Source organism: Phocoena phocoena, chromosome 4 (assembly GCF_963924675.1).
Source record: "Phocoena phocoena chromosome 4, mPhoPho1.1, whole genome shotgun sequence".
Lineage (NCBI taxonomy): Eukaryota > Metazoa > Chordata > Mammalia > Artiodactyla > Phocoenidae > Phocoena > Phocoena phocoena.
The window spans coordinates 26,518,804-26,590,892 of NC_089222.1; the positions used below are offsets into that span (position 1 = coordinate 26,518,804).

At 37.8% G+C, this 72,089-nt stretch overlaps 1 pseudogene; it reads right to left on the reverse strand.

The window, feature by feature from the left end:
* Positions 1-45,929: 45,929 nt before the first annotated feature.
* LOC136122793 (small ribosomal subunit protein uS17-like) lies at positions 45,930-46,406 on the reverse strand (annotated as a pseudogene).
* Positions 46,407-72,089: the final 25,683 nt, after the last annotated feature.

Here is a 72,089-nt window from a genome sequence, read left to right on the forward strand (position 1 = left end):
ACTGTAAGAACATAAATTTCTCTTGTTTAAGCCATCCAGTCCTATGTCAGTCCTAGTAAACTAATGCAGTCCGAAAATCAAATTCAAAACTCAAAAGAAATCATAGGCTTAAATATAAAACCTACACAATAAAACTTTCAGAAGAATATAAGAGAAAATCTTTATGACTCTGGGTTAGGCAAAGATTTCTTAGATAAGTCACTAAAAGCATAATTCAAAAAAGAATACATTGATCATCTGGACTTCATCAAAATTAAGAATCTCTGGTCTTCAAAACGTGTTTAGAGAGTACAAAGGCAGGTCAAAGACTGGGAGAAAATACACATATCTGATAAAGAAGTTGTATCCAGACTACATAAGTAACATTCAGAACACAATAATAAGAAATAACCCAATAAAAATCAGCACAAGATTTGAACAGATACTTCACCCAAGAAGATATTGGAATGACAAACACATGAAAAGATTCTTGACATTATTAGTCATAGGGGAAATGCAAATTGAAACCAAGGTGTTAACCAAGGTGCACACTTATTAGAATGGCTAGAGAAAAATCAATTAAAAACCACAATATGGCTTCCCTGGTGGCGCAGTGGTTGAGAGTCCGCCTGCCGATGCAGGGGACGCGGGTTCGTGCCCCGGTCCGGGAAGATCCCACATGCCGCGGAGCGGCTGGGCCCCGTGAGCCATGGCCGCTGAGCCTGCGTGTCCGGAGCCTGTGCTCTGCAATGGGAGAGGCCACAACAGTGAGGCACCCGCACACCGCAAAAAAAAAAAAACAAAAAACCAAAATAATATCAAGTGCTGATGATGAGGATGCAGGGCAATTGGAACTTTCATATACTGCTGGTGAGAATGCAAAATAGTATACTCCCTTTGGAAAACAGTTGAGCAATCTTTTTTTTTTTTTTGGCCGCGAGACTTGTGGGATCTTAATTCCCTGACCAGGGATTGAACCCTAGCCCTGGCAGTGAAAGCGCCAAGTTCTAACAACAGGACTGCCAGGGAATTCCCATACACTTCCTTTTAAATGTTCATTTACCATATGATTTCACATTGCTACTCTTAGGTGTTTACCTAAGATAAATAAAAACTTACATTTATCCAAAAATCTTACAGCGACTATTTCTAGTAGTTGGTTGTCACTCGAACAAAAACTACCCAGACGTTTTTCAGCTGGTCAATGGTAAAATAAGATGTGGTCATCTGTACAATACAACACCACTCAGCAATAAAAAGTAACCATTTATTGATACCTTCAACTAAGGAGATGAATCTCAAGCGCGTTATGCTAAGTGAAAGATGCTAGACCCAATAAGGCTTCATGGTATATGATAACCATTTATGTAACTTGATGCAAAAGGAAACCGTAGAAATAGAAAAAAGATCAGTAGTTGTCAGGGTCTGGGTATTGAGGTAAGGGTTAACAAAGGGGGCTTGAAGAAATTCTTTTGGGAGATGGAACTGTTCTGTATCTTAAATTGTTGTAGTGATATCATGACTGCCTGCATTTGTCAAAACTTGTGCACTAAAAAGAATGAATTTTATTGCCTGCAAATAATACTGGCTTCAAAAGACAGGGTTTGGAGAAAGAACAGGATAATATTGGATTAATTTGGAAAGTCTTCCTAAGCAAACACAAGGACCACAGATTTGGATACAAAAAGATTTAAACTTCTGTATAACAAAATGCACTAAATATAAAGTCAAAATTGTATTAACCTGGAAAAATACTTACAACGTACTTAACAGAGACCAGGTTGTTATCCAGAATATCTAGACTCTTTCTATGAGTTAATAAGAAAAGTACAAAAACCACAGTTAAAAAATGTCTTCAAACATGAATTTTAGTTCATCAAAGTATAATTCATTGAAAATGTGCTAACGTACCTTGTTAATCAGGAAAAAATTAATTAACAACTGAGATGATTTTACACATTAGATTGGCACAAGCTTTTGAGGGTGAAGGGCAAGCAGATGCTGTCACACACCCTGGCTGGGGTGTAAAATGCGTGAATCTGCTGGGAAGGCAATCTTACAGTATCTCTAAAAAGTTTAAATAAGCGTATCATTGACCCAGCAATTCCACTACTAAAATTCCACCTTAAAGGTATATTTTTTAAAAATTGCACCTTACGTTTAATAATAAAAATTTGGAAATGGGCCACATTACTGTCAACAGGGAACGTGGTAAATAATAATGCTTAACTCTATTATGCAGCCAATTAAAAGATAGGATAAAGCTATATGTATTTACATGGAAATCTCTGCAAGTCATATTTTTAAGGGAAAAAATAAATTTTATTTTTTTTAAGCTTTTATTTTATATTGGGGTATAGTTGATTAACAATGTTGTGTTAGTTTCAGGTGTACAGCAAAGTGGTTCAGATATACATATACATGTATCTATTCTTTTTCAAATTCTTTTCCCATTTAGGTTATTACAGAATACTGAGCAGAGTTCCCTGTGCTATACAGTAGGTCCTCGTTGGTTATAAATTATATTTTAATATATAGACTTTCATATCATTCATGTAGAAGAAGACTTTACACGGGTGTGTGTATGTGTACGTGTTCATTATTGTGTAAATAATATGAAACTTGTCAAGTTTAATTAGAGGTCACCACTATCTGTGGTGGTGAGGTAAATGAAGAAGGATTTGAGGCTTTGTATTGTATGTTTTTATGTTTGAATTGTTACACTGACAAAAATATTGATAAATTACTTATGTAATTTGAACAAAAGGAACAGAAAGTGGAGAAAATAAATTGTATAATATATAATGTGCAGTGCTGCACAATGCCTGTTTTTTGAAAGGCTTTGTTTAAAACAATTTATAATTGTTCAGATATTTTGATCTGGTAGTGCTTCAGTTGGGATCACTTAAAGCATCACAAGTTATTACTAACAATGTCTGCTTCCTGCATGCCATTATTTACAACCTTGTTAGAAAATAGTTTGTCTCTATAGAAATCATGTCTGCTCCCCCTCTTGGGACTCTTTACTAGGTAATGCAGACATTCACATTGGGATACGTGATAAATACAATATTGTGTAGCTAGTTCTTGATAATGCCTGTATTACTACAGGGAAAATTCGGAGCCAGATTTGAACCTGTAGGTTTTCTTTTTCCATCAGTGTGAAAGAGAGAAAGGTATATGACATGCTCATGTATAACTACTCTTTACAATATAGACAGCCCGTCACGTAGGATTTGAAACACTTTGCATGTCAGTGTTTTGCTTCTTTAGTGTCAGTCACTGAGTAGTTCAGCCTTCCTTCTGATGGGAAGATTTCACTATTAATCTCAACCACCTCCTTACTCTGCTCAGAAATGTTCCACCATCAGTCAGTCATTACATCTCCTTATTTTCTTGAAGGATGGTGTTATTTAACAACTTGCCTTAGGCCACAGAAGATACCAGTTGTAAAACCTAGACAGAAATACCAACTCCTACTTCAGTACTTGTATCAACAAGTCTTGCTCCCTTAAAGGAACCTTCTTCTTTTGCAGATCTAAGTTCAGTTTGCTACTGAAAGTATGATACCTCTTGCAATTTCCAGAGAAAGTTCTTACTGCTTGTTTATAAAGATTACTGAGAGCTAAGGGTTTCTTTCCATTCAAGGAGTCAAAGGAACTGGGTATTGAACTCTCAATGTTAAACTCAAGGTTGGCAGCTATCAGGGCTGTTCGCAAATATCCAGCTCTCTCTCTTCTGAGCACGTGGAAGGGTTACATGACTGCACCCAATTGCAGTTATGTATAATCACGTGATTTGCTTTAGCCTTTGAGATGTAAAGCAAGTGATGCCTGTCACTCCAGGGGCCAGCTTTAAGAACCAGTGTGTGCCTTGCTACATCTTTTCCCAATTAGAGTGATGGGCACCATTCCAGATAGTGATTGTTCCATCAGCCAAGGTCCTAAAGTGAAAACAACATGAGTCAGAGCCACATGCATGATAACATGTGACATAAGTGAGGAAAATCCACAGAAAACTAAGTTTTAGGCCATTGAAATTTGGGGATATTTGCACATACTGTAGTCCATTGTGACTAATGACATTTTCCTAATAACATAATATTTCCCTAGACCAGACTCTCAAAGTTTTATAACGGAGATGCGAAGCTCAAAAAGTATACCACTGCCCTTAATAATTTTTGGCTTATATATTGGTATAATAGATGTTGATGTTTTTAAAATATGTGGTTTTACCATCTCTTATTTAAGGTAACATTTTGCATTTCAGTTTCTTGATTATTTTTAAGTTCTATAACAAGGGATTTTTTTCATATCAAGAAATAAAATTAGTCTGTATTTTATTTACATTTATTTCTTTTAAAGGTTAAAGTTGTGACCTTTTATTTTTTATATACTCCTAAGGAAAGCTGACTGGGAATCACTGCAGGTATCTCTTTATTATTCTTTACCTGGGGCTTATAACTGTCCCCTGATATCATGTTTGCTACTACTAATGATAATAACCATCATTCACTGAATGTCTGTGATCCAAGCTTAATGCTTGGTTCCTGATATATTTTATTTCATTGAATCCTCCTTGTATCTAAGCAAGGTACACCACAAACCAAGGCTCAGAGAGCTTCAGTAACTGCAGTGTTTCAGAGACATTAGGAAAAGACTCCCAGCTGAAAACCTGGAAAGGAGTATTGAGGTAAGAGAGAAACCAGGAGAGTGGTGTCCTGGAATCAAATTGAAGGAAGGTGTTTTAGGGAGAAGTGCTCAAATGTGCAAAATGTTGCTGACAGTTCAAATCAGAGGAGGACTAAAACTTGACCATTAAATTTGGCAACATAGGGGGCGTGGTGACTTTGACAAGAGAAGCGTTAGGGTTGTGGTAGGAGAAATCTGGCTGGAATGGGTTAAGAGGGAATGGCGGGGGGGATGATGGGAGAGAGCAAATACAGACCACTCTTTGAAAGAGTTTTGCACTAACTGGAAATAGGGGAGTAGGACAGTAGCTGGAGAGAAAAGTGATGCAGCAGTTTTTGTTTGTTTGCTTTTGATTTAACGTTGGAGAAATAATAGTATGAGTGTATGTTCAGGAATTCAGAGAATTGCTAGAACAATGTCCCTGAGCAATTGGGAAGAGGGGCATCAGTGCACAAGGAGGGCTGGGCCTCCCACAAGAGCTTGGAGAGCTCATCCACTCACCTGTTGGGAGGGCCAGGTGTGTGCTCATGGGTAGATGTGGAAGAGTGTGGGGGAGTTCTGGATAGTTCTATTTTCTCAGGGAAGTAGAAAGCAAGGTCCGTTGTGAGAGAAAATGGGAAGGCTTTGAAAGGAGAGAATGTGAGCATATCATCTCTGGGAGTGAGGGAGAGAACAGACATCAGCAGAGGATGGCAACCAACCTTGAGCAGTGGGTGTGAGGCATTGTGATGACATGGGATTCAGAGATGCAGGATTTTAGGGAGGAGATGGAGAGAGTGGGCTGGAACCACAACAAGGCCAAAGAAAACCTACACCTTCTTCAAACATGAGAACAAAGGATTGAGGAGAAATAGTAGCTTCCACTTGTGAGAACTACAGGAGCTGTAGTGTCTTCTGAAGGGATCCAGGGCTCAATTAGAGCTAGAAGATGAGGGACACACAGAAAGATGAGGTTTAGATAGAGACACCAAGGGGTAGACAGGGCTGGGGAGGCTTATGCAACTCAGATCACATTGGGCTTCCTCCTGATCTCTCGAGGTGGAAGGCAGCAGGTTGGTCTTGGCAGGTGTGTTCTTAGTGCACAGTTCTCAGGCAGGACCTCTGCTAGTGGGCAAGCCTCACACTGGAGCATTGTTGAAAGGGAAACCCAAATGACTAAGTATGTAAAGGAATGTTCAGCTTTACTTTTAACCTCAGATTCCAGAGAAATTAAATCATAACAATGAATTCCTCTGGTGTCTCATTAGATTTGCAAAAACTGGACGATATTAGATGTTTGAGAAAATGAGAAGAAATGGGATATTTTGTGCTTGATGGTAAGATGGTAAATTGTTGCCCTCATTCTAAGGAGCAACCTGGCAGTAATTAGGAAAGTTAACATGCTGTACCCTACCTTAGCATTTCTATCCCTGGGTGTATCTGTCAGGGAGGAACTTTCACTGATCCATTAGGAACATACAGGAAGATGTTCACTCTAGCACTACTTATAGGAGAAAAAGTTGGAGGCAACATAGACATACTCGCTAAGGGTGTGGATAAGAAAAATGTAATGTGTGCACGTGATGGAACTGGCGTGACTGTATCCAAAGAAATGAGGACGAATTAGACACAGAACATGGACACATTTTAAAGTATAGTGTTGAGTGTGAAAAAAAGAACTGTGTGGAAATTTACAGTGCAGTTTAACTCATGTATATTAAGTGTCACACAAGAAATACTACATATTTCAGGAGATGCATATATAGTAAGGACATGTATTAAATATCTTGGTCACAGTGAGTGACCAAGGGGGAAAATGGGGTTGGAGATGGGGATGAAGGGAAATACACTAAAATAAAGTAGGAGAGCAGTTTGCAAAGATAACAGGCCAAAAAGGAAGGAGTCTTATTAACTCAACTTTTTACGCCTGAAATTTAAAAGAAAAAAAGGTAATTCCTTTATCATGTATTTCTTGGATCATGAATTCTATTTCTTGGACCATAAATAAGGCATTTTATTGGCCTGTTTTCAAGGATAAAGATGTAATCAAGTGCTGTAATGATTTCAGACACTGTAAACATGTTAACTTAATAGATCTAAATAAAGAACAAAGAAAAAAATGCTGGTTGAACCTAAGCATTTCTTGTTACCTCCCTACTTTTCTCTAAGATTATATTTGTAGTATTTGTTTATTTATTTGTTATTAGGATTTTTTTTTAACGTAACTGACTCACAACACTATGTTAGTTCCAGGTATACAACCTAGTGACTCAATATTTCTATACATGTAGTAAGTGTTTATATCAACATCCAAAAAGTGTAAGCAGTTACTTTGTACAAGATGGTGAGCAACTCAAGAATGAGGACAATGTTATTATCAAGTCCCCAATACGGTACCAAGGTGACCAAGGTAAATACTTAATAAATGTTTGATGAACAAAAGTGGGCTTCACATATTGAGGAATAATAGTCAACAGTCATGTTTTCAAATGCCAGAGAGTGAAATCCTTTGTATGACGTTACACATTTTGTTGGTGGCTGCCAAGGTAGCATGAACCAGTCACTGAGGTGTAGGGCTACTGGCTTCTTGTACAAGAAGAGTCTGTCCCATGGAGCTCATATTTCTTGTTAATACTGCATATTCTTAACACCTGCAATGAGAACTACTGCAAAACTTGAGTAGGTCCTGTTTAATAATTTATTATTTAATCTATGAATCATGACAAATGAAGCGTTGTTCCAGTTGGCAGATCTGAAAGCCTTGTTTGTGCGGATTGCAAAACCCAGAACATTTTTAGATAATATATTCTAGGCACAGTGACATATCACCATGCTTACTTATTGATTTCTCTTATGAATAGGACTGCAGTATGAGCTATTCTAACCATTCCAAAATATTATTTATGACATTGAATCTTATTCTTATGTGTAAATCTTACACTGGCTATGGTCCAAAAGTAGTGCATTATTGACCTTTCCTGGGGACACAGTGTCTATCCCCATCTGCAGAGAATGCCACAGCCCTGGGAGGAGTCTGAGGAAAGGCCAGGAAACCAGGTGAGACTAGATACATATGAGACTGGAGAACCATAGAAGGCCAGAAAAGCTGAAATCACCCTTCTGTTTGAGAGAGACTTCTACTTTAAGCAGAGATTGGATAAACTGAAAAAAAGCATGATTGCCTTTGCCTAGAAAAACAGAAATTTGGCCAGCTGGTCCTAAACCCAAAGCAGTATTTGTAGCAAAGTCATTCCACAGGGTCAAGATTTCAGTTGACACTGGAAATAAAGATTAGTTTAACCCACCCATAGACTGTAATGTTTTACAATTTGAATATTTTGTACTTAATATGCCATTCTCTTACTGTTGGACTTTAGAGTATTTCCATTACATACATTGCTGCAATAATTGTTTTCAACACAGTTTTCTTTAGATCTCTTAATAATTTTTAGGGTAGATTTCTTTGAGTGGAATTTACTGGTTTCAATAGGAGAAAATGTTAATTGTTCTATATTACCAAATTATTTTCAAGAAAAACTTTCAGTTTATCTTCTCATACTAGTTTATAAGACAATTGTTCTCAACTTAATAATTTCAGCAACTTATATAATTTTTGGAACTTTTGTGAATTTGGCAAAATGTTAACAAATTATTTTTATATTTTTTTGAAACATGCAATTTACCAATATTTATATGCTTTGGGGATGTATGTTTCTTCTTCAAATTTCTTGTCTTATTTGTATCTTTTGCTTTTATTTTAATATTATTTTGCATTTTATAGTGGTGTGTTTGTATTTTTATTATTAAGTTATCTGTGTTATTAATACTTTAAAATACCAATGTATCATATATCTGGTGAATAGTTATCCCTGAGTGTTATTATTTTTCCTTTATTTAATTTATGGTAGTTCTGGAATAATTTTTTATTGGATTTTTGAAATCACAAAAGGAATACATGTACCTATAACAAGTCAAATAATATAGAGATCTCTGCCCCAGCCCACATATCGCATGCCACCAACTCAAAGATGGCCAATATTAATTGTTTGATCTGCAACCTTCTACATATTCTGTTTATATAAGCATATGTACACATATGTTGGTGTTTTAAAAAATCTTTTTTCTTAAATGTAATTGTAACATAATGAAATAATAATAATGTAATAATGAAAGTAATTCATGCTTATTTTAGAAAACTTAGTAAGGTAAAAAAATACTATACTACCCAGAAATAATCCTTGTTAAAATTGCTGTATTTTATTTCATTCATCATTTACATTTTATATTCTAGAAATGTCTAATAATAGCACAAATGATAGGAACTCTTTAGAATTAAATTCTCTGAAGCCCTTAAAAGTCATGCAGATACTTCCTTTTTAATCATCTGCAGCAGCATTCTTAATGGTTATTTTATATCTAACACCTATATTGCTAAAGTAGTCCCCTATTGTTAGACATTTTATTAATCCTAGAATAATATTAAGCTACCAAGGTAATAGGAGCATTTGTGTCTTATTACTGCTTTTAGTAGGAAGACCTCTAGTCTACATTGACCTTGAGAGTAATGAAATAACTACATTATTTGGTATGTTATTGACTAGCGGTTTTAAATGTTCTTTATCATGCTCCCTAATTACTTCCTAATTCCCCTTTTCTAAGTTCTTATGTCTAGTTTGTTAAAATAAAAGGTTTAGTGAAGGATTTTTAAAATGTTGTTTCTGTATCAATTGATCAATTGCTTTATTTTCTTAAATGATCTGCTATCTCTAATAGATCACTTGAAAGTCTTATTAAGTTCAAATTCTTTTACCAGAGCACATCATCTGAAGAATTTAGAGTCCCACTAGATCCCATTGAAAGTTAAAAATTTAACTGCTGGGATAAAGCAGTGAGTACAGATATTCGAACTCATGTTTACCATGAAGTGTGAGACCCTACCGTGCTTGTATGGAACCCCCCTCCCTGCACTGCAGTCTGGAAAGCGCTGTCCGGCAGCGACCTAGAGTGATTAGAGGGCTCATCTATTTGTTTTTGTTCTCTCAGGGATCATAGTACTGCCTTGTATGTCATCCAGTATCTACAGAGTTATTTTGTGTATTTTGTCTAATTTTTTCATTGTTTTTGGTGGGAAAGCGATTTGGTTCAAATTACTACATTATGGCCGGAAGTGGAAACCTAACAGATACAATCTTAAAGCAAAATGCAGACAACAAGTTATATGTCTTAACACTATTCCTTTTGTTCCCTTTTAATGGACATCTATTTCATTTGGGCAATTGTTAGGAGAGCTAGCTGCATGTTCTACTATATAGTACACAAGAAAAGCTTCTCATTTTAATCAGGAAGGATCTTAAGATATAGACTATAAGCAAGTCATTACATAAAGGAACAACTCAGCATCAATTAAATATAAATTGAAATAATCTATTTAACTCACCACTATTTAACTAATTGAGATTCATCCAACAAACAGATCGGTGGGTAGTTATATAAGGGTACATTTACAGCTCAATTATAATCATGAGGTCTTTAAGGAAGTGTTATTCTTAATACTTAATCTTTAAGAGGTATTACACTGAGGTTCTTCAACAGTTGAGAATAACTCATCATAAAACAAAACAAACAAAATCATTTAGGCTTTAAAAAAAACCTTTCAGAATGAAACTGTTTTCCTCACGTTAGCAGATACAGATGATAGAGTCTTTTCTGAGATTCTGTCCAAGGCCAATTACAAGAAAAACAGTTGTTCTTAGGCTGGCATCTCTGCTGTAGTGAGACTACTTGTTGTGCTGAGAACAAATGTGGTTATTGACAAAAATGACGTCTTGACTAATAATTAAGCAAGGAGGTTTACTTTTAACTGACAACCCAGAATATTTACACTGCAGTTTCTTGTGAGAGTTTAATCATGAACTAACGATAATCTAGCCTCAGCCACATTGCCTAAGGAATCTGGTATTTGAGAGAATCTAATAGACGTGTTCATTGTTTCACTATTGAAAATGATCCCCATCTTCACTTAGATCTTGAGAATGTGAGGCTGTATACTACCTTGTCTTACCTTCTCTCCCCAATGCTTTCATCAAATTTTACTTTGACTTTATGCATGCTGTTTTGACAAAGCGTGGTCTGCATGGATTTTTTGTAATCACATAATTCTATAATCACGTAATTGAAATGGTGTGTTACTTGCTGTGTCTTCTACAAGGTTTCAAGTCATAAATTCCTGCTTGAATTTCATTCCAGGAAATAGCACAGACTACAGAGACAGTTGTGTGTTTGCTTGTCAGATAATGAAAAGAATGTAGTTCAACATGTTTCCCTTGGTGTTTCAGCTGGTAGAAAATGTGGAACTCAGTTCTGCCCAACCTAAACTGCCACTTACTCCAAGCAAGGGATGATATCTACTTGCCTTTGAGTTCAGGTGTGTGGTTAAAATTGTTTTATTCCTAACTGCTCCATTTTATATTATGTTTACCTTGTAAGACAGTTTAAATTCTTTTGGAAGAACATGGGATATACAATCTGAATTTAAAAGTCCATGTAATTTTCTTGTTTTTAGTTGTGGCCTTTTCTTTTTCACCTAGAGAAGTTCCTTTAACATTTGTTTTAAAGCTGATTTGGTGGTGCTAAACTTTTAGCTCTTGTTTGTCGGTAAATCTTTTTGCATCTTTCCATAAAATGTGAACAAGAGCCTCACTGGGTGGAGTATTCTTGGTTGTAGGTTTCTCCCTTCCATCACATTAAATATATCGTGGCACTCTCTTCTGGCCTGCAGAGTTTCTGCTATTACGAAAAAGAACACAAATAATAAATGTTGGCAAGGATGTAGAGAAAAGGGAGTAATCATACACTGTTGGTGGGAATGTATATTGGTGCAGCCACTGTGGAAAATAGTATGGAGGTTTCTCAAAAAACTAAAAATAGAATTAACATAGGACCCAGCAATCCCACTCCTGGGTGTATATCTGAAAAAAACAAAAACACTAATTCAAAAAAATACATGCACCCCAATGTTCATAGCAGCATTATTTATAATTGCCAAGCTATGGAAGCAAACTAAGTTTTCATCAACAGATAAATGGATAAAGAAGAAGTGGTGTGTGTGTGTGTGTGTGTGTGTGTGAATGTGTGTATATATATAGTACAACATGGGGATAGCAAATATTTCATAATAACTGTAAATGGAATATAACCTTTAAAAATTGTGAATTACTATATTGCATACCTGTAACTTATATAATATTGAACATTAACTATACTCAATAAAAAATTTTTAAAAAGTGAATGTAAGAAGAGAGAGGGGTTTAGAGTGGGTGATCTGGATTGACCACAAACTAACAGGAGAAAATGATCAGAGAGAGAAAGTGATTTTTTGACTAACAGTGCACTCAGGAGTGTTGAATTTAGTAAAAAAACCATGATGCTATTAAAAGCTGAGCTGGGACCTTGGCATTTGGCCACTTCACTGAATCAGTGGATCAATGAAAAGGTAACCAGATTTCAGGGGGTTGAGAAATTAGATGTTAAGAAATAAAGCTCAGAGAAATAGATTATCTATTTAATTAATCTAAAACATGTAATGTACAAGAAACAAGAAACACTGTAGCTGGGTCATTTGCAAGCCAGGGCTCTGATTTAGGGCAGAGGAGAAACCTGTAACTTTGTATCCTACTTCAATTTTTCATTATCCTTTGCTAAATATGCTGTGGCTGTGGCCTAAAAGCACTTGTTATGTTTTAATTTTAAAGTTTTCATTTTGGGAGGATTAAGAAAATCTATCTTGTCTTGGGGGGGGAATTTATTTTCACATGCTTTGGTATAATTAAGTAATTTTCCAGAAAAAAAGTAACTTGCTAGCTTTCCCAGTCTTTTCATGCATGCACCTAGTTTTTTGTTATATCAATGCATTTCTTTAACTCTTGAGTAGAGCTTGGAGAGCAGCGTAGGCAAATCATAAAAAGGTTTGCTGCAGGGAAAGTCCCACGAAGGCACAGACTGCAAGTATCAGGTTTGCTCCAGTATCTATCATGATGTCTGGCTCAATAAACGCTTGTTAAATGAGATGCAAATGACCATGTACATGACAGAGTAAATCCATGTTAGTAACCTGATGCTCAGAGAATAACCGATATGTGAGGCAGCAGCATCTAAGCACCTATAGAGGACACGCAGCATTATTTCTTTGAAGTACTGATGACAGAACTTTAGAAGTGTTTGTTTCATGTTCCTGCTGCTGTTTTGGACTGGCAAACGGAGGCGTTTTTTGCCTCTGACACTGGCACAGTATTTCATTAGAGGCAGGATACACTTGGGGGTGCATCTTCCGTTTGTTTTAACTCATGTGCCTGGAATCTCCCCAGAGCGGCTCCCATTTGGGAAGCTGAGATAACTCAGCACCTGTCAGGACTTAGACGAGCTAACTTCTGGGTATTGGCTACTTGTGGAAAAAGCAAATGGCTGGTGTCCCGTCTCTACATCTGGAGCCCAGAGTTCCAGGCTAGTTCTGCCCCTCTCTTAGCTGAGTGCCAGTTTCACGGGCCAAATGCAAGTCACTTTCTGAGTATCGGCATGCTTTTCTACCACAGCCAGGAGGTTGCTTTTCTAATGTCTTTTCCGGCTCCAAAGTTTTATGATTCTATTTTAGGAATCAGGTCTGCAATATTTCTGATACTCATCTGTACGGGATCCACTCATTCCTTGCTGAGCTGAGAAAACACTTATTATTACTCACTTTCTTTCTGGAGAATTAGGCCAAATCAGGCCCTTGTTTGTCCTTTGTGCTTAATTCTAAGGCGCAGGTTCTGAGAAAATTTCTAGTGCTTTAGGAAGAGCTGAGCCTTGCATTCAGAAGCAGGTAGTTTTAGTGAGTTTATAACTTAGTTGACAGAGACAAGTGCCCACCTAGCAGAATTGTCACATGCTTGTTTATGAGATCTTTGTGTCTGCCAGCTGGGTACACAACGAAGAGAGCGAGACTGTGCTTTACTACCTCTGCAAAGCAGAAAGTGCTTTTGTTGTTTTTTAAGGTTTTCTATGATCTGGCATACGACCGTGAGAGAGAAATTTTAGGCACAACCAGCAATATATTTGAGCTTACAAATCAACAAAAAAGAATGACTCCTCTGTTCCTTTTCAGGATTCCTAACAGATAAAATGTGAGATATTTTGGAAAGAATAAAGAAAGTTTTTGTTGGTTTGTTTTGTTTTGTTTTTTACTGGCTTCTAATGACATTCTTTTTGAGGTATTCAGTAGAGTGAAAGAATAGGTTGAAGCTGAAAGAGCAAATTCCCACACCAACATTAATTATTTTTATTTCATGCCTCTAGAAGCTAATCACCTCCACCTGAGTCTGTCTCCATCCCTTTCCAGTCCTTCTGTCCGATGAGGATAAAAAGGTAACATTGTCCCTCTCGGAAGAGGAATGGAGAAGGCAAGCTTGGAGTGAGGGCAGCCAGTTAGGAATAGTGATTATGGCTGCATTAACCCAGGTAAGTAATGAGAATCAGAATGAAGACAGGGTCAGTAAGAATAGGAGGGGAAGTCGTTTCAAGAAACGGCCACTAAGCAGAAGGTCTAAATTGTGTGACAAGAAATCCAGACATGGGCTTCCCTGGTGGCGCAGTGGTTGAGAGTCCGCCTGCCGATGCAGGGGACACGGGTTCGTGCCCCGGTCCGGGAAGATCCCACATGCCGCGGAGCATCTGGGCCCGTGAGCCATGGCCGCTGAGCCTGCGCGTCCGGAGCCTGTGCTCCACAACGGGAGAGGCCACAACAAGTGAGAGGCCCGCGTACCGCAAAAAAAAAAAAAAAGAAATCCAGACAGCAGGTTTGGGGAAAGATGCTGAGGTTCCTTAGGGAAACTTGTGGTTTTGAGCTGCCGGTGTATCTTCAAGTGGTGATTGATGTCTAAGACAGTTGAATATGTAGGTCTGTTGCTTAAAAAGATTTGCAAGACTGTGAGCTTGCAATATTATTGTTTCTGTTTTTAAAGGCAAGCAACTGAGTCAAAGAGGTTAATTCATTTAGCAAAGTAAATTTTCAATGGATGGCACACGGGGCACTCAAAGTCATATGCATTCTTTCTGTCCTTCTTGCTGAAACAGCTGCAGTGAATCTTTAAAACAAAGGCTTCTGAGCAAGCAAATTTTTTTTCTCTGAAACATCCATATTAGAGTGTCTTCCTGTCATCAGAGGAAACTGTGTTTGAGAAAAATGAAGGAGTCTGGAAGAAGTTTCAGTGCTAATGTATCATGACCTTTCACCTGTCTCTTTCAAAATGGGTACTTGCTGCCCTAGAGTGCAACAAACACAGGCTTTCTGGAGGATCTGGGAGCAACACAGACCTTGGTGGCTCTGGTGTTTGCTGATTCGACTTCCTATCAAATAAACCCTTTCATTTGATGCTGTGGACCCTGCGGTTATCCTTCAAGTAGGGAGTCGAGAGAGTTTACAGGCAAAGCAACTGAACTCTTTTCTGTTGGTAGCCAGATGGCTTCACTCTGTTCTCTTTTTCCTCTCCAGGCTCTCCTCCCTCACAACCCTTTCATTGCACTTCCACTCAACACCGAATCTGCTCCAGCCCCAGCACTGGCCAGCCAACTCCCTTAGACACGAGCTTTCTACCTGTGGGCTCTCTGTTGCACTTACCCGAGAGATAGGAGAGATAGTGGGCACTTCTATATCAGGAAACCTGGATCTTGACTAAGAAGTGAACATGCCACTTATAAACAGAGTGCGTCCTGCAAAGATGCCTTACCTTTGAAAAAAAAATCCTATCCCATCTCCTAGCTGCGCATGGACTTGCAGACCAGGACAGCCCGATATATGATAGAATATCTAACCACTGCCATTATACATTCTCTTTAAGAGATGGTTATAGCAACTTTTAAAACGTATTTCCCAAACATGTTTTTAAAGTCTTAGTTCTTTGTTCTAATTTCAGTTGTGCCACCCACCGGCATAATCTCAGTAACTTTTTTCATTTCAAGCCATTTCATTCCATTACCTACACTTTAATGCTTTGAAGTTGCCATGAAAATTTTATAGGCTAATTTTTACCACAAAAGTGAATGAGAGGCAATATATCTTGTACTATCAGAACGCAACAGCATTACTCTGTATTTTCAGGTCTCTTTGAATTTGATGATTCCTTGGGACTTTATGGAATACACAGTGAAATATAGCCTGGTTAGAAATTCTTGGTACCCAAGATGGCATTTCTCATTAGCACCTTACCAAGGGTTTTAGTAACTATATGAAAAGGGAGGCTCACTAACGTATGAAATAAATTAAAAATGCCCATTTTTCGCTTGCTAAGTTTAAAGTAGAACTTCTTAGCACTGGAACAGCTGAAAGAACATGCTATTGGTTAAGGTGAATAACAACAAGCCTCCTACCACTAAAAAGTACAATGTTAGACTTGTCAGGTAGGAAATGGGTGAGGCAAGATGTGCAGGACACTTACTCCAATGCCCTTCCAACCGGGTATGTCTTTGCTTCCAAAAGATGAAATAAATTTTCAGTCTTTTATTTGCTGTTTTTTTTAATTAACTTCCACAACAGGATTTTCCTGATAATGCTAGTCTTTTGCTGGAATCAGGAATGTGACAGAACTTCAAAAGTCTTTATACAGCATTGTCCTGTTTGCTTTTCTATTTCATGTATTTTATCTTTTTCTATCCACTTTGCATAGGATCAGCTGAGCTTTAGCAAATAATGTCCTTCGGTGCTGTGGGTAGAAATGGTCTGGCAGGAGCTATGGTGACAGGGAAGGGTCTATCTAGGGCATCTTGTTCCCAGTTCATTGTGTAGCCCATCAAGTGCCATTTCCTCTTCTCTTGACAAATACTGTCTGTATTGTTCTGATCTTATTATTTATTCCACTGGACTAATATGTCTATTCTTTTGTGAAAGTCATGCATGACTGTGATTAAAAATTCACTGTGATTAGAAATTGTTAACCTTCACTTTTACTATAAATCAGTATATTTACTATAAATAACTTGCAAATTTCAGAAGTATGGAATTTGCAAATTATTTAAGTAGGTCTGTCCCAGTCTCCTAGCCTTTGCACCCTTCTCCCTTATCTTTTTGGTTCAGATAGGGACATAAAAAGACATTGTCAATTGGAATAAAAGGTGAGAAAAATGATGAGAATTTTCCTCTAAAATTTACATACAACAGAACCACCTGGAGGGCTTGTTCAGACACAGATTAATGCCCTTCCCAACCGGCCACACCCAGAGTTTCTGCTCCAATAGACTGGAGTGGGGCTGAGAATGTACATTTCTATCAAGTTACCAGGTAAGGTGATATTGTGGGTCTGGAGACCACATGTTGACAACCACTGCTCTAAGTCAAGTGAAGTGTTGAAACACTTCTCTTGATCCCTTGCTTTTCTATTTCATGTATTTTACCTTTTTCTATCCACTTAATCCTATTTCTTTAAATGGATAGTGGCATCCTTGATCACGCATATCAGGAAAACAGCAAAGCCCACCTAGGCTCAGTCATGGCCACCTCAGCCCTTCACAGGTATTTTCTCCATCCCCTCAGCAGGCCATCACATACCCCTATTGACTCCACAGTTGGACTTCCACTGTATTCCTCATCGTCCTGATGATTCCTTTCTGAAGAATTATCCCGGGTTGACCCAGGGACTCTCCTTAAGGTCAAAATCCAATGTTTTTACCCATTTATGTTACACAGAATAGTAGATCAGAGACACTGGCCATTTTCCATCTCCTCCTCTTGGCTATAGCACGTGGATTGGAATTGACCAGTGAACAGGCTTGAACCCCTGGATGGATCCATACCTAATTCTTTCCCAGGGAGGGGTATTGAATTCTTAATTCTTCTCTCTAGTTTCTTTTTCCATGAGTTTTCACTTGAATGCAGGTGGCTGTAGTCAAATAGCTGAATAAAAAAGCAAACCTAGGGAAATAAAATGAAGCAAAACTATTGCCCAGGTGCAATAATCTTGCTGACCTCTGAGCTCTTTCTACTATGTTGTTTGCATGCACCACAAAGCCTTCAGAACATATAATAATATGATATAATTAGATAATGATGATTGCTGTAAATTATTGAAAGTTTTAATAAATGCCAGGAGTATAGTGTTTTTTCATGCCTTTTCCCTTAGACCTCACAACTCCACTATATAGTATCACTATATTTTTCATCTAGATGAGTGAGTATTAGAGATTGAAATAGCTTGCTCAATATCCCTCAGTTAGTAATTGCAGTGCTGGCATTTGTGCTCCCATCTGTCTCATTTCAAAGTCCATCATCAAGATACTTTAAAAAACATATTACTTTAGAGGGAATAGTAATTTTGCTGTGGGAAACCAGCTGCAGCCAGTGATTTGGTAAGTAATATAATAATAGTAACAATGAATACCAATAACATTTATAGTGTGCTATATTCCAGGCTATGAGATTAACATGATTTTTCTCATTTAATCTTCAGAACAACAGTATGATGCAGGTACGATTATTATCCCCATTTTACAGATGTGGAAAGTGAGACTCAGAAAGATTAAATGAATTTTCCCAGGGCTCTCTGTCCCCTGACACTAATATCTAAGTGAGTCATAATGGCAGGCAACTCTGAACACATATTGTGAGAAAGTAACAGAAGCCCTGACCTGCCGATGAGAAGAGCTAGTCCTAGGCCTGGCTCTGGCACCAATAGTGTCCAAACTTGTATTTGTATAGTGCTTTATAGTTTTAACGACTATATAACTATATATAAAACTATATATATAGTTTTAATGACTATAGTTTTTTGTTTTTGTTTTTGTTTTTGTTTTGCGGTACGCGGGCCTCTCACTGTTGTGGCCTCTCCCCTTGCGGAGCACAGGCTCCGGATGTGCAGGCTCAGCGGCCATGGCTCACGGGCTTAGTTGCTCCGTGGCATGTGGAATCTTCCCGGACTGGGGCATGAACCCGTGTCCCCTGCATCGGCAGGCGGACTCTCAACCACAGTGCCACCAGGGAAGCCCATGACTATAGTTTTAATGACTTCTATGTGCATTTCTACTTAATCAGTTTACTTTCTGACCCTATCCACGTTTCATAAAATTTCTTGGCCTCAGCTTCCTCATCTATAAAATAAGGCGGTTAGATGATAGGTAATTTTCATACTATTAGCTTCAACATTTTCTAATGATGAGAATTAGAGGAAGTCCTGAATTTTATTCACAATTCCAAATTCTTGCTTTCATTTCTAATAAGCAAAGATGAGAGACATTCTTATTATTGTTTCATAATAAACTTTCACTTACACAAGTCTCCCATATGTTTTAAATAAAGAATGCTCATAAGAAAACAAATAGTTCAGAATTCTAAAATGTAAAATCCCTTCTTCCCCTATTGTCATTCTCCCCATCTCATATCCGGAAGAAATAATTCTTAAGTTCGTATGGATTCTTTAAAATAAATTCTGTATAACGAAATAGATTTCTAAACTTTCACTCCTATAAACACCCAGACCTTCTTATATCTAAAGGCTGAGTAAAACAGAAAAACGTTCTGGACCAGTGGTATACATGTATGTTTTGTGGATATGTGTGGTCACATTTGAAAAAAAAGAAAAGAGCGACAAAACATGATCAAGTCTAATCCCTGGAAGCATATTGAATTTGGGGGAAAAAAATGGCTTCAGTGTCTTCTACCACTTTATGAGTGAACTCATAGGCTTCTGGGAGTGAGACATGGATGCACCTTATCATTCCCATGGTCCAGCTTCATCCACTGGGGCTGGTGACCACGCAGTCATAGTGGCCAAGGGCTCAGACCCTGGAGCCAGACCATCTGGATTTGAATTCCAGTGCCGACACTAACTTGCTCTTGAATAAGTTACCTCTTTTTGCCTCAGTTTCCCTATTTGTAAGGCTGTTTTGAGTATTAAGTAAATTAATATTTTTGAAGAATTTCAAACAGTGATTAGAATGTAGTAAGCATTATATAAGGGTCTATTATATGAACAATGTGGAATCCCTTTCTATAATCATTTCTGATATATGGTCAACAATGATTGTTGTTGTTCCTGAATGCCTAGCATAGAGCTTGGCAAATTTTAGTTGCTCAACTAAATAGTTTTGAATGAACAATACTTGAATACTTCCAGAGTTGGGGATCATAACCCGGTGAATGAACTCATTTCCTAGTTGGATAGCTTTAGATAAGAGAAAATATTTCCTTTGGTAAGTCAAAAACTGTACCTCCTCTAATTCCTACTCATTATTCCTAGTTCCAAATTCTGCAGCAACTCACTAAGAGTTCAGCCCATTGAATGGAGGGCATCTCTTCACATATTTTGAAGACTGTTTGCATACTTTTTCTCTTTTTAGGGCTGAGCAAAATAACTCCTCAAGAATTATTCTGTAGTCTGGCATCTAGACACCTTATTATATTCACCAGCAAAATTTTCCTCTCAGAACTTTTCCTCCTTTGACCTTAGTCCACTCATAAAATTTTTGCACTATCTGGGAATCCCCAATGTGGCATCCTATCTGATTAGTGATTTTTTTAACTTCACCCAATGAAGTCTTACTTGACCATGATCCATTCTTAAAAACTCATTTCTATGATAATTTGGTGAATTAATTCAAGGTTTATTTATGCTTCATAGGTATTTCATTTGGTATCTAGAAGTAAACTCAATAATTGCAACAAATACGTTAGGGTTTTAGTATTTATATTTGGTTTCTGGTTTTCTCTGTAAATTGGTGATCAAGGCATAAGAATAAATAGTTGTGGGCTTTGGAAGCAGGCTGACTCAAGTTTTCATCACCAGCTGTGTTATCATGCACGGTGTGCTGTTCAAGCTTCATAATTCAGAGGAATTACCTGCAGTAATACATGTGAGAGCAGTTAGCTCAGGACTTGCTACGCTGTATCGCACTTAGGAATTTTCATGGACTTCCAATGTGTCTTTCAAATGCATCTCTAGTTATTTATTTATTTATTTTTTCCTCGTTCTTTAGTTTCAGGACCCTAGATCAGGCCCTGGTCATTTTTCATCTAGATGATTGTTTACTATCTTCCCTCCAATCTTTCCTTTACACTGCTACCAGAATTATATGTCTAAAATAAATTTTGTCATATTATTGCCCTCTTAGAACCTCTGATGATGTATATTGCTTAAAGAAGAAAGTCATTTCTGCTTAACCAGATACGTGACTAACTAGCTTTTCCACCTATCTTGCTGGCCTCATTTTGTGACCATTTTTCCTCTTATACTTTCTACTTTTGTCACATCAAACAGTTAGGCAAGATGGCCATATAGCACATGTTTTCATATCTTTTTTTTTTAATTGCTGAAATTAATTTTTTGTTTGTTTTCATCTTTAAATCTTTGTACAGGAAGTTTCTTTAACCTAGAATGCCTTCCGCGCTCTTCTTCATAGTAACTTTTACCTTACCAAATCCTTCCTATTCTTTTCTGTTTGATTCAAATACCTCCTTCTCTATAAAGCCATTCCTGAGTCTCCTAGACAGAATTCATCATTTGCTTTTTTTGTGTCCACTTACATGTTTATACCTTTCTTGACAAATACATTGTAGCTATTTGTTTATGTGTAATTGCAGTTGTAATCACATTTCATTTAGTATCTTATAGTCATAAAATATGTCTACATGCAGTTGATCTTCACAATCATTCTGCAAATCAGAACTCCTGTTTTATTTATGAGTAAAGTTTGAGACAAAAGTGTCTCAGTTGAAGATGGTAACACCTCAATAAGTAATTTAGATAGCATTTCTTAAGACTGATAATGTAGGAAGCAGTATTCTAAGCTCCTTAGAGGTATTAAGTCAATTAATTTCTTACCATAGCTCGCTAAAGTAATACTAGTACTATATTTCATTGATTTTAAGATATATGTTATTTAGCTGGCTATTGTATAATAAAACTTCCCAAAATGTAATGTCTAAAATAATAATATTCTTGCTCACTAGCTTATAGGGTGGTTTGCTTACCTGGGTGGGTTTAGGTGATCTTGTATAAACTTGCTTATACATCTGTGATCAGCTGTTGGGTTGGCTGGGGGTTGAGTGATCTAGCAAAACCTTGGTTAGCATGAACTGGCTTTATTTCACATGGTCCCTCAGCTTGTCAGCAAGGTAGTGAGGGTTTATTTTCCTGGAAATGGCAGAATTCAAGGACCAAGTAGAAGTGTGCAAGGCCTCTTGAGCTTACATTTACAACGAGCACACCATTATGTCTGTCATATTGTATTAGACCAAACAGGTCATGAAGCAGAGATTGAAGAGTTGGGGAAATAAATAGACTTCCTGATGGGAGAACCTGCAAAGTCATGGTGCAAAGAATATGGATTCAGGGAAGAAAAGAATGGGGGCTATACTTGCAATCAATTTTTCGTACACCCTTTTTTCTTCATTGTTAACATCTCTGAAATTGGTCTTATAATCAGTGCTGTCCTGAGGTGGCTTCAGCCTGGATTTCCATCAAATTCTTCCAGAGACAATTTGTGTTTGCTTCTGCCAGTCACCTGGAGCATGACCAACCTAAAGCTTTATTTTTTCAAATAAAGTCTCTCTAGGTTTTTCAGACCATACTGATAGTGTAAATTCAGTGGGCTGAACAGCACGATTACTGGCTTCTTGTTCATATATTAGGGGACATATTTTTTCTCTCTCTCCACTCTGTGCCAATATGGAGGTGTGCAAGTTTTCTGGTTCCTTTTTATGTGTATCAACACTTTTTCTCATTTTCCTCATGTTGAGGTGATAGCCCTTTGGTATATCCACTTAGCACAGCATCTTCTTTTCAACTCCTTGCTTTGGGTGATTTTTCTTTTGTAGTAGTACATAAAATAATGGTGTATCTTATAATCAAAGCCATCTTAGATAAAATATGGCACATCTCTAAAGATGAGGAATTTGATCCATGGGGCTTTTAATTAAGTTGCCAAAGTCCTATCAGATACGACTGTTAAATAGTAGATGAAGGATCAAATTTCAGATACTCTGACTAAAGGATCCCTACTACTAACCACTGCCATTATTGAATTGTGGAACTGAATGTTTAACTTTAAAAATGCATTATAACTTAGAGATTTCCTTATATTTTGCCTTTTATCACAAGTTGTCTTGGCAGTCCTTTCTGATAGTACATGGGGATTATATAATAAATAGATAATTCAATATATACATACATATAAAGGATCAAAAATAAATAATATTCTTTATCTTCCAGGCAATATGCATTATTTTGATAGTGACTTAACTTTATGAGGTTAATAATATATGTGGTTCCAGACCTGTAGTAATCCATTAAGAGTGACTTTCTAACAGTATTTAAAAAAATATTTCTACAGTTGCCCTATTCGAATTATCTGTTTCCATCACTATATCTTTTGTCTAATATGTGTCTATCTACTAAATTATTCACTATTAAGAACAGATATTTGACTCACCCACTCTTCAATTCAAATAATTCATGCACAATGGAGAACCAACAAATATTAATTAAAAGATAATGAATTAAAACCCCAATAACAAGAATATTTTTATCCAGCTGTGAAAACCTATGAGTTTGAAATTTTAATATTTAGTTTTTTAATTTTGCAAAGACAGAATTACCTTGTTGCCCTAAGCTGTTGTTTTATCATCTAGCTTTACATTTTAGAAATACTAAACATTTTTTAAAATTCCATACCAGTTGAGGTAAGCTCTGAAATATTTGCCAATAAAGAAGCACAAGTTTTTCTCAAGCTGCAAAGCAGTAGTGGGATATTAAATATTTAAAAACCCCACAAAGTGTTCTCTCTGAGCTGCCAACCCTTTCTAAAGAAATGTATTAAAAGAATTCCCTCCAGTCTCCATAAGATCCCCACATTTCATGAATAAAGGTAATACTTTTTCCTTTATGCTATAAATAAATTTAAAATTTCTTCTTACTGAAACTCCTGAAAGTAAACATATGATGCTATTTCTCATAAGCTATAAGGAGGCCCCCAGTGGATTTTCACCACCTACAAATATCCAGGCTTTGGTTATTGGAAAGTGCCATATGTTTCTCAGTCTGGCACATTGGTATGTGGGTTTTTGGTTTTCTTCCAGTTGGAGATGAGTAGTGTCAGACTGTAATACTAATAAATAAGACAAATAGTTCAGAATCTTTCTAGTTTCTTAAGTAGATTTCTGGGCATATTTAACTCAACAGATTTGGAAGTTGACATATGTTATATCCATATTTCATTTTGCGTAAATAAAACAGTGATCTTCTAATGGATAAACACTCTTCAATTATTTTTCAACATGAAGATTCTCTCTGAAATGCTGTATTTTACCAAATTTTGCCTCACTTTTTTTTTTTTGCTAGCCTTTTACTTGGTAGTTCTTTCTTCTTTGTCATCTTCTTCTTTTTCTTTATCTTTCCCACTGTATTATGTTAGCTCAGGTTTTTTTTAAAGAAGTCTCAGAGTGTGACTAAAATGTTAAATATTTAGCTGTTATTCTTCATAATCATTTAGTGGCTATAATAATATGCCTTTTTCTTTTAAAGTCAGCTTTTTGGGCAACTTCCGTTGCCTTTAAAGATTCATTTTTGAGTCTAAGCTCATTTATTTTTAACATAAATCCTTGAAAATTATTCTGTTCAACAAATTATTGGTGGATATAGTAACACTTAGAAAAGGAATAGTATGTTTTAAATGCTTTCTTTGCCTCAAAATAATACAATGAAACAAAGAAAATGTATAATGCTTTTTAGTTCTAAGAACTAAATAAAAAAACACTTCTTACACAGAAGAAAAACATTACACAAAGAGATTTATTGTGTTGATTTGGGATTTACAGAGCTATTATAGTGTAGGCCAATTCTGAAAGCTTTCTTTTGCTTTTTCTTAACCCGTTCAGAAGTGAAATCAAATTAAGTCTGTGTGGTAGTCTCCAAAGGTGGCTTCCATCAATTCCTCTGTCTCTGTACATACATGCCACTCTTCCATCCAAAAGAAGAATGTAATTCTTCTTTCTGTAATTCTTGGCTAGCCCTCTGACTGCTCTGATCGATAGAATGTATCCTAAGCAGCATTCTAGGTCTTCTGAGGCCAGGCCTCAAGAGGACTGGGGGCTTCCTACTTCCTCCTTTCTGGATCTCAGCAGCCATACTGTGAGGAAGCCTGAGTAACCATAACGATAGGTCCACATGGAGGAGAATGGAAGGCTCTGGCTATCAGCCCCAACTGAGCTCCCAGCTGGTGGTCAGCATGAATTTTGTGCTGTCTGAATAAAGCCTTCTGGATCTTGCAGTCATCTCAGCATCCCAATCTGTCATGGAAAACACAAAACACACCCAATCAACCCGCATGTGTAGGAGTATGTAACTGGTGTAAGCATGTGATTCTGTGTGAGGGCAAAGACTTGGACTAGGTCAAATAATCAGGATGAGATCTGAGGGATCAGGGAAACAGGACACCAGGGTGGGCAAGGCAGTTTGGCATTCTAAACTCTAAACTCTTTAGTTCCTCCAGGTGAATCTGGGGTGACTTTTCCACAGTTCTACAAGTAATGTCCTTACCGTACACTCCAGGCTGAAAAGAGAGAAAGGTTAGTTTATTATCTAAAAAGTGTATCTTACTTTTAGCCAGTCAATACACAAGAGAAGCCAGAGGGTGTGCAGAAGGCTCTTCTTAATCTCTGTAATTTGTGTGCATCCAAAGGACACTGGGGTGGGTAAGGGTCAGGGCTTCACCTTATTCAGCTTGTTCTATGGGTTTCTCAAAGAGCATTAATCTCGTCCCCTTTCCTCCTTTAGCACTAATTCTGTTCTATCAATCTTGTTCCCTCACCCCCTCCTGCTGTTCTGGAGAGGGGTCTGATCCTCTCCTTTGAAGGAGGTAGTTTGAGGCAACCTCCCCCTTAGGAGTGCTAACTCAAAGTCCGCTATCTCCAAGATGGTCCCGTATTTTACTGCAGTTTTAATGCCAGTTTCACTTGGCATTATAAAAGCTGTTATGCTAAAATATTGAGTCTCTTTTTTCTGTTCTCAGTTGCTTTACAGAAGGCAGCCTTATTTTTCCGTTCATTGTATATTCTGTATCCTAGGCAACGCTTCCTTGCTCCCCCTCCCCTCAACAACCTGCTGCAAAAAGACAGCCTACTAATTGCAAATTAGTAGGTCTTTTGGCTGATTTATGTTGGAATCTTTTTAGGCCCTCAACTTTACCTATGAAATTAGTCTACTCATATAGATAGGAACCCTTTTTTTCACCCATAAAGGAAAAACGCATTGTTTCTGTTACAGAGATACCAACAAGGCTTTCTTAAATTACTTCCCGTGAGCTCAGAATGACTCATCTTATTGGCCTAGAGACTTTGCTTAGATTGATGAAGTTTCTCCTTTATTAAAATTTTACTGCAAATTCTCAAGATTCTGAGACATCTGCAAGAGAATTTTCAGGGGCAGGAGGTTTGTTAGAGTTATTCTCTCCATGTCATGGTGAAACCTCTACTCACCTAACCCTGGGAGCAAAGGCTAAGGCCTGTTAATATCCCTGTTAATATCCCTGACATGGTCCCTCCTGGCTTCCCAGGGTCTATGAGGTTGCTCCCTTAGTTCTTTCGGTAAATGCTGCTACTGGCTACTTTATACTTTAAAGGCTTGGTGAAGTGTACTGGCCCCTAAAGGTATTAACTGTAGGAAATAACTTTAAGAATTTTAAAGTTGATTAGAACATCCACACAGGTACGACTTAAAAAAATTAAAATAAGGATATTATAGCAAGAGGGAAATATTTTTCTGTAATAAAACCAAAATAAAGTCAAGATTTAAAAATCATTGAAGTCCATTAAGTCATCATAAAGGAGTTCACGCGTTATTGGTATGAGGCAAAAATTCAGTTAATAGCAGGCACTGAAGCCAACACAATAACACCAAAATCTATTTTAATTGTATGAAAGATTTTATATATTGAATCAAATAGCACTAGTCAAGCTATTCTAAATGTTTAAACATGTTAGGAAATTATATAATCTGAAATAACCAATTAAGACTTTTTAAATAATTAGACTGTAGTGATTTTTTATGGAGTAAATGTTTAGAAATATTGGTGTTATGTAAAAATAATGTCTTGCAGATGCATAGGAGCTTTTTCTAAGGAGAAGGGGAATAAAAATTATCTTCCAAGCATTTACAAATAAAAGCCAAGCTGGCAGATAAAATTTTTGTCAGTTCAGAAATAGAATCAATCAATTTCTTGGTTAATTTGATAAAATGCCTGACTCTCAAAAATGGAGAGAAGCCTATTTTGTGAAGAACTGGGACCCTTGGGTATATAGAGGTCACTTCTATATTAAAGAGGACAATACGTTATTTGCAAAATGCCACTCTTTCTACACGTTTGTGATGAGTTTCTTGAAAATTAATGATAGCCTTCAGAAATAGCTGCAGTCAGTCCCTGTAGATTCTGACACCATAGATTGTACCATACCACATTCATTAGAAGGAAGATTAAAATATATGTCGGCAGGACAAAAAGAGCTGATGGCAGATGTTTTGCCTCCGTATTAACATGTACCGATGGAAAAAAAAAGTATTTTATTCAGGAAAAGAGACACAATGAAGGATGATATGAAAAATAACTTATTAAAAATCCTAATGACCTTAGTTGCAAGTAAACTTAAACTTCAAAAAGGTCTATTTTATTTTCACGTTATCCAGTGTTTTCTCTCTTATGCTACCTCAAATACGTTAAAATACTGAAGTATCTTGTAAATCTCCAAATCAGGATTCAGAAATTCGAGTTTTGTTTGTTTGTTTTGTTTTGTTTTTAAATTCTAATCATTCAAGCATAGGCAGTACCTTATTTCCCCTAGGTTAGCCAAATACTTTATTAACCAAAATGCTTCATTGTTTAAACACTTTAGGTAATGAAGGGTGGCATTCACAATGACCACACGTCAAGATGAATTCCCTTCCTAATATGAGACCATATATTGAAATCAAGGGGGTAGAGGGAGTCAAAGATATGTTCAGGAAAAGGATGCTGTGTGTATGAGAACCATACAGAAGTGAAGTGATAGGATTAAAGAGAGATTTGGGTGTGAAAATGTTTCACAATAATAGTATAATTTATTAAGCACTTTTCATATAGTCAACATGCTCAATACTTAACAAAATGAGGCGACGTTAGGTTACTATTATTACAGTGGTATGGTATTTATGCTCATTTCATAGGTGGGTACATTGAGTGATAAAGGACTTAAATGACTTGCCCATGGCCACACAGCTGCCAAATGGTGGTTGGTTGAACCCAGACTGTTAGAATCCAAATGCCAAACTCTCAAATTAGGGATTCTGAGTACAGCAGAGGCAGGGCAGGGATGGTGGTAAACATAATTGCAAACAGAGATTCTTAAACAATTGGTGAAAATTGAGCAAATTGATGTCTCCAAAATAAATCCAAGTAAGTGCTTTTATTTAAATACATGAGATGCTGTGCAATTTTACCCTTTAAATTTATGTGCTCTTGTTTTTCTGCTTTCTTTCTTTTATGTAAATTAGGGCATTGATTTGAAATCCAGTTCACCTAGAACTAAACAGGCCTTGCTCGGAATTCCAGGATGATGAGAAGAGCTTTTGCTAAAAGCAGATTCTTTCTGCTTCTCATTTTGTATTCCTATGGCCTTACATTTGCTCCCAGAATTCTCAAATTTCAGGTTCCAACCATTGTTCACATGTTGACCCTTTTGCTTCCACTGTGAGAGTGACAGGTAGGTGACAAACAGGAAATGTGCAGGTGAGCTATTGCAGAGCTCCCTTTGAAGCATGTCACAGATTTTAGGAGAAAAATCTGAGCCTCTGTGTAAAATGTTACCAGGCTCTTTGATCATAGAAGCTTCTACATGATTGTTAACTCTCTTTATTAACCTATGACTGCAGATTTCATAGGCTAACTTTAATAAAAGTCTTAGAAAATGTCACCATCCCACCAACTCCCACCACTGCTCAGGAGGGTTCCAAACTTTCATACATTTATTCCAATATTGCACGATGGAAAGAACAAGAAGTTCAAGGCTGGGACTTCCTGCCACTTTGTATTTTAAAAGCCTTACAAAAATAGGAATCTGCATAGGGGAATTGAATTGTCTGCTTTTATTCAGTCATGCTAATGTAATGACAATAATGCTAATAGGTCGCATGTATTGAGTCCTTGTTATACGCTTCTGGGAACTGGGCTTAAAAAATACTTCACATTTATTATTTCATTTCCTCTTCACAACAGCACTAAGTAATAGTGTTCCTATCAGCCCCCTCTTACTGATGAGACCTGGAGATTTTAAATAGCTTCCTCTGGGTCAACCAGTTAGTAATAGAGTCTAGTCATAAAACCTGCAGTCTCATTCTAGGTCCTATATATTTTAGTGTCTAAGTAAAAGGCAAAAAGTTCAAGCAATTAGCTAGATGTTTGGGCAATGGGTGGGCTACTTGCTGTGTTAGTCTGCTGTGGCTGCCATAACAAAATACCATAGACCAGGTGGCTTAAACAACAGACACTCATGTTTTCACAGTTCAGGAGGCTGGAGGTCCAAGATCAAGGTTTCAGCAGCTTTGGTTTTTCCTGACGCCTTTTTCCCAGACTTGCAGATGGCCACCTTCTCTCTGTGTCCTCATTTGGCCTTTTCTTTGTGCATCCCTATCCCTGGTGTCTCCTCTTTTTCTTATGAAGCCACTAGTTTTATTGGATGATGGTCCACCTTATGACATCATTCAACTTCAGTTATCTTTTTAAAGGTCTTATCTCCAAATACAGTCACATTCTGAGGTATGCTGGGCATTAGGATTTCAACATATGAGTTTGGGGGGGATGCAATTTAGTCTGTAACATTTGCTATCATAGATCTTAAATATCTGAGAGACTGAGTTTTCATAATTATAGAGCTGTGTCAGCAAGTAAAGGTGAGCATAGGTCACTGCTTTATTTGTGATATTAATATAAAATTACTATCATTCATTAATCCACTCAGTTAATGTACAAAACAAACACAAAATCTCACGACATTGTTCAAGGAAGGAAACAGAGAAAAAATGCCAAGAGCTAATCATTATACGCTATGGGAGAAAGGATGCAAAGTACTTTCATTTCTGCAAAAGGTTTGGGAGTTTTCTATTAATTCGATGATCAACCTTCATTAATGGTCTCTGATTTTCTTAAGTGAAATTTTAAAGAGAGTAAAAAGCCTTGAATAAGAGTAGAAAATTGCCTGCAAACTATATATTTTGACTATCTGAGCTATCTACTCTAGTTCTACCCATTCCCTCATCTCTGAAACTGGGGAGTTCATTGTTCAAATACTCTGGGCTGCATTTATGAAAAACAAGTCATTGTTACGTGAGTCCTAGGTCTAACTTAGGCCAACTGATAAAGTAAATGGTCCAGAGCAGTGCAATTCAGAATGCATTCTGAGGACGAGTTTTATGAGATGTTCCATAACAGAAGCTCTCGCATTAATACGTTTGGAAAATTGTACATAACATGTTCTCCTTTTGAAGGCTGACAATCCGACAATCTGAATACAACATGCTATTATTAGTTAGCTATTGTTGCAATCATGCTACATAACACACCACTCCAATACTTTGTGATTTAAAAACAATTACCATTTATAATTTCTCAAGAGTCTAGGGGTTGGCTGGGCTTGAAGAATCTGCTGGGCTCTCTCCTGCACTTGCAGTGAGCTGGCAGGTCAGCTGAGGGATGGCTGGTCCAGAATGCCTTCAGCTGGGCTGAGACTTGGCCCTCAGTTCTCTTCCATGTGGTCTCTCACCTTCTAGCAGGCTAGCCCACGCTGGTTCTCTAGGTGGGGACAGGCATCAAGAAGAGATGCACAGGGGCTTCCCTGGTGGCGCAGTGGTTGAGAGTCCACCTGCCGATGCAGGGGACACGGGTTCGTGCCCCCGGTCCTGGAAGATCCCACATGCCGTGGAGCGGCCGTGCCCCGTGAGCCATGGCCGCTGAGCCTGCGCGTCCGGAGTCTGTGCTCCGCAACGGGAGAGGCCACAACAGTGAGAGGCCCGCGTACCGCAAAAAAAAAAAAAAAAAAAAAAGAGATGCACACAGCCTCTTGAGGCCCAAACTCCTATTTGATACACTGTCAGTTCTGCCACATTCTCCCGCCCAAAATGACTTAGAAGGCCAGCCCAGATTCAGTGGGTGGGGAAATAGATGCCATTTGGTGGGAAGAGCTGCAAAGTCAAGAACTAGATTAAGGTGGGGGGAAGAATCGGGACTATTTTCATAAATATTCTACCACGCGTACCTTAAGACTAGTCCCAGTCCCTCCCTGGTTACCCCGCAGCAGATTCCAGGGCACCAATAAATCCAAGGAAAATGGAGTGGGGAGACCTGGCTTCTTATTTGGGGTCATAATGGGGCAGCTTTCCACCCTGTACTTGGGGGAGATCAACTGACTGAGCTCAGATGCCTAACTCTGGACAAGGATTAATGACACTCTTATTTTAACTTCAAAGCTGTTACTAAGAGTAAAAACAGAGAGCGATGCGAAGATCCCACATGCCGTGGAGCGGCTGGGCCCCGTGAGCCGAGGCCGCTGAGCCTGCACGTCCGGAGCCTGTGCTCCGCAGCAGGAGAGGCCGCAGCAGTGAGAGGCCCACATACCGCAAAAAAAATTAAAATAAAATAAAATAAAAAATGGTCAGGGGCCACACTTTTTTTCCCCTAATTTCGGATTAGGCAAATTATGAAAGCCATAGAATGTTGTATTTGGAGAAAAGACTAAAGAAACTGGAATAATTTAGACAACAAAGCACAGGATCATTAAAAACTATGCAAGAATGGGAGACCTTATTATGGAGAAGATGATAACCATTTGCAAACTGACAGGAGGGAGGACATTAGCAAGTGAATACAGACTGTAGAATTCAGGAATCTGGCTGGATATAGAGAAGAACCTCCCAGTTGTGAGAAATAATAAACCTTCTCTGACTGTCTTTCAATGTCAAGGATAGTGAATCACACTCTTTCTACAAATTCGAGATTTTGTTTTACTGGTTTGAGTCTGTATTTTCCCATTTCACCCATAATAAAAATGTAGTATGAAATACTTGCTTTTTTTTACTCTCACTGCTTCTAATTTGTTTTGTATGTATTTTCACATACCTTATTTCACTTTTTCCACAATACCCCCAGAGCATGGGAGATCGGCTTTATCATTTCTTGTGTGTGTGTGTTTAAGATGAAGAACTTGAACATTAGCATCTTATTTAAGTGTCTTGCCCAAGATCAAATAAATAATATTAAATCTGATGCTTTTAAATTAAAAATTTTGGTCCAATTTGCTGTTCAACTGTAATTTTGAGCTTGGAATAAGGACAGATTACTTGGTTGTTGTTTTTTTTTGTTGTTTCATTTTGTTTTTTTTTTTTGCAGTACGCGGGCCTCTCACTGTTGTGGCCTCTCCCGTTGCGGAGCACAGGCTCCGGACGTGCAGGCTCAGTGGCCATGGCTCACGGGCCCAGCCGCTCCGCGGCATGTGGGATCTTCCCGGACCGGGGCACGAACCCGTGTCCCCTGCATCAGCAGGCAGACTGTCAACCACTGCGCCACCAGGGAAGCCTCAGATTACTTGTTTTTATTCATGACTACTTGCAGGATTTTGTGGCATCCTTTTAGGATAATGTCATCTTCCTACACAGTAAATTCAGTGCCTTCTGTTTGCCTATCAGACAAATGCCAGACTCCGCAGCCTGGGTTCAAAGGGCTACAGATTCTCTCTCGTTCTCCTCTCCCAGTGTTCCATTTGCCAGCCTCCTAGTACAGGGCAGATGATACAGAATGTGAGGAATGGTGTATTCTTAATTCATATGTGTACTGCTATTAAAAATTATAAGGAATCCTCACCAAGAAGGAGAAAACTGTCTCGCCCATGTGCATCTTTGGAAGGGGCACTGATTTAGAAAGATCAGGGATGTCATTTTAATACATAGGTAATTCTCCAAGCAGCTGATGCTGCTCTCCCAGAGGGGTATTCATTACCTGGCAGCTGGAGAACCCTGCTTTCTTTTGTCTAAGCATAAATCTTGGCATGGGAGGCGGCAGGGTGAAAGTCTGTGCCCGGGAAAGATCATGGCTAGCTCCCTTTTATGCACAAAAAGATAACAGAAGTGAGTATTTCATGCTCTAATTTTAATATAGCTTCTCCATTTAAATTGTCTCCTCTGTTTTTATGTCTTTAAACTCTACCTTATTGGACAGGAAAAATAACAGTAGATTTAGGGTCAGACAAACCCAGAGACCATCTTGGTTCTACCATCTGCCCGATGGACAGTCTTGGGCACGCCTTTCCTAAAGTCAGTTTCTTTGCTCTCAAATGAATATAGTCTATTACCTACCTAAAAAGAGTGTTGTTAGGATTAAATGAGATACACTGTTTAGAGATGACCATCTACACAGAGCTTTTCCCACACATACTAGGTACTCAGTCAAAGGATAATTTAAAAAATGACAATATTTTTTGTTTCCGTTTTTCCAAAATAGCTTCATTTTTGTAAACACTCAATCTCCATTTCTATCTGTACTTTGGGCTTCCATCTTAGTGTATAGCAGAGCACTTTTCATATTACTAGATTAAGGATTTAAGCATATATTGATCAGCTTCTGCATATTGAACTACTTGCTATGGAGATGTCAATATACAGGCAACAATTAGAGTAAGAACACAACTTACAAAGCGCTAAGTGAGGAGGTGTGTATGGTAAGTGCAGTAGGATCCCCCAAAAGACTCTAAGTTATCATAGTCTAAGGAGACGTGATGGATGCAGGGTGACTTAAGTTGAGCTAGAAAGATGAGTGTCGTCAAACAGGGTACAGAAGACGGAGCCTTCCAGGGTGGGGAGTGGCAAGAGTGGAAGCATAAGTATCAACCCCTACATGGCTGTGCCATGATGAGACTGCTGTCTTTGAGCCAAGGATGTGTGTAAGGCACAAGGATGTGTGGGAGCACTTGTATTTTTGATAGGAAGGGGAGATGTACACTGTAAAGGGCCTTCAAAACCAAGTGAGATTTAACTTTGATTCAAAAGCAGCAAGGAGGTAGTATAGGTTCAAGTACAAAGCAGTGATACAAATGAGACCTTCTGCTTGTGTAGAATAAATTGGATAAGAAAAGAAAAACTTATTTAGTAGCTTTTGATGCAATGCATATTGTGATAGTGAGAATCTTTACTTGATTGTTTTCAGGATGAGGTAAGGAAGACGTTGAAAACAAAGGAGGTTGGTAGTGGGAAATTATTCACAGGACTTAGAGATACACGAGTTATAGAGGGAGACAGGAAGACTCCAGTGTTTCTGGGCTGGAAGGCAACCTAATAGTGAAACTCTCAAGTTGGGAAGGTCTGTGTTTTAGGAAGATCCTTAGTTAGGCTTTGAGAATGCTGAATTACACCATGAACTACCCACATGGAACTGTCCATTAGGAACTTGTAGTTACTGGAATCAGTGTAGTTTAAGGCAATTTTTTTCATGCTATCCTGAACCTGAACTGAAACCCTAAAATTTTGCCTCAACTCTAATTCTAACCCTTGTATCAATTTTATTCATTAATGATGACAAGAAACAACTGGCACAAGCAGAAAGAGAGAGGCTGAATCTTCAGCCAATGGAGATTGATTTCATTCTCTAATTGCTTCTGGCCAGCCCTTTCATTAATGGATTCAATCGTTACCAATAGTGATGGTGAAGGAAGGGTCTATTTGGTGTCTCCCTCTCAGATATGTAATAGCAATAATATTCCTTCAGATAAACATGAGTTTGGTAGGATCTAAGCTTCCCCCATCTTTCATAAACCATAAATTAAAAATGAGCACATCTTTCTGATTTTGATTCAACTGAGCCACTGAATAGACAAAAACCCATGTTATGTCAAGGTTCTCCCTCCTCTCATATTAACTGAATTGTATCAATTGGTAACTGGTGAGTAGTTAACTCAGTAAAAAACCAATCAAATTCCTCCTAATCCAACATATTCTAAGCCTTCATTCTATGAGGTTATGTGGCGTATCCTTGATGAGTTCAAGGTAAAGTAACTGTATAATTTGCGGCTGGCTACAAAAGTATCCAACAACTTTTATGTGTTCTCTACAACATAGCTAAGAGAAATATTACGTTATCTAGGTTCTACCTTCGTCTTCTTAAAACAAGTCACATGCTCCGAAGTGTTCCTTCATCACTCCTTAGTCTTCTCTCCTTTTTAAATAAATAGGACTTGCAGCAGGAGAATCTGAGATTTAGACTAGTTACTGGCCATTAAATTTGCTTTTGAGTATTGCCTTGATTTCCTTAAAGATCAACTCAACTCTTTCAAAGTCTGTAAGTACTTTTTGAGGGATAACACCTCCAGAATCCTGCTAAAGATGATACGTATTGAAAGAAAGGTAGAGGGGCACCTCGATAGCCATCATTCAGAGAAATCTTGATGGGGAAGTTTCTTAAAGAGAGGCTGGATAAAGCTGATTCCTCTCCTGCTTCTCAAGGAAAGGCTGTGAAACCCTTGTGACACATTATTACGGTGGATTCTGTCACTTACCAGTGAGCCTGACTCCCTCCAGCCAAACAGCTGCCCCACGTGCACAAAGCGCAGTATTTTTCTAAATTAAAAAATGATGAAATTGACCCTTCAGGTCATTGATGATCTCAGCAGTGGAGGGGAGTGTGATGTGGTCACCAGATAATTCCCCGATACCACTTCATGGACCAAGGAAATTATCTCCCTTTTCGTAACTTACAGGTGTCCCATCAAACCTTTCTTTTTCCTTCTCATATATAGGGGTGGGGAGGTGTTCAAAGAGGAAACTTTTATTTTACTTCCTCAGTTGAAAACCACACAGTATGGTGACTCAGTGTTTTCTTACTATTCAGAACCTGTTCCATGCATTATTTCTAGGAAACCATATGCAAAGATGGTTTCTATTTAAGAATGGTTGATGGTTTCTGCTGCTCATATGCTATGTATCTCTTTCTGATTGATGGCAGTGGAATAATTCCAGGGTGAATATGATATAAGGCTAAGAGATCAACATAATTTCCTTGGTGAATTGATTACTCTCCTCTGAATTTATAGTTCCTACCAGGACTGCAAATTAATGTGGTGGATGCGCTTAGTTATTCTGATTGTGCCTTACATTGAAATGCAGGCAGCTTAGACATTAAATGTTCCGTGTTTATAACTCATAATCAGATGGTAGGTCCTGAGAACAAGCAGAGGTAATTGTATTATGTCTGAATAGAAAATGTTTTTGAAATAGTGGTGGTAACTATGTTGGATACTATATTCTGTAACATGAAATATATGTCTAGAGCCATCTATTATTCATTACATCAATATGTATTTAATTCAACATCTGACTCCCAGTTCACATTGAGGAGAAATGAACACATGTACCAATAGCTTAGGAAGGTTGTAGGCAGTATATATACACATAAGAAATAAATTATATATGCACATATGTGAAATTACTGTATGGGATTAATATGATTTAAAAATTGTGCTTATGAGGGCTTCCCTGGTGGCGCAGTGGTTGAGAGTCCACCTGCCGATGCAGGGGACACGGGTTCGTGCCCCAGTCCGGGAAGATCCCACATGCCATGGAGCGGCTGGGCCCGTGAGCCATGGCCGCTGAGCCTGCGCGTCTGGAGCCTGTGCTCCGCAACGGGAGAGGCCACAGCAGTGAGAGGCCCACGTACCGCAAAAAAAAAATTAATAAAATAAAATAAAAATTGTGCTTATGTATATGTTATGTTTGTATACAAAGAAAACTTTTGCTTCTTCAGATGTACAGCCTTTCTATTTCTGAAGGTGAATTACTGGGAGAGGGGAAATTAATCGTAAAAGTTGTGATTTTTGGAGGAGGTGATTGTTGCTACTTTCGCAAGTTATGATATAACTTAACCTTCTCTTTACCCAGATATAGGGTTTTAGAACTAAGAAAGCTTCTGAAGTGAACTTCCCTAACCTTCTCAGATTGCAGGTCAGTCAATGGAGACCCTAAGCACCAAATGACACAGGTGGGTCAGGCCACTCCTCGTTGACGTTGGCAGAGCTGGCAGTCTGACCTAGTTTATTGCTTTTGATAATTTATGCTCTGTAGTTTCTTTAATCACAAATACCTGCAAAGTGGAATCTCAGTTCCTACAATCTGTGGCTATTTTAACTATGGCTGTTTTCAGGATTTTGAAAATTCTGAAAAATAATAAGGATAATTTATCAAGATTACCAAATAATCAAGAATTTGTTAGCCTCTATATTTTTCACCCTGAATTGTGATCTCCACACAAAAGCAAAAGAAGATGTTATTATGACTACATAATATTATTATTTTGAAAAAAAATTATTAAGGAAAAATGAGTGTGTTTGCCTTAGATCTGTGAATACAACTATGAACAAATGTTGGGTCGAATATACCTTTTCCTTTTAATATTGATCACCAAGATCATGAGACAGAAAAACCCCACACTGATACTATTGCACAGTAAAAACTTTTGTTTTCTCAGTTGTGATGGCAGAAAACACTCAAGTCAGGGTCCAGAAGTTGTCCTTTTAAATGACTGAAATCCGAATGCTATCCTGGGGCATATTGAATACATTTGGGGATTTGTTGAATGCATAATTTATTCTGGGTATTTTTTTTTTGTAGGGATGTAAAGAAATGCCCTTTAACTCTTGAGGTAATTGATGTCTTTGGGGTAAATGTAATTGCAAGAGAAATGCATGTGCATATATTTAGATAGAACTTGACTCACTGGCAACTTTATTAGCATAGCAGCTGCAGGCTGGAATTTATCACTTTCACATGACTTGTGAAACATAGAAACTGCAAGATACTATGTGTATATTTTTTCTTAAATTGTTGATAGCTGACCTTTAAATGATTTTGTGTAGTCATTCTCCAGAGCCAAAAAGCTAGCTGTATATGGAGGTGGCACCTTGAACACCGTGATACATTAAGTGTTTTCCACTTACCCCACTGTTTTCCAAAATTATATCCAGTAGTTACAAATCCGCAGTGTGCTTATCATCTGATGTATTACCTGGTCTTTACCTTTTAGGACATTATACATTTCTCAGAACTGTACAAGGAAGTACAGGAGAAACTAGTTTAACACAATAATTTACTTAATAGTCCAAAGTTACCATACGCTACCTTTAAATAATCTCACGTCTGTTTGCTTTCATTCTTTTTGCAATTTTTTACTCCAGAAGCTGCAGAATATCTTCTTACTCAATGGGATAATTCCAATCCAAAACGTATTCATTTGTTTTTCCAAAGTGTGTCTCCAAAGAACAAGGTATTTCCTTAAAATATGAGGAAACTTATATTCATTACTTTGTCTTTCTCTGAGTTTTAACTTTTTTCTCCCGTTATTGTCTGTGCTCTGCATAGAGAAGCTGCAGTTTGAAAAAGCAGGATGTTATCCAGGGGTTCCTCATCAGTCATTGTAGAGCGAAATACTGGCAGAGGCTACTCTGCCACCCTCAGCAATGTCGGTCCTGTGGCACGGTGGATCTTCAGCTCCTGAATTTCTGCTGCTTCTGGCATTGGTTTTCAGTAGATTCAGGGCAGTAAAACAGGAGGGAAGAAGGCCTTTTCTTGCAGTCGAGGACTCTTGAGTACTTGCCTGGCTTCGGAGCCAGGAGTCTTGCTGGGAGCTTGGCTATCAGGGAGCCAATGCCCATGGTTGGTAACAGCTGCTGCACTTGGCTTTTCCCTGCACGCATTGAGAGAGTGATCTGTGTTCCTTGCGTTCCCACTCCACTGGCCAGAAATAAGTAGAAGCTGTGTACAAGGGAAGCAGCAGCAGAGAGGTCTCCACTCGACTTCCTTCTTCATTTCTCAAGTTCAAAGTCTCAGTTAATCTTATTAGAGCCTTCAAAGATGGTACGTTATATCTTCTCCCATTAATCTATTAGTCTTCAGGAAAATGCTCTGTATTATAATAATACTATTCCCCCAAGAAGAGAAAATATCTACAAACAGAAACTTTAATAATAAATATGAACATAGGATTTAGAAGTCTACAGAGTACTTCATATATGTTGCTTTGTTATATTTAGTACTTAACATACTTTGCAGTAGACATTATGATGAAATGGGGGCTAATATAACCTAAGTGATTCCTCCCCCCACATTCCACAGCCAGTTAAAAAGTGGATTTAGAACTTGACTCTATATAGATTTTGAATCCATGTAGACCCCAGATTTCAGACTTGATTCCAAGGATTATATTCCCTCCTGTGTGAACTATAAACTATGCATAACATGAAGATATAATGCATTACTATTTTTATTGAATTAAGTATCTTAGTTTTTCATATGATGCTCAAAGGTTATATTTAATGCAAGTGTTTTAACAAGTTTCTTTTATTTCTTTGTAGTTCTGCATTCTATTTCATTTGAATTTCTGTGTTTGGGATGTTGAAATGTTAACATCTTGTATAACACAAGCTGTGCCAGGTTTTATAGGTCATCTCAACTTTGGTTATAGTTAATCTTACTGTTGCTATGCAAAAATCTATAATAAGATCCCATCTGCTTTATAATTGCTCAAGAAAAATACATTATCGGTATCATTTGGATAAAGTGGAATTCAAATGACATCGCCTGATGAAAATTATTACTTTTTGGAGCTTGCTTTTTATAATCCTATGAATACCTGATTCAATATATTTTATAGCATATATAGTGCTTGTAAATTTAAATATGCTATCTGTATGTAAAAGAACCATACATCAATTATATATAAAACTTCTTTTTTTTTTAACTAAAAATGAGACAACCTGGTTAGAGAGAAGAACAAAGAAATACATATTCTGGTTTCTTTTCTCTTAGTGAAACTATCAATTTAAGAAGACTACAAGTAATTATAAGCAGAACAAACAGAACTCATAGGATTTTTATCAAAGACAACATCATTTTTACTTCCAATTATCCCTTTACTTAAAAATATATTACAGAAAGTATTCCTCTATCCCTGGAAAGGTAATTTTGTCAGATACAAGACATTTATGATCACTCTCAGGTTACTGAAACTTTTAAAGTCACTTTGTATTGCCAATATGGCCTCTGCTCCCGTGTAATAATTACAGTCCCGTGTAATAATGAGAAATTTGGAGCTGAATTTTAGTTAAATCTTCCCCCCTTCCTTGGCTGGGGTTATGCTGCAGGCTGGAGGTTGACAATGAGAGACAGAGAAAGGTTGCCTCTCTAGAAAAGCATTTTTTAAAAAGTTTAAAACATGACTCTCTTGCAATCATAAAATGAGCACATATCAAAAATGTATGTAACTCATGAATGAGGAAATCAGTAGGCTGATAAAGCAGGTTTCAGAGCATTTGCAGAATCAATATAGTCGCTCAGGAAAATAAAGCTGAATTAAGTTTCCTAAATTTGTCCTAAAACTGTACCTTTTGGGTTCTGTTTTCCCCTGGACAGAAATCTATAAGTCACTGTCAAATTCTAGAGTCTGGGCCCTAATCAGTAGAGATAGTAAGTGAAATAATGATTTCCCCTGGGTAAACCTGTTAGCCGCCCTTCAACGGGACACTGAAAGGATATGCAGTCTGTCTGTCTTTTCGCCTCTTTCCCAAGTTTTGGACATTTTTCCCTAGCATCTCTGTTCCAGGCTTTTTATTTTTTCCTCTTTTCCCTCTGTTGCTCTGTTTGGTTTCTGACTCTGAAGGCTGAGGAAAAAAGACGAGGAAGGGGGTAGGAAGGGTTTTCATGATTGCCTCTGTGGGCTTGGCATTTGTTTAACATGGACTCTCAGAAGGGTGCTTTTATGGGCTCCCAGAGGTCCCCACTGGGTGCATATGGTGGTACTTGCCCGATGTAAGTGCTGCTTTTTCTCTTGTTTTCTGTGGGCCCCTAAATTCTGGTGTTTCAGAGGTCTCTTCCCCCCAGGTTCTCTCTGTTGGACTTCAAGGGGCTTTCTACGATGGTTTTCTCTCAGGTCAGTCCTCTTCAGCAATTTTGGTTGGTTCTCTATTTTAAGAGCTCACATCTGGTCAACAGGAAACACTTGGGCACTCTTTGCCCATACAACTTCTGGGCGGGCAGACCAGTCCCAGTACAGAAGCAACCCTCATTCTCTGCATCATCAAAGCAGCTCTCTGGCCCATCCCTCCAGCTTACTAAGCCTCCTTTATAAATGGAAGGCAGACCCTAGTTTACTGCATCCTCCCTACTTACTCCTGTAGGGAGTGGTCCCTTTGAACCCTCCTTTCTTCTGACCTGAGTTGAAGAGGAATAAGTTTTCCCTCCCTCCCTTTGGGGTAAATGGTTCCTATAGAATTCCTCTTGCCATACGAATTCTTCTCCCCAAATTCTCACTTGACTCTTTTATATTCTTAATTTGGATGTAAATAAAGTACATCTTTTTTTTTTTTTTTTTTTTTTTTGTGGTACGTGGGCCTCTCACTATTGTGGCCTCTCCCATTGCGGAGCACAGGCTCCGGGGGCCCAGCCGCTCCGCGGCATGTGGGATCTTCCCGGAGCGGGGCACGAACCCATGTCCCCTGCATCGGCAGGCGGACTCTCAACCACTGCGCCACCAGGGAAGCCCTAAAGTACATCTTTAACCTTATATTTTACTTGACAGTTTCCTTCGAAAATTTCTTTGTCTTGTATCTTGCCTGGGTATCTGATATCTATCCTAATGTCTCAGATGAAACTTCTGTTTTAATAGACGATGATACTGGTTTTTGGAGACTGGGAGTCTCCAGGAGACACGGTCTTGCAGGCATGCTGTACTCAATTGAATTTTTCTCAGAATGTTTTTATCTGCTTGTTTTTGGAAAACTATCTGTAGGACACAAAAAATGAGGGCACCTGTCTTGGAGCCTATGTTTGGAGGAATATAGGGGACAGATATGAAGAAAGCAGGAGTGGGGAGAGGGCCCAGAGAGTCAGGCGCTCATGAAATATATTTTTTCATCTCCTGACGTAAAAAGATACATGAATTTACAGCATCTATGCCAACTCCATCTCCCCTTCTGAATGCAGACCTGTTTTGTCTTTTCTAATTCCAGTCACTCTCAGGATTTTGACCTGTTATCACAAAATACAGTATTCAGAGGGGAGAATTTTGTGTGCTGTATTGTAATAGTCTATAGATTTCTCTTCCCCCTAGATAATAATTTCCTTGAAGGAAGAAACTCTATTATTCTCATTATTATATCCCTAACCCTAGCTGGTACACAATGTACAATCAATACGTATTTGCTGAATGAATGATTGAGACAAAGAGGGAGGCATGTAGAGTAAGATTTCCCCCAGGCCCTGTTTTCTAGAAATGGTTTTGTCTCTGTTTTTCCCTTTTAGAAGAGTTGGGATTCGAGAGATGGTGGGGAAGTAGAAAACCGTACTTACCATTGTTTGTAACAGTTGTTCTTCTATCAACATGAGTCCTTAATCATCTGTGCCCTATGAATGTGTGTAGGAGGAAGCTATAAAATTACATGTAAATTTTTTGAATAATATTACACTGCGTGAATATACACATACACGCTGATTTTTACGAACTGTCTGCCTTAGATTGAAAAGTTTTTTCTTAAGACTATAATGTCATCTTTCATTATAATCCATATTCATGTTCAGAATTCATTTATTCAGTTGAATACAATGACATCAGCTTTCCCTATGCTGGGCTTGGTAGGTTTGATCTCCTACTTAGAAGGATTATTCTTATTTTTAGTCTTTTCTTTAGCATGGCAATAAATCTTTTGAATGGTGCCCCCTTTATTCCTTCTTTTCCTTTACTAAATGCAAAAGAAAACAGCAACCCATATTTAAAAGGTAGACATTGTTATCCTTTATCGCAGTTTCCCTCTCTTCCAGAGATTAGAGTTTACTGTAGTACAGCAGCCCAATAAGATTGTCCTGGAAATGGATTTTCATGTAAAGTATTATGTGTCGCAAAAGGAAGGATCAAAATATTATAAAGAGAGAGAAGCTACATTATTATTTTTAATAGGATTGGTATTATAAATGGTCCTTAAAGAGCATACATCTGTTCCACTCAATGCTTTCTTTCTGAGTTTACCATGAAGTATGTTTTACTGATAAGACACAGCATTTTGATCCATTATTTCTCTAAAAGCCTTGTTAAGAGATTTGACCTACAAGATACTGCTCATGGTCTGTGGTACTTCTTTGAAAGTAAGAGTTTCCTTTCTGAAATTGAAGGAAACAAAATATATATTCTGCAGGTATATGTTTTTAGTGCCCCTTCCCTCCATTTGGATTATTAATACTAAGCTTTAAATAAAGACATTTTATGTAAGTTTATATTTAGACAATATAGCTGCTTGTTTTCTGTTGGGAAAAGAACAAATTTAAAACTTCTCTAATAAAATGTTATGGAAAAATTAAAACGCATAAGTGACAAAATCATTGCAACCCTCAGAAAATGGCACTGCTACTTTTCTGAGAGACTAGAGAGAAATTTGAGTGGAACCAAGTTTGTTATTGAGTACGTGTCTCTCCCTGACTTGAACACTTATTTTTCCAAGGTGGGGTTGGATGTCATTTTAATTCTAGACTATGATTGAATGCTTGGTTTCAAATGGGAATTCCCTGCCCCAGAATGAATCGGAATGTGCTCATCAGTAAAATAAGGGGTGAGGGATACAGGTCTCCTCTGTGCACATCAAAGGCTCAAGAGAATATCAACAGGCTAGAGCAGGGTATGTGGCCCTAATCTTGCCTCTTGCTTCCTTTTTCCTGCCTGCTAGTGAACCTGAAGAGATCAGGATGTCCTTCAGCCCAGCTGGTGATGGCTCTCCTTCAAGGACGTGCTCCTGGAATAGCTGCGTGAAGCAATCCCAGGGACCACAGTGAGAAATGTAGGGGCTCCTATCTCCTAACTCGTATTGAGTGGAGCCCTCCTTGGACTCCATACATACATTTTGGAGAAATTTAACATTTTTGAAGTTTTGAAGTCCTGTCCATAAATATCATCTGAGCAGTTCTGAAATAGAACCTGGTGGACCATGAAGTATATTTTAAAACTGCATGTACAGAGTTGAGGCTGTTTGACTTGTGGATGTTCATTTTGAGGGCTGTTTATTATAACTGTCTCCCAAGTAATGTTCACAACCTGCCTCTCAGTGAATTCTGCTGACCCACTCCCTCTTACCAATACAAAGGGCCTTAGAGAAACGAATTCTGCAGTATTAACATTCAGAGATTTTCTGTGGGTTTTATGTATATAAGTAATAGAAATCAGCAACAGAAATTTAAAGATGGATAGTTCTAAATTTTGAATGTACGTTGGAGTAAGAAAATAAGTGATATTTACTGTAGAGATATTTAAAAAGAAAAAAAAAGAAAGCATTTTGAGGCTAGATTTCATTGTACTTTGGTTGATTTTATATATTTAAAACATGTTTATAAAACATATTTCTAACTATTTTCTCTCTATTCATGTTTGTTTTCTCTCTCTAATCAGTTTTAGTATTTTTTGGTGTAAGGCAGGTTTCCAAGAGTGAATTACCTACTCACAGCATTATAACTATAGGAGATAAGAGTTTAATGTACAGTGCTTTGAATTGTGACTGTTGCCTGTGAGGGACTTACTCATAAAAATGAGATCACAATAAAAAGGTAATGGGACCAACAAGAAAATGGAACTCCTCATGTCTAAAAGGGAGCACAGGTCAACCATAATTAAATTCTAGAAAGTTACAAGTACATATAAATATAATAAAGGATGATAGAGATGGTTGATATGAAGACATCATCATTATGGGTTAAGGATAAAATTTTCATGGATCGTGTTGGCTCCCATTAAAAAATGGTTCAATAACTATTGCTCAGTTCTGATCTCATTTTGACTTCTCCCATCATTTTCTATTCAGCCAATTCTCTGTAGCCATTGAGAAGGAGCTCAGAAGAAGAAAATTCTGCTGTATTATGGTTGGAAAGGTGCCTGGTAAATAATGAGAATTTTGGTACAACGGGCTCAGATTTCTCAAAAATGTTGCAAAATCTTGACCGGATAATGTATTTTCTTATGTCACTTAATTGCAAAGAGTCATTGCCAAGTTCAGGTGCTTCCTATACAATCCTAATATGGCAAAGGAAGCAGCTTCTCTCCATTTTGTGCTCTGGACTATCTCCTAATCCCAAACTTCAAAAAATATATATTCTCCTGTTAATAGAAATATACAATTCAAGAGCACATTTGTTCTCATGAAATTTCTCCACGATTTTTAACTGCTGAGATATGAAGGTAATCTTTTTTTATTTTCCATCCTCCTTTTTTCCAAAGCTGTGTTTTTGTAATTAATATCTAATAATAAAATATGTATATGTGTTTTTTGACTCTATCTGATTGACATCTGAATTATATGTAACCTAGAGCTATATAATGGAGCCAGACTTCTTTTGAGCTTACAGTTTTGGGAGCTGATCCTAGTAATAATTATTTCCTTACTTTTCACTGCATTTTTGTAGAAGTAACTTAATGGAAACTTTTAATAAGAAAAACAAAAGGAAGTATTTTTTAATTCACAAATTCCAAATTCCTAACTTAGGGAGTTGAGAAATAACCTAGATCTGCCATCTCATTTGACACTTGAAAAGTAGGTCTAATGTTTTTGGAAGAAAAATCTTTGTGTGTATACATCATATGCATTCTCACAACTCTTAAGTTCATTTGGAATTTGATGAATTAAAAGATACTACCTGTTGTTTTTCTTATTGAGTTTCCATTAAAATATTTCTACCAAAAAAATGCAGGGAAAAGTAAGGAAATAACTCTTACTAGAATCAGCTATGTCTAGCTCGATTACCTATGTCTAGATCCCAACAATGTCAGCTAAAAAAATTAAATATATATGTATATATGTGTATATATGTATATACACACACATAAATGTGTATACACACACACATACAATATGCCTGCTGAAAATATTGCTATACAGTTTTAATATGTCAATCTTCTGACTTTATTTGCTCATTTCAAGTAGAATATAATTTAGATGCAATTCTACATTAATTGTGTTTTATTCTTAAACAACCTATTATAAAGAACACATTGAATGGAGTCTTAAAATGAGATAATATGCACTCTGAGATCCTACAGAGAAAAAAAAAGAAAACCCATTTGTGGAGTTACTGGATAGTAACTCTATTTTGAGACAATATTGCTAACATGTTTTTGTTTTGTTTTGTTTTGTTTGGGAAAAAAAACTTTACTTTGTTTGGGTCAGTGGGCAGGGGTCCAGTCTCAGAACTCCTGGAACTCCTTCTTGTTGCCAGCAGCTTTGGTCACCTGGAGCACATTGAAGCACACCGTCTTGCTTAGGGGAGGGCACTCGCCCACTGTGACAGTGTCACCGATCTGGACGTCCCTGAAGCAGGGGGAAGGATGCACGGATACGTTTCTGTGGCGCTTCTCGAAGCGGTTGTACTTTCGGATGCAGTGGAGGTAGTCTTAGAGGATGACAAGGGTTCTCTGCATCTTTACCTTGGTCATCACGCCAGACAGGATCCACCCTTGGATGGCAACATTACCAGTAAAAGGGCATTTCTTGTCATTGTAGGTGCCCTCGATGGCCTCCTTCGGTGTCTTGAAGCCCAGACCAATGTTCCCGTTGTTATGCGGGAGCTTCTCCTTGCCAGTTTCTCCAAGCAGAACCCTCTTCTTATTTTGAAAGATGGTCGATTGCTTTTGGTAGGCACTCTCCACCTGAATGTCTGCCATCTTCCCCGCCGCCTGAAAAAAGGTTAATGTTTTAATATTTAAGAAAGGAAAAGATTCAGAAGATTTAAAAATCTCATGAAATCTTTGCTATAGCTTATAGATACGTGTTCTGATGGTAATTTCATAAGTTATTTTCAAATAATTTGTTCTAAGGTAACTTATTACATTAAAAAAGAACGCCATAAAAGATGTGTTTTATCTTGTACTTCACTCAGAATCACTTCTTTTCCTTGTTTCATTTAAATTCTCGGCTTTATGTTGTCACAATGCTTGATTTTGTTTTACTTCTTGAAGTGCTTCGTGATCATATAACTGGGACTAAGTAGGGACCAAATGTACCTAAACTTAATGGTTGCTGCTCACCAACTACACAATTATTGTCAGGGTGGCTAAAAATGCAGAAAGTCTGTTAAATATAAAAGAAGCACACACAGGGAGCAGTGGTGGGGAAGATGGAAATCACAGCTGGAGGTAATGATTACTCTAAATGTCTTGCTACAGCAAACATAGCATTTGGAAATTCATGAACATTTCTTTTAAATGTGCAAAAGTCTTTGCAAAACAAACCATACATTAACTAAAACACTCATGACTGCACTGCCTACACACTAGGCCACCTGTAATTTGGGGGAAAGTTCCTTCTATGCAACATCAAAAGAAACAACCATAGATCTTTTATTTCAGAATTGGCTTTGGTGACAAATAAGTTGGAAGTAAAAATACAGATAGTTCCACTTGTCTGACACCCAATATTCAATGCTATGCCACAAAACTCTCCTAAAACAATAGTTTATTTTTTATGTGCAATATGTATCCAATAATCATTTTTAAAATGTGGCCATCCTTTGCTAAATAATGCATAGTAGATGAGTCTTTCTGCAATCTCTCATAAAAAATTAATCACTCCAGACCTATTCTTTAAAAATCCATTTGAGTTAGTAAACCCCTCTTTTGGGGAGAGGATTTGGCTTTTTTAGTAGAAAGGGAGGTTGACTCATATCCATTCCAGTTCATATGTTCCTCTGTTCTTCTAGTGCCACCATGAGCTACTGTTCACTTTGGTGCTGGCCACCCCACAGCTTCCTGGGACACAGAAGACAACCCCAGGACTGCAGTAACTGAGGGCTGAAGATGGAAAAATCACAATTTCCTTTATTCCTCTGACTCCTGGTAAGTGGTCAATAAATATTTTATGAATGAGTGAATGAAAAAACAAGAGAGAGAAACAGAGAAAGAAAAAAAGAAAGAAAGAAAGGAAGGAAGGAAGAAAAAGAATACCCTTTATTTTTCAAAATACACCCATGCAGTGCTACTGGGTTTCACTGAAGAAGTGGTATGAATGTTTGGCCTTTTCTTTCTTCACTTCTGCACTCCATTCTAAGTATAGTCAGAAGGCCTTTCCTGCCTGAGAAATGGGAGTCTATTGTAAAGCCCTCTACCCCATTGTAGTCACTGTAGTTCGCAGTCTTGGAACATGCTTTTGTCCTATAGTGAAGGTTACATTTTGCAGGAGGGCTGTGGGTAATCATGGTGCTGAGATGGCTCTTCTCCTTACTCTATTAACCATTGTTTTCTCAAGGTAACAGTTTTGCAGCAATAAATATCAATGTAATCTTCATTTTTAGCTGTTTGCAATTCTGTTGATGGTGTAGGAAAATGAGAGTGGGGAAGAGGTCAAGGGAATATCAGTTCTATCGAAGGTCTCTATTCTAGATCAAGACGCTGTTGTCCCTGGAAAGTATAGATGTCATCATTCTCTTTTCAAGAGGAGTAAATGAAATTGCAAAACTTGTATCAACAAGGACCTACTGTGTAGCATGGGGAACTCTATTCAATACTCTGTAATAACCTATATGGGAAAAGAATCTGAAAAAGAATGGATATATGTATATGTATAACTAACTGAACCAGCTTGCTGTACAACTGAAACACAACATAGTCATCTATACTCCAATATAAAATAATGTAAAAAAAAAGAAAACTAAAAAACAGTAACTTGCAAGGTCTTCAGGTTGATGACTTACAGGGTAAGGACTGGAACCCAGGAGTGTCTAACTAGTGTTATTTCCATAATATAGCACTTCTCCAAATCTTGAGAGAGTGAGGGAAGTAGGAGTCATTTGGAGCATAAAGGTAGTTACTGCATAGGGCTGTGTGGGAAGCATGGGGAATTTTGGCCAGCAACTTTCAAGGAATTGACATCTTAGGGACATGGAAGCATGGCGTGGCTTTAGCCAGAAAAGATCTTGCAAACTGAGCAGTTTATGATGATTATTGTGAGGTCAGGTGATTTTCCACTGAAACCAAGTGCAGGAGTCTCTTGAGTGTTGTGGCTTCCTGGTGTCATTTTAAAATAAAACCCATTTCATGGAATTGTAAAGATCAGTTAAAACGTATTTGAGAGAAGAAATCTGAAAACAACAAGGAACCATTGAAACACTGTTGTTATTTTTTCACTAGTCTGGAAGGCTAGAAATCAATACCTACTGAGGTTTAGCCTCTTTTCAGAATATATATCAGGATTTGGAAATTATTTGAGGTCAGTGTTTCCCAAAGACTGTTCTAAGGAGGTTATTTCCACGTGATGCAAGTACATGTTGTGGTTAAACATGTTTGGGAAACACAGTTAAACAGCTTACGGAGAGCCTTCAGTTTGTTCATGTACACTCTCCGAGGGTAGGAGCCCTGTTTACCAGAATTCTTTGAACTTGGGCCCTTTATACTTAAAGAATCACTAAAGAGATAAATGCCTCCAAAATCAACAGAACTTCATGTCCCATATTCAAAACATTAAAATCTGAACTAACAAAGAGATTATTGGCTTCTAGAAACGCCCTGTTACCTCTTTACTGATAACAAAACTTACTGATTAATATTTTACTGTGTAAATACTGTGGCCTCTTTCATCTGTATCTTAGCAGAACCCTTTCTAAATAGCCTTTTGTAATTTGTTGATTTATGATTACATAGTCCAACCTCACCTTTGCTGCTGAGAGCTGAGGGCCCTCCTCTCTGCTGACCATGGGGCAGAGATTTGACAGCGTTCATATGCATAAGGAATCCTGGTTTTGTTGTGATGAGGAACTGGAGTGTGGAGTCTCCAACGTTTGGGTGAAAAACGGTCCCCTTTGTCCTCTGTAACATAGGTCTTATAAGTGACAACATCTTTTTAAAAAAATCTGACAGTGCAGTAGGTTTTTCTACACCAAACAGGACTAGTATCCACAGACCTATCTTTTTTTTTTTTTTGCGGTACGCGGGCCTGTCACTGCTGTAGCCTCTCCCGTTGTGGAGCACAGGCTCCGGACGCGCAGGCTCAGCGGCCATGGCTCACGGGCCCAACCGCTCCGCGGCACGTGGGATCTTCCCGGACCAGGGCACGAACCCGTGTCCCCTGCATCGGCAGGGGGACTCCCAACCACTGCGCCACCAGGGAAGCCCACAGACCTATCTTGAGAAATGCCATTTTATTCCAATGATACATCTTTTCAAATGAGAAAAATCAGTGCCAGAATAGGTAAGCTCTTTGCTCAAAGAAGACAGAAGCTGGCATCTCTGTGGGGGAGTAGTTATCAGTTTGGAAGGACCATAAGAAGTTTCCTCAGTTTGCTTGTTCTTTTCCAAAAGAAAATCGATATCCTCATTACTTAAAAGAGAAAATGAGCTTAGAGCTTAAAGGATGAAATCATTATCTTTGACAAGCTGAAAATATCCAAACTGAAATTTGCCCAAATACAAATTTCTGAGCTGGAAAAGAAAAAAAAAAAAAAAAAAACTGACTCTAGCGGATTCTGGGAAGAATTTTTTTATATAGCTCCCCAAAATTTCTACCACCGTATAATACCACGCAATAAAGTTGAGAGTGTGTATAGCACAGACTCACGAAGGAATGTGAAGTGAGCACAGCCATGGCTTCTGATGCATGTGTTTGTGGGTCAGTAATACTTACAGGTCCCCATAGACCTGCAAGGGAAGCCCCCATTTATTTATTTATTTATTTAAATTAGTTTTACAATACTGTGTAAGGAAGCCTCCATTCTGAACACTATTGTTCATTCAGAAGAACTGATTATCTTGTTGAACCATATGATTTTTTTTTTGCATTCTACTAGTCTCTTTTTTATTTTCTTGCAGAGAAAAATGATCATGAAGTACCATGCAAACTCCAGAGTTCTTTGATAATTCACAATCGAAGGTTTCTTTCTTTTAGGAAATAGGACAGTAATATGATGAGCTGGAGGTTAGCGAGGGGGACGCAGTTGTTTCATGTGAAAATATTTAATTTAGCTATTTTAATAAGTAAGAATTTCCTACAGCAAAATTTTCAGGAAAAGGATATTTTTATTTTGGGGACAATGTTGCCCGCACTTCTCTCCTCCAGTCTGAGCAGCATCCTCATAGATGAATGATCAGTTTGGACGGGGCTTTAACAATAATGGGCACGTGTAAAAGACACATCCTTAGGGCTTCCCTGGTGGCGCAGTGGTTGAGAGTCCGCCTGCCGATGCAGGGGACGCGGGTTCGTGCCCCAGTCCGGAAAGATCCCACATGCCGCGGAGCAGCTGGGCCCGTGAGCCATGGCCGCTTAGCCTGCGCGTCCGGAGCCTGTGCTCCGCAACGGGAGAGGCCACAACGGTGAGAGGCCCGCGTACCACAAAAAAAAAAAAAAAAAAAAAAAAGACACATCCTTAAATTAGAACTTAAGCCAGTCCACCTCTTTACTCCCTTGGTTGGTTGATGATTCATGTTCATTTCATTATCTCAGTTTTAATGCACTCACCGTCAGGAACTTTGTTTAAACTGAGCTCTGAGAAAGATCTGCCAGCTAAGTTGATTTCCTGACTCTGATGCTGAAACATCTGATGACACAAACAAAAATTCTCCGGGATATTCTCAGCCTGACAACACTAGGAAAGGATATTCTGTTGATATGTTGCGTTGGCCAAAAAGTTTGTTTGGGTTTTCTGTATCATCTTATGGAAAAGCCTGAACAAACTTTTTGGCCAAGCCAATATTGTCTCCGAGGGCAGGGCTTAGGTCTCGAATTTCAGGACTTACTGCTTGATTCTGTGAGAAGACATTCTTCAAGAATTTGTTACCCTCTACAGCATCTCCACTCCTCAAGCCAGTGGTTTCTTTCTGTGGCACCACCATTCTTCCAGAGACACACTATGGGACCCCTCTTTCACTCTCCCCTATCTGCTATTCCATTTAGTTTGTGTTATTAGTTTATTCATCATACATTTGTTGAGAAGTTGTTACGCTCTCTAATACTGTTTCGGGCTAAGAGAAAAACTTAGAAATTAAGAAAACATTTTCAAGGACAGAATAGAGCAAAGACTTTGATCACAATGAATCAGAACAACTGCAAGTGTTTCAAGTTCATCCTCATGCCCAGCGAAAGTTCATTTAGCTTTGGTCCTGACCATTAGTACTTGATTTTTGGCTTCCTACACAGAACGTTAACCCTTTATATATTGAAATAGTCCTTTTGTATGATTAACTACTTCAGGTACAGCTAATTCTCAATCTTTTACATGTATCAAAGAAATCAACACTTAAAAGTTTTCTCTTACAGATCAAGAGGCAGAACTTATTTCATACATCCTTCTGGTTATACAAACCGCAATGTTAAGAAATAGAAAAACTTGAGTTCTTCTGCACTGAAATAAATAACACTGTTTAGTGCATTCTTCATGACCAGTGCTTCCTTAGCAGAATATTGTAAAACAACTCAGAAGAACTCTTTGCAAACTGGGCTGCATGATACCATCTTAAAACATTAATTTTATTTTACAGATTAGTACATGACACTGTCAATTGCTCAAATTTCTATGGGTGTACAACACTAATGCCAATAGTAGATTTAGCCCTTAGAAATATATTTATTAGAGGAGAAATATTCATGAAACATTGATAAACTTTGATATTTCAGTTTTGAGAGTTATATTAATTTCTTATTCCAAACCATTATAGACTAGTAACTTAATTCAAGGGAATATTCTACATTATTCGTTGATATATATGAATTTATAAACCATGGGATGTCAGTCACAAGAATTTAAGCATTCTAACAGGTTACTATATTTTATTTGCAGGATCACTGAAATGTTAATATACTTATTAAGCACAATGAAACATATACTTTTATTCCTTGAGTCACTATTTCTTTGGGACTATAGCTATAAGTTTATATTTATTTTCAAATAGATTTTTTAGCAACTTTATTGGAGTATAATTGCTTTACAATGGTGTGTTAGTTTCTGCTTTATAAAAAAGTGAATCAATTATACATATATATATGTTCCCATATCTCTTCCCTCTTGCGTCTCCCTCCCTCCCACCCTCCCTATCCCAGCCCTCTAAGTGGTCACAAAGCACCAAGCTGATCTCCCTGTGCTATGCAGCTGCTTTCCACTAGCTATCTATTTTACGTTTGGTAGTGTATATATGTCCATGCCACTCTCTCACTTTGTCCCAGCTTACCACTCCCCCTCCCCATGTCCTCAAGTTCATTCTCTATGGGCTTTTAAACATCGTCTCTCATTTCTACTACATTTCACTGGATAACTCCTCCCTTCCCCTTTTTGGATTTTCAAAAGGAATATATTTATTTTTATTGAGGTAAACTTTTTTTTTTAATTTTTGAATTTTATTTTATTTTTTTGTACAGCAGGTCCTTATTAGTCATCAGTTTTATACAAATCAGTGTATACATGTCAATCCCAATCACCCAATTCATCAAACCACCACCACAACCCCCCCACCGCTTTCCCCCCTTGGTGTCCATATGTTTGTTCTCTACATCTGTGTCTCTATTTCTGCCCTGCAAACCAGTTCATCTGTACCCTTTCTCTAGGTTCCACATATATGCGTTAATATATGATATTTGTTTTTCTCTTTCTGGCTTACTTCACTCTGTGTGACAGTCTCTAGATCCATCCATGTCTCAACAAATGACCCAATTTCGTTCCTTTTTATGGCTGAGTAATATTCCATTGTATATATGGACCACATCTTCTTTATCCATTCGTCTGTCGATGGGCATTTAGGTTGCTTCCATGACCTGGCTATTGTAAATAGTGCTGCAATGAATATTGGGGTGCATGTGTCTTTTTGAATTGTGGTTTTCTCTGGGTGTATGCCCAGTAGTGGGATTGCTGGGTCATATGGTAATTCTATTTTTAGTTTTTTCAGGAACCTCCATACTGTTCTCCATAGTGGCTGTATCAATTTACATTCCCCCCAGCAATGCAAGAGTGTTCCCTTTTCTCCACACCCTCTCCCGCATTTGTTGTTTGTAGATTTTCTGATGATGCTCATTCTAACTGGTGTGAGGTGATACCTCATTGTAGTTTTGATTTGCATTTCTCTAATAATTAGTGATGTTGAGCAGCTTTGCATGTGCTGCTTGTCCATCTGTATGTCTTCTTTGGAGAAATGTCTATTTAGGTCTTCTGACCATTTTTGGATTGGGTTGTTTGTTTCTTTAATATTGAACTGCATGTGCTGTTTATATATTTTGGAGTTTAATCCTTTGTCCATTGACTCGTTTGCAAATATTTTCTCCCATTCTGAGGGTTGTCTTTTCGTCTTGTTTGTGGTTTCCTTTGCTGTGCAAAAGTTTTTAAGTTTCATTAGGTCCCATTTGTTTATTTTTGTTTTCATTTCCATTACACTAGGAGATGGATCAAAAAAGATCTTGCTGTGATTTATGTCAAAGAGTGTTCTTCCTATGTTTTCCTCTAAGAGTTTTATAGTGTCCAGTCTTACATTTAGGTCTCTAATCCATTTTGAGTTTATTTTTGTGAATGGTGTTAGGGAGTGTTCTAATTTCATTCTTTTCCATGTAGCTGTCCAGTTTTCCCAGCACCACTTGTTGAAGAGACTGTCTTTTCTCCACTGTATATCCTTGCCTCCTTTGTCACAGATTAGTTGACCATAGGTGTGTGGGTTTACCTCTGGGCTTTCTATCTTGTTCCATTGATCTATGTTTCTGTTTTTGTGCCAGTACCATATTGTCTTGTTTACTGTAGCTTTGTAGTATAGTCTGAATTCAGGGAGTCTGATTCCACCAGCTCCGTTTTTTTCCCTCAAGACTGCTTCGGCTATTCGGGGTCTGTTTTGTCTCCACACAAATTTTAAGCTTTTTGTTCTAGTTCCGTAAAAAATGCCATTGGTAATTTGATAGGGATTGCATTGAATCTGTAGATTGCTTTGGGTAGTATAGTCATTTTCACAATATTGATTCTTCCAATCCAAGAACATGGTATATTTCTCCATCTGTTGGTATCATCTTTAATTTCTTTCATCAGTGTCTTATAGTTTTCTGCATACAGGTCTTTTGTCTCCCTAGGAAGGTTTATTCCTAGGTATTTTATTCTTTGTGTTGCAGTGGTAAATGGGAGTGTTTCCTTAATTTCTCTTTCACATTTTTCATCATTAGTGTATAGGAATACAAGAGATTTCTGTGCATTAATTTTGTATCCTGCAACTTTACCAAATTTATTGATTAGCTCTACTAGTTTTCTGGTAGCATCCTTAGGATTCTCTGTGTATAGTATCATGTCATCTGTAAACAGTGACAGTTTTACTTCTTCTTTTCCAATTTGTATGCCTTTTATTTCTTTTTTCTTCTCTGATTGCGGTGGCTAGGAGTATGTTGAATAATGCTATGTTGAATAATAGTGGTGAGGGTGGACATCCTTGTCTTGTTCCTGATCTTAGAGGAAATGCTTTCAGGTTTTCACTATTGAAAATGATGTTTGCTGTGGGTTTGTCGTATATGGCCTTTATTTGTTGAGGTAGGTTCCCTCTATGCCCACTTTCTGGAGAGTTTTTATCATAAATGGGTGTTGAATTTTTTCAAAAGCTTTTTCTGCACCTATTGAGATGATCATATGGTTTTTATTCTTCAATTTGTTAATATGGTGTATCACATTGATTGATTTGCATATATTGAAGAATCCTTGCATCCCTGGGATAAATCCCACTTGATCATGGTGTATGATCTTCTTAATGTGTTGTTGAATTCTGTTTGCTAGTATTTTGTTGAGGATTCTTGCATCTATATTCATCAGTGATATTGGTCTGTAATTTTCTTTTTTTGTAGTATCTTTGTCTGGTTTTGGTATCAGGGTGATGGTGGCCTCATAGAATGAGTTTGGGAGTGTTCCTTCCTCTGCAATTTTTTGGAAGAGTTTGAGAAGGATGGGTGTTAGCTCTTCTCTAAATGTTTGATAGAATTCACCTGTGAAGCCATCTGGTCCTGGACTTTTGTTGTTGGAAGAATTTTATTCACAGTTTCAATTTCATTACTTATGATTGGTCTATTCATATTTTCTATTTCTTCCTGGTTCAGTCTTGGAAGGTTATACCTTTCTAAGAGTATGTTCATTTCTTCCAGGTTGTCCATTTTATTGGCATAGAGTTGCTTGTACTAGTCTCTTAGGATGCTTTGTATTTCTGTGGTGTCTGTTGTAACTTCTCCTTTTCCATTTCTAATTTTATTGATTTGAATCCTCTCCCTCTTTTTCTTGATGAGTCTGGCTAATGGTTTATCAATTTTGTTTATCTTCTCAAAGAACCAGCTTTTAGTTTTATTGATCTTTGCTATTGTTTTCTTTGTTTCTATTTCATTTATTTCTGCTGTGATCTTTATTATTTCTTTCCTTCTGCTAACTTTGGGTTTTGTTTTTTCTTTCTCTAGTTCCTTTAGGTGTAGGAGACCTTCACCTAAGTTGTTTATTTGAGATTTTTCTTGTTTCTTGAGGTAGGCTTGTATAGCCATAAACTTCCCTCTTAGAACTGCTTTTGCTGCATCCCATCGGTTTTGGATTGTCATGTTTTCAATGTCATTTCTCTCTAGGTATTTTTTGATTTCCTCTGATTTCTTCAATGATATCTTGATTATTTAGTAACGTATTGTTTAGCCTCCATGTGTTTGTGTTTTTTTCCCTGTAATTCATTTCTAATCTCATAGTGTTGTGGTCAGAAAAGGTGCCTGATATGATTTCAATTTTCTTAAATTTACCGAGGATTGATTTGTGACCCAAGATGTTATTTATCCTGGAGAATGTTCCGTGCACACTTGAGAAGAAAGTGTAATATGCTGTTTTTGGATGGAATGTCCTATAAATATCAATTAAATCTATCTCATCTATTGTGTCATTTAAAGCTTCTGTTTCCTTATTTATTTTCATTTTGGATGATCTGTCCATTGGTGTAAGTGAGGTGTTAAAGTCCCCCATTATTATTGTGTTACTGTTGGTTTCCTCTTTTACAGCTGTTAGCAGTTGCCTTATGTATTGCTGTGCTCCTATGTTGGGTGCATATATATTTATAATTATTATATCTTCTTGGATTGATCCCTTGATCATTATGTAGTGTCCTTCCTTGTTTCTTGTAACATTCTTTATTTTAAAGTATATTTTATCTGATATGAGTATTGCTACTCCAGCTTTCTTTTGATTTCCATTTGCATGGAATATCTTTTTCCATCCCCTCACTTTCAGTTTGTATGTGTCCCAAGGTCTAAAGTGGGTCTCTTGTAGACAGCATATAGATGGGTCTTGTTTTTGTATCCATTCAGCAAGCCTGTGTCTTTTGGTTGGAGCATTTAATCCATTCACGTTGAAAGTAATTATCAATATGTATGTTCCTATGATCACTTTCTTAATTGTTTTCGGTTTGTTTTTGCAGGTCCTTTTCTTCTCTTGTGTTTCCCACTGAGAGAAGTTCCTTTAGCATTTATTGTAGAGCTGCTTTGGTGATGCTGAATTCTCTTAGCTTTTGTTTGTTTGTAAAGCTTTTGATTTCTGCATCAAATCTGAATGAGATCCTTGCTGGGTAGAGTAATCTTGGTTGTATGTTCTTCCCTTTCATCACTTTAAGTATATCATGCCACTCCCTTCTGGCTTGTAGAGTTTCTGCTGAGAAATCAGCTGTTAACCTTATGGGAGTTCCCTTGTATGTTATTTGTCATTTTTCCCTTGCTGCTTTCAATAATTTTTCTTTGTCTTTAATTTTTGCCAGTTTGATTACTATGTGTCTTGGTGTGTTTCTCCTTGGGTTTATCCTGTGTGGGACTCACTGTACTTCCTGGACTTGGGTGGCTATTTCCTTTCCCATGTTAGGGAAGTTTTCAGCTAAAATCTCTGCAAATATTTTCTCTGGTCCTTTCTCTTTCTCTTCTCCTTCTGGGACCCCTATAATGTGCATTTTGTTGCATTTAATGTTGTCCCAGAGGTCTCTTAGGCTGTCTTCATTTCTTTTCATTCTGTTTTCTTTATTCTGTTCCACAGCAGTGAATTCCACCATTCTGTCTTCCAGGTCACTTATCCGTTCTTCTGCCTCAGTTATTCTGCTATTGATTCCTTCTAGTGTATTTTTCATTTCAGTTATTGTATTGTTCATCTCTGTTTGTTTGTTCTTTAATTCTTCTAGGTCTTTTTACAACATTTCTTTCATCTTCTCGATCTTTGCCTCCATTCTTTTTCAGAGGTCCTGGATCATCTTCACTATCATTATTCTGAATTCTTTTTCTGGAAGGTTGCCTATCTCCACTTCATTTAGTTGTTTTTCTGGAGTTTTACCTTGTTCCTTCATCTGGTACATAGCCCTCTGCCTTTTCATCTTGTCTGTCTTTCTGGAATGTGGTTTTTGTTCCACAGGTTGCAGGATTGTAGTTCTTCTTGCTTCTGCTGTCTGCCCTCTTGTGGATGAGGCTATGTAAGAGGCTTGTGCAGGTTTCCTGATGGGAGGAACTGTTGGTGGGTAGGGCTGGGTGTTGCTCTGGTGGGCAGAGCTCAGTAAAACTTTTTTCTGCTTGACTGCTGATGGGTGGGGCTAGGTTCCCTCCATGTTAGTTGTTTGGCCTGAGGCAGCCCAACACTGGAGCCTACCTGGGCTCTTTGATGGGGCTAATGGCGGACTCTGGGAGGGCTCACACCAGGGAGTACTTCCCAGAACTTCTGCTGCCAGTGTCCTTGTCCCCACAGTGAGCCACAGCCACCCCCCACCTCTGCAGGAGACCCTCCAACACTAGCAGGTAGGTCTGGTTCACTGTCCCCTGGGGTCACTTCTTCCCCTGGGTCCCACTGTGCACACTACTTTGTGCATGCCCTCCAAGAATGGAGTCTCTGTTTCCCCCAGTGCTGTTGAAGTCCTGCAATCAAATCCCACTAGGCTTCAAAGTCTGATTCTCTAGGAATTCCTCCTCCCGTTGCTGGACCCCCAGGTTGGGAAGCCTGATGTGGGGCTCAGAACCTTCTCTCCAGTGGGTCGACTTCTGTGGTATAAGTGTTCTCCAGTCTGTGAGTCACCGACCCAGCAGTTATGGGGTTTGATTTTACTCTGATTGTCCTCTCCTACCATCTCATTGTGACTTCTCCTTTGTCTTTGGATATGGGGTATCTTTTTTGGTGAGTTCCAGTGTCTTTCTGTTGATGATTGTCCAGCAGCTAGTTGTGATTCTGGTGTTCTCACAAGAGGGAGTGAGAACATGTCCTTCTACTCCACCATCTTGGTTCAGGCTTTTCTCAAGGTAAACTTCTTATAATGTACAGATCTTAAGTACATAGTTCAATGAGTTTTGACAGATGTCTACACCCACATAACCACTATTCCAGTCAGGACACAGAGCATTTCCATCACTCCAGAAAACTCTTTCTTCAACTTCTTGTCAATTCTTGCTCCCATAGGCATCCACATTTATGATTTCTATAGGTATACATTATTTTTGCCTGCTTTTGAACTTCATATAAACTGAATCATAAAATATGCTTTCTTTCTTTTTTCTGACTTCATCTGTATAATATCTGTTTGTAGGATTCAAGCATGTTATTGCATGTATCACTAGTTGTTTCTTTTTCATTACTGAGTAACATCCTGTTGAATCAATATACCATAATTTGTTTTACCAGCTTCCTGTTGATTAATTTTTTGATTATTTCTGGTTTTTGACTATTACAAATAAAGTTCATATGAACAGTCTTTTATAAGCCCTTAGGTATAAATACTTAGAATTGGAATTGTTGGATTACGTATTAGGTATATATTTAACACTTTAATAAAGGACAGTTTTTCAAATTGATTGAGTCATATTACAGTCCCCTTGAGTGAAGTAGAGTTCCACCTGCTTCACATCTTTGCCAGTATTTGGTGTTCATGGCGTGTAAAGTGGTTTATCATTGTGAATTAATTTCTGTTTTTATAATGATTTAAGATGTTCAACATCTTTTTATGGGCTTATTGAACATTTATTTATCTTATTTTGGTGAATGTCTGTTCAAGTTTTACCCATTTTTTAATCGCATTTCATGTATTATTCAATTGTAAGTGTTCTCTATTGGATTCTGGATACAAGTGCTTTGTTGGACACTTGTGCTGAGAATGTTTTCTCTCAGTCTGGACTTTGGTTTTCATCTTTGTAAGAGTATCACTGGAGAAGCAGAATTTTTGAATTTGATGAAGTCCAAATTATATATATATATATTTTTTCTTTTTTTGTTTCTGTTTAGTGTTTTTGATATTCACTAAGAAATCTTTGCCTACCTCAAGTTTGTGAAAACATTCTGTGTTCCTCTGGGAAGCCTTAGAGGTTTAGCTTTTAAATTACTTGTCATATCAATGATCATCTGAACATCATTTTGGGGTGTGAATTTTAACACTGTATTTTGAAGTCCTGTTATTAAATAAATCACTTTTAGGATTTTTAAAGTATTTCTGATGAATTGTCCCATTTATCATTATTTTTGGTAATACTTCTTTCTTTTTTTTTTTTTTTGCTCTGAATTGTATACTTCTTTCTTGAAATCTATGTTGTTTGATGTTTCTATAGTCACACTCTCTCTCTACTTATTGTTTGAATGGTTTATAATTTTTGTCTTTTTACTTTTAATCTGTGTCTTTATATGTGGTATACGACTCTTATGTTTTTATTCAGTCTGACAATTTTTGTCATTTAATTATTTTGTTTATTTACATTTAATGGAACTATTGATATGATTCCATTTAAGGCTGCAGTCTTGCTATTTGGCTTCTCGTTCCATTTGTTTCTTCGATTTTTCTTTTCCTATTTTCTGCTTCATTTTTCATCACTCAAATAATGTTTTATTATTTCATTGTAATTTCTATGTCAGATTTTTACTTGTATGTTTTTGCTTTTATTTTTTAATAGGTTGCGCTAGGACATAAAATACAGTTTAATTGGAATTGATATGTATCACCTTATGTAGAATAAAAGAACCTTAAAAAATATAATTCCTTTTACCCACTTTATCCTATAATTTGCTTCTACAAATATTAGAAAACTCACAATGTAATATTATTTTTGCTGTAAAATTCAGTGTTTTTTTTAAGAAATAGAGAAAAAATAGACAGGCTTTTATATTTGCCCACATACTTACCATTTTCAGTATTCTCTATCTTTTTGTATCACCTTCCGTTTCCATTTGTTATCATTTCTGTTCAGTTTGAAGAACTTCTTTTAGAAGTTTTTAGAGCTCTGACCTGCTTGCTACTAAGTCTCTGAGTTTTTATTTTTCTGAAAAACATCTTTATGTTTTTTTTTACCTTAAGAGCAATGGGATGCTATTGGAGCGGTTAAGCAGGGGAGTAAAACCATCATTTAATTTTTCTAAAGATACACATTACAAGGATAACTAGTCGAGCACAGGTTGGAGGTGGGACAACAGGATGCACCAGGTCAGGATGAGTTAGACAAGGCAAGGCTAGGCAAGGACAAGGGTAGAAGTGGGAGAGATGGATGCACAGCCAATTATGACTTGGGCTTATTAAACTGTCCTGAGGAGAGGATACAAACATTCTGGTCCCAAACAAAGTCTAAGCCCCCCTGTGAATTAACAAATTGACATTCTGACTTATCAGCATATTTTACATTTTTGGAAGTTAAACAAGTTCTAATCACATGTGAGTAAACAGACAAAAATCAAATGCTCTGCACAATTAAAGATCAAAGCCAGGAGTCGTGGTCTAAATCTATTCACCTTTTTTCCTTTGACTACAATAAATAAATTTAAGCTAGCCCTCTATAAACTCTGGCATAGGAATACTTATGCATTGATAGAAAATGAAGCATTCTGTTATGTGCCTGTTGTCTAACAATAGAGTCCAGGCCAGATAATAATTATTGTCCAATATTTACAATCAGTGCAAGAAATATTTATTCCTCTGGTAACTAATTACTAGATATTACCATTACCATTCATATGTAAACTTAGTGAGTTATATGAGTAGCATGCGTGTTAACCATAACAAAAAAAAAAATAGAAAATTTAAAGCATTTCTTCTTCATTTCTCTCTTATACCCTTCAAAGTGGGGTAGGAAAGCCAGGGAGTGAAAGTATCCCAGTTTTTCACAAAGAACCCTCTTGTCAAGGAAACTCTCATACAGTAAACCTCAAGTGTGGCTGATATTACCCCTAGAAAGTGTTTGGGAAAGTATAGAGGCATTTAGTTACATTAACTAGGGGAGGCTACCAGTATTTTAGTAGATGAATAACAGGAATCCTAAGCATCCTGGAATGCACTGGACTATCCCACACAGTAAAGAATAATCCTACCCCAAATACCAATAGAGCCCCTGTTGCCATGTAGGGTGGGGTGATGTTGACCTCTTCTTTGAATCCTCCACTGTACTTAGCACAATATTTTATACTATAGTTATTGGCTATTCTATTTTGTGTTGTATTTAAAAAATAAAAATAAATGAACTATTCAAAACGTTTGGGTAATGTGTTATGAAACATGCAGGGATTTATATCTCTGACCCAGTAGGAATATAAAGATTTCATTTTGGTTGGCCATTCCGTAATTTATAGTTAGAACCAATTCTTCCACCCATTTCATGCCCTGTTTAAAGTGAATTATTTCTCTTCTTTGTAAAAATGGCCTGATCCTTTTTATTTAAGCATGGTACATGCATCATAAATTAATGCTGGCCTTACCCAATATAGCCAAGAATACAATAGAATTACCTGAGTCTCTTTATTCTTAAGGAATTGCTATGTAATCAGTTGTATGGCTTAATATTCCATTATCCAAGTTATTCTTAGTGTCTACATTCATTAAGTAGAAGAAAGAAGAAGGTTTAATCTGTTCTGCTTCTCTTCTCCATATTATTCATGTACTAAAAAGGTAAAATACCCTTGGATATTTTTTTCTAGTTCATAAGTTTCCTTTACACAAGGGTACAGAGTAGCATATGTGGGACTGTGTAGGCTTAAAAATAGTTTAACTCATATAGTCATCTGTTTTCATTCCACAATCAAATATTGCATTTCTAGAATATTATAGATGTTCTGCTACATACTGGAGGTATACATACTATTAAGAGAGTTTCTACTCATAAGACCTTAAAATGTAAAGGGGGAGACAGGCAGTTGAGTGTGATAAAGAGATATGTGTTCTGTGAGAAGAATAGGCTCAGTTCCTAAATGAGGTCCGAGGAAAGGATTAGCCAGTTCGACCAAAGTGTGTGTGTGTGTGTGTGTGTGTGTGTGTGTGTGTGTGTGTGTGGTGGTGGGGAGACAGTTTTGGGAAATACCTCAGTGAGATGATGACACTTGAGCTGGACCTTGAAAGATGAGTGGATATTAAGTAAGCAGGGAAAGAGGAAGGAAAAAGAGGAAGAGGAAAATAGCTAAGCAAAGGCAAAGAGGCAAGAAGCAGCGAGGCACTTTCATGCATCTGAAGCCCATTTCTCAGATCTTGATAGTGGTGGTTAGGAGATATGGCTGGAGAGATGGGTTGACAAAGCCCTGTACACGAAGCTATGGAGTTTGAAATATATACTGTCAGCTACACAGTGGTTCTCAAAGTGTAGTTTCAATGTAACATCAACACCACCAAGTGGGAACTTATTAAAGACGTTCGTTACCAACCCCACCCCAAACCAACTGATTCAGAAATTCTGGGGGTGGGCCCCAACAATCGTTGCTTCAACAAGCCTTCTAGGTGATTGAAGCATGCTAAAGTTTGAGAACCACTGGGCTAAGAGAAGCCCCTAAACGGCCTTAAGCTGGTGATAATATGTTCAAATCAGTGTTTTAAATGATTACTTTAGTGAAAATTTGATTAGAGGGAGATAAAATGAACAGAGAGACCATTTGTGAGTACATGTTGACCATCACGAGACCTTTAAGACATGCAGGTCTGAAATATCAGAAAGGAAAGAGAGAGGTGGAGAAGTTACAAAAGACATATAAAGAGGAAGAATCAACAGGATTTGATTCAAAGAAAAGAGAAGATCCTGATAGATACCATACTTCTTCCTTTAATGACTTGATGTTGGAAAGTGGTACTCTTCATAAAATGGAGAGTGCAGAAGGGGGAACACTTCTGTTTCAAATATGTTGAAGTTGAACTTCCTGCATCATAGTTGAGCAGAAATATTGAATAGGCGGCTGGGTATATAAGCATGAAGCTCTAGAATGAGTCCTGGGCTGAAAATGGAGATGGGGAAGTCTTTAGCTATTTTAGGTGACTGATGGTGTATGGGTAGGACAGTGTGTTGAATAAAAAGAGAGGATAAGCCATTTAATGCTTCAGGGTCTTTTATGGGCTAGACAGAAAAAGAAGCACCTTCTCATGTGACTGAGAATAAATGGTCCACTATTTGGTGAGATTAGAGGAGAACCAGGAGAGTGTGTAGTCCTGGAGACCAAAGGGAGAGAGAATTTCAGGAGGAAGGTATTGGTCATCAATGCCAAATTATGGAAAGATGAGAGCCCAGAAGAAGTTTTTTTGTCTTGATTTTAGGAGATCATTGGTAGCCTTGGTCAGGACAGTTTCTCCAGTGCAGAGAGGATAGTTTTTCTTGAATCTCTGGTCCAGCAAGGACAGCAGACTTCCCATTTTAGGCAAAGTTGCCAGTTTTATATATTTCTAAAATCATTGAAGTGTTTAAGAAGCCAATGTTCAGCATTCACATGAAGTTGCCAACTGAACGAAGTAAAGTAGAAAAGATTTAATGTCTTGAGAAGAGAGGATATAATTCCCCCTAAATAGAAGAAGGTACAGTGGAGGTACTGGAATGTGAGATGTAGGGATGCGTGAGACTTACATCTTCACCAGGCAGAACTAACATCATAGCAGAGTGAACATAAGACACCAGCCCTTGAGTCACAGGAGGAAATATGAGATGCCTCTGCAGCTGGGGCTTCAAGCTGATAACAGGAAAAAGCTGGTAACAGGAAAAAGCATATATAGAGAAGGGTATTTGGAAGTAAAAGCAGGAATAATCACTTTTTCATTTGCCTATCTTATTCCCAAGGAGCAAAGGTAAGACTTTGATCTCTTCCCTAACAAGAGTTCAAAACCCTGGAATAAAGATGATATAGGTCCTCTAGTTGCTGATGCTGACTTCTGCCATAATCCTGGCTGTTAAATTTAAACTTAAATTAAATCTGAAAATTTCACTCTAGTCAAAACCTTAAAATACTTGTGTGACTGGAAGACCTGGATGGCCAGGAAGTTTGGGCTTTGTTGAACTTGTGCTCTTGGCCTACGGTGGCCATGGTCATTAACTGGAGTGAAATAGTGTCTGTCTTTTTTTCTTTTTTTAAACATGAACCATGAAAATGTATTGCACTTTAATCTTTGAAGTAAATGTTCTGAAGACAGGAACACCTCTCGTTGATTGCCATGGAAAGCCATAATTTTAATTTTAAAGTGCCTTTTTACCCTGTAATAGCTTGTACCCACTGCCCTAACCCCCAACAAGGGCAGGAATCAAGTTGATTAATAAACTGAGATGAAATAAAATAGTCTAAGACTGTTCTCTGGCTTCTTATTTTTAGGACTGGGTTAGAAAGAAACTTGTCCCTGGAGTTTGGGAGAATTAGTTCATGGTACCCAATAGCATTAAACACTTAATTGGCTTCTGGTCTAATTCTGGGTGTCTGAGACAGATTCTATTTAATAATTTAGGCTCCATTATTTTAGGATTGAATTGAAACGACCTTTGACTATCTGGGGTATGTATTTCCTAGAAAATCCCTGTATCTCTGAGCTTCAAACGTTCATACTTGCCATACCATACCGTCTGGCTCATTTTGACAATAAAGCATAATTTTCATTTATCATATTCCCCTGCCATTCCTGTCTTACTAGCATAAGTGGAAATATCCAAGTACCAAGTCACACAGTTTATTCCTCCTCTTAAGAAATTACTTTTTTATGGAAAAGTCATATTAATTTAGAATAAAGAAAGGATTTGGATTATAGAGAAGTTTTTGGGAAAAAATTCAGAGGAAATTCTACCAAGTTTTTATTTTGCCAAGAACTTAGTAACAAAGAGGATATATTTATAGAAAACAGTTTTGTGTATTTCTAAAATCATTTAAATGATTATGAGACCAACGTGCATATGAAATCACAATCTTAAAAAGACATATCTCCATTTTAAAGAATGCATTTTTTATCTGATTTGACGTGCATATAGATAAAAGCCCTTTAGTTTATATTTTGACATGTATGTCATATTATAATGATAAAAATGGGCTCTACAGACAAATAACTGAAATGATTAATAGAATTACTCAGTGATAATACAAATATTTCCTACCATTTGGTTTGATAGTATTCTTCCAAAAATTCAACTTAGCCAATAAATATTGTGTTTCTTCTATACAATAGATTCTGCTATTCATTATTGCAGCTTTGGGTGCAAACGAAACCGACACGGTCCCAGCCTTCAATAAGTATGCAGCTTAATGAGAAAGACAGACAATAAGTAGGTAATTATGAATGTGATAGGTGCCAGAAGAGGCAAAAAAATAATAGAATGAATAGTATTGTAGACTTATCCTGATTTGGGGGCCAGGTCTTCCTGGAGAAAGGGAGATTTAGACTTCTACTTGAAGAATGCCCAAGTGGGCATTAGAGTTAGACTTGTTAGACTTGTCTTAGGTAAGTATAAGGTCAGGAGGTGAGAAAGTTGACTCGGGGTGAGGCACAGACTGGAAAGAATCCAGTACAACTGGGACATGGAATACAAATCAGAGTGGTGAAAGTTGAAGCTCTGGGAGTAGAGGGGAGCCAGGTGTGAAGGACCGTATAAACTGTGTCCAAGAGATTTAATTTCATCTAAGGCCTAGGGGAAGCAATTGTTGGGTTTTAAGCAGTGGACATTTATGATTATATTTGTGTTTTTACAAAATGTCTCTAGATAACAGAATGGAGAAGGGTCAGTGTGAGTGGAAGTTGCAATACTGGCTCATAGGCCCTGCAGTGGTCCTGACAAGGGAAGATGGCAGCTTGGATGTAGGGCAGTGGCAGTGGGGATGTAGGAATGGGGACAGTTCTGATAGATAATTAAGCTACAGAAGCAACAAGTCTTGATGATTGATTGTGAGTGTGTGTGTGTGTGTGTGTGTGTATTGTGTATCACCACAGAGAAAAAAAGAAGGAAATTCTCCAAAATTTATGGTTTGAGAATCTAGATAGAAGGTAATGATCTTTAGCACGTATTACAGAATTGCCGATTGATTCCAGGGAGAATGAATTCCATCTTGTGTGATGGTATTGAATGATACAACCTACAGAAGTAAGCAAATTTAAAATATGTGTCATTGTATTATAATCCCCCAAATCTTCTCATGTACAGTGTAGTACTTAAGGAACATTACTTCCGCATGATTTATTTTGTTCACAGACCATTTTATGTAAATTAAAATCATTTTTATTGAACTTCCCAGTTAATTACAGAGAATTATATTCTTGCAGGGAGATAAAAGGCCAACAACAAACACACAATTTTAAACATAGTTCAAGTTATTCAAATTACACATTCCTCTAAATGAATCTTGGGACCCTCTCACAGAGAGCCTTTTCTATTCTTTCCTGACACTTGGCTTCAGCCTCTAGCAGGGGGAAGGGGAAGTCCTCTTCTCTCTGATCTCTCTGATTTTTCCTCTAGGAAGCTTACCTTCCGATATCATCCTCTTTTTCTCCCCAATGCCACTCTCTTGTTCTGTCTCTTGTCTTCTTCCAAGTTAATGACCTTCCGTGTGTTCAGGGCACTCATGGCCGTTCCAGGTCGAGACTCTTTTGTACCACAAACCACCCAACACATCCAAAACAGAATCCAGCCTCTGCTGCATTAGGATCAATTTCCCTCCTGAGCCTCTGACTCTCCTGGATTCCATCTAAATCTCTTGGAGTCCTCAGACTCCTTCTCTTCTGATAGAGTTAATGGAAGCAGGTAACATGAGTTGAGCACTTACTAAATGACACTCTAAGCTCAGAATTTCACATGCGTGATCTCCTCTGCGTGGCACACCAGCACCGTGCAGCTACTGTTGTGAGTAACCCTATTTCACAGGTGAAGAAACCGAGGTTTGGAATGTATACACAACACTTAGTGTCACACAGTTAACAAATGAGAAAATAGCATTAAACAATGTTGTTCAGACTCTCAAAGCACCAAGTATGTGCTCTCAACCACTCTGCTAAAAGGCCTTTTACCACTTAACTGGTCAGTTATCAAGGCATACTAATTTGTTTAGGTATTTGGGGTGAAGTCATCCTCGCCATTGTCATTCCTGTAGTCCTGGATCAGGTCTTCACACATCATCCAAGTATGAACGTAACAACCTTTGCGCCGGCCTGCCTAACCCAAGAATCCTTCTCTTTGAAGCATTTGGTATATTGATGCCTGAGTAGTTGTTTTAAATGATCGCTTTCATTATTAATTTCTTAGATAATTTTTGAAATTTCTGTGTCCTGGATAGGCCACACTTCATACAATCTACAAAGTCTTCCACCCCCCTTTCTATGCACAGCCCCCATCTACAAGATTCCTTCTGCCAATTTCTCCACGCTACAACTACCTTCTTCCCAAATTCCACTCTGTTCACTGGCAGCTGCTGACTAGATGGGCATCTGATCCAAGGATAGCCCATCTTCAGGCTCACAGGTGAAGGGGTGAATCCAAAGAATGGCTTGGAACCAACCTTTGCTGTCAGGATTTGACTGGCCATGTGAGAGGAGTCAGCTCAGTGGAGGTAGGAGAATCTTCATAAAGAGATTCATCAGAGAATGTGACCAGGTTGTCAGGAGAAAGAAGTACAATTAACTCTTGTCTCTTCAGAGCCCTGGACCCTGAACCACACTCCAGTACGGCGATCTGGTTACTGTGAAGTCAGGTTGACTGTGGTTTCTATTCTCCGATGGTTTGTGGGTTCTTTTGAGACCTTGTCCTGCATTGCCGTTATTTCTGTGTTTACTCCTAGAAAACAAGCAACTTTATGTTACTTGAAGGAGTTGAGTACGGTGGTGTTTATTTTTTCCTAAAAGAGCCCAACACAGGATCTTTGCTTTATTTATTTATTATTTTTTTTTTTTTTTTTTGCGGTACACGGGCCTCTCACTGTTGTGGCCTCTCCCGTTGCGGAGCACAGGCTCCGGACGCACAGGCTCAGCGGCCATGGCTCACGGGCCCAGCCGCTCCGCGGCATGTGGGATCTTCCTGGACCAGGGCACAAACCCATGTCCCCTGCATCGGCAGGCGGACTCTCAACCACTGCACCACCAGGGAAGCCCGGATCTTTGCTTTTTATTACGTTAAGTCACATAGTAATAATAATAATTACTGACAACTATTACATGTACCTCACATGCCAGGAGTGGTGCTAAATTCAAATACATTGTCTTGTTTAGTCCTCACAATCTGTTTTTTCAATTATTTTTATTTTTTGGCTGCGTTGGGTCTTCATTGCTGTGTGCGGGCTTTCTCTAGTTGTGGCGAGCGGGGGCTACTCTTTGTTGCGGTGCGCAGACTTCTCATTGTGGTGGCTTCTCTTGCTGTGGAGCATGGGCTCTAGGCATGTGGGCTTCAGTAGTTGTGGCACGTGGGCTCAGTAGTTGTGGCTCGTGGGCTCTAGAGCACAGGCTCAGTAGTTGTGGCGCGCGGGCTTAGTTGCTCCGTGGCATGTGGGATCTTCCCAGACCAGGGCTCGAATCCATGTCCCCTGCATTGGCAGGTGGATTCTTAACCACTGTGCCACCAGGGAAGTCCCCTTCACAATCTTTTTAAGTGGGTTTTCTTAACCTTCGTTAACAGATGAAGCAACTGAGGCACAGAGAGGTTTAGTAATTGGTTCCAGGTCACACACCTAGTAAATGGCAGAGCTGGGATTTGAACTCTTGTCTGTGTAATTCCATTAACCACATTGTTACCTATTCTGTCACTCCTTCTTTACATGGGTTTAAGGACTCCACGATTTCCTGCATAAAACTCTGTGCTCACTTGTTCTTCTGTTCTTATGAAAATGATATCCTTGTTGTCCCACTAAAAATCAATTTTATTTTATTCACTGTTTTCTTGTTGTTTTTTTTTTAAAGGGGTGCTGTTGCTCCTTCCACTAAGATTATCTTCTGATCTCATCTAATTAAATCCTAAAATTCTTTGAGAATTCCGCCTCAGTCCTCTTTAAAATTTTCTATATCTGTCCTACTTTTTCCACAGCAGGAACACACCATTTTACACTGTTGGATCTCCCATTCCATTAGGCAACATTACTTAAGTAAGTAGGTATTTTCTCCCCATTTAGGTTAATTTGGTATCTGGAGTCATGTCTCATCTTCTCTATTTCTATGAAAACACCTTTGCAGTGCTGAGATCATGGTAGACTTCACCACATCAAATACCTAATTTTCTGTTTGATTAAAAGAAAGTAAATATATTAAGTAATATGTATAAAATATATTTTGCATTTAGTTTTACCCTGAAAGATTTGGGAATAATGAGTCACTTCAATCAACCTTAAACAAAGTGATTTTTGTCACATGACAATTAAATGACTCTTTCTTTGTGCATCCAAAGAATGTATGTCAGTTTAGTTTGATTTCGAGTCTAGATAAAAAAGAAAAGATGATAGTGGACATCTTTGTCTTTGCTACCCAGCAACTATTCTCTCCTCTTGGTCATAAATCCACAATTGTCTTCTAATGAACAACACCCTCCTTTATTCTCAGTGCAGAAATCTTCACTTCTGGCTCCTGGCTCATTGGAACTGTAGTGCTCTGGTCACTGTGATTCAGGGTTGGTTAGAGACCCAGTCAAGGAAAATGAAATGCAAGGAGACTTCCTGGATCCATTGACAGAAAGGCATGGCTCTTGTCTCCTTGATCTTATTAGTAATGAGAAGGATGTAAGCCAGAAGCTACGGAAGGCTACAGGAGGAGCCTGGAAATAAACCCTACAGAGAAATCAAGTCCAGATGATACCGAATCCATTCTTGGATCAACCGTAATAAGAACCTGCTCTAGTCGCTTCTCATACCTGACTCAACAGAGCTCTTCTTTTAGCTGAAGTTAGTTTGAGCTGAGATTTCTATCGTATGTAATCATAGGAGTTCTGACTCACCTTCTTTTACCAAATAAGGAAGAGATTAAAATGTTCATTGCCCATTCCTTCCAAAACAAAAAGTAAACTCCACACGTTCCACTCACCCTTTAAAATGTAGTTAGCCACGGTTTGCCCCCATTCTACCATAACCAGTTATTATCTAACTTTCATTATAAAAAGGATGAAGTAAGGTCTGTTAATAGGTAAACTATACAGACACCAAATCCTGATTCTGCTAATTGTACATCTTAAAGAATTTCTGTTTTGTTTTATTTAAGTCAAATATATACTCTACTTTTCCCTGCTCTGTGTGCTTTGTCTTAGTACAGATAGGTAGTATTTATCTTTTTTTAATTTAATTTTTATTTTATGTTAGAGTACAGTTGATTTACAATGTTGTGTTAGTTTCAGATGTACAGCAAAGTGATTCAGTTATACATATATATATATATTCATTTTTTTTCAGATTCTTTTCCCATATAGGTTATTACAGATTACTGAGTATAGTTCCCTGTGCTACACAGTAGGTCCCTGTTGATTATCTATTTTATATATAGTAGTGTGTATATGTTAATTCCAAACTCCTAATTTATCCCTCCCTCCACCTTTCCCCTTTGGTAACCATAAGTTTGTTTTCTGTGTCTGTGAGTCTATTTGTGTTTTGTAAATAAGTTCATTTGTATCTTTTTTTAAATATTCTACATATAAGTGATATCATATGATATTTGTCTGACTTACTTCACTTAGTATGATAATCTCTAGGTCCATCCATGTTGCTGCAAAGGGCATTCTTTCATTCTTCTTTATAGCTGAGTAATACTTACAATAGCCATGACATGGAAGCAACCTAAATGTCCATCGACATAGGAATGGATAAAGAAGATGTGGTATATATAGACAATGGAATATTACTCAGGTAATATCGGTGTAAAATAAGAGTGTTAGGATGAGGAGTCTTGCTAATTCACCTGAAGTGAACAGGACTGTTTAGGCATGGCTCTATGCATAAGAGGTGCCCTACATATTTCTATACTGGCTGGATAAGTCCTCAAGGGTACACAGACCCAAACTCAGCAATACACATCAATTGAGTTTTGAAATAGAAATTTCTTCAATTTCTGTGTCATAAAATAATTGAAAGGTTTCTAGCTCAAATGTCTTGCTGCTTCATTTGGAAGTAAGCTGATACAGTTCTTCTCTCACAGAATTATCGACATGCATTACACTAGAATATTTATTAGCAGTATTCGGTGAGCTGTAAATCACCGGGGAGGTCCAGGATTAGCAAGATATTAATGTTTAACTGCACA